The 72,089-nt window shown below is 33.3% G+C and overlaps 5 protein-coding genes and 2 long non-coding RNA genes across 8 annotated transcripts in view; 4 read left to right on the top strand and 3 right to left on the bottom strand.

Moving 5' to 3' along the window:
- Positions 1–2,928, bottom strand: part of LOC112417106 (uncharacterized) — a 6,176-nt gene extending 3,248 nt beyond the window's left edge. The window contains exon 1 of the long non-coding RNA XR_003007619.2: positions 1–2,928. This exon is cut by the window's left edge and continues 552 nt beyond it. This is a non-coding gene — a long non-coding RNA (uncharacterized lncRNA).
- Positions 2,929–6,836: 3,908 nt separating this feature from the next.
- LOC11438405 (ribonucleoside-diphosphate reductase large subunit) lies at positions 6,837–11,257 on the top strand. Its single transcript, XM_003630118.4, has 17 exons — positions 6,837–7,064; positions 7,183–7,244; positions 7,329–7,416; positions 7,523–7,786; positions 7,880–8,120; positions 8,212–8,288; positions 8,416–8,586; positions 8,684–8,776; positions 8,871–9,020; positions 9,120–9,206; positions 9,336–9,500; positions 9,589–9,708; positions 9,871–10,073; positions 10,151–10,300; positions 10,378–10,525; positions 10,647–10,730; positions 10,824–11,257. Exons 1-17 carry the CDS (start codon positions 6,837–6,839, stop codon positions 10,929–10,931), a joined length of 2,439 nt encoding a protein of 812 aa, XP_003630166.2. The 3' UTR covers positions 10,932–11,257.
- Positions 11,258–17,941: 6,684 nt separating this feature from the next.
- LOC112417266 (uncharacterized) lies at positions 17,942–23,800 on the top strand. The gene is made up of 2 exons (XM_024772613.2): positions 17,942–18,660; positions 23,224–23,800. Exons 1-2 carry the CDS (start codon positions 18,598–18,600, stop codon positions 23,596–23,598), a joined length of 438 nt encoding a protein of 145 aa, XP_024628381.1. The 5' UTR covers positions 17,942–18,597; the 3' UTR covers positions 23,599–23,800.
- A 3,409-nt stretch (positions 23,801–27,209) lies between these two features.
- Positions 27,210–29,084, top strand: LOC11428940 (ethylene-responsive transcription factor ABR1). Its single transcript, XM_003630113.4, has 2 exons — positions 27,210–27,680; positions 28,096–29,084. The coding sequence occupies exons 1-2, from the start codon at positions 27,380–27,382 to the stop codon at positions 28,734–28,736; spliced, it is 942 nt and encodes a 313-aa protein (XP_003630161.1). The 5' UTR covers positions 27,210–27,379; the 3' UTR covers positions 28,737–29,084.
- A 494-nt stretch (positions 29,085–29,578) lies between these two features.
- On the bottom strand, positions 29,579–34,072 carry LOC11440959 (26S proteasome non-ATPase regulatory subunit 12 homolog A). Its single transcript, XM_003630112.4, has 12 exons — positions 33,960–34,072; positions 33,654–33,848; positions 32,813–32,920; positions 32,600–32,704; positions 32,454–32,510; positions 32,157–32,353; positions 31,219–31,318; positions 30,991–31,103; positions 30,742–30,892; positions 30,564–30,641; positions 30,089–30,311; positions 29,579–29,913 (listed from the first exon to the last, which is right to left on the bottom strand). Exons 1-11 carry the CDS (start codon positions 33,960–33,962, stop codon positions 30,093–30,095), a joined length of 1,326 nt encoding a protein of 441 aa, XP_003630160.2. The 5' UTR covers positions 33,963–34,072; the 3' UTR covers positions 29,579–29,913; positions 30,089–30,092.
- Positions 34,073–54,616: 20,544 nt separating this feature from the next.
- LOC11433744 (26S proteasome non-ATPase regulatory subunit 12 homolog A) lies at positions 54,617–59,579 on the bottom strand. The gene is made up of 12 exons (XM_003630106.4): positions 59,433–59,579; positions 59,151–59,345; positions 58,732–58,839; positions 58,520–58,624; positions 58,346–58,402; positions 58,047–58,243; positions 56,266–56,365; positions 56,039–56,151; positions 55,786–55,936; positions 55,605–55,682; positions 55,120–55,342; positions 54,617–54,994 (listed from the first exon to the last, which is right to left on the bottom strand). The coding sequence occupies exons 2-11, from the start codon at positions 59,337–59,339 to the stop codon at positions 55,124–55,126; spliced, it is 1,317 nt and encodes a 438-aa protein (XP_003630154.2). The 5' UTR covers positions 59,340–59,345; positions 59,433–59,579; the 3' UTR covers positions 54,617–54,994; positions 55,120–55,123.
- Positions 59,580–68,259: 8,680 nt separating this feature from the next.
- LOC112417499 (uncharacterized) lies at positions 68,260–71,809 on the top strand. 2 transcript variants are annotated; one of them, XR_003008021.2, is made up of 3 exons: positions 68,260–68,986; positions 70,081–70,217; positions 71,043–71,809. It is a non-coding gene; the product is annotated as an uncharacterized lncRNA (long non-coding RNA). The 2 variants fall into 2 exon arrangements; XR_003008020.2 differs by having other exon boundaries at positions 68,262–70,002.
- The last annotated feature ends 280 nt before the right edge of the window (positions 71,810–72,089 follow it).

Raw genomic sequence — 72,089 nt, 5'->3', positions numbered from 1 at the left:
AGCAGAGGGGGGAGAACCTCGGTGGCTTGAGGGAGAGGCTTGGTGGTCGCCGCCGATGGATGGGGGGAGAGGGTTGACGGTGGTGATGATGATAAGAGGAAGAAGAAGAAGAAACGCTTGTTTTTTTTTAGAGAAAGAACGCGTGTGTTGTGTAGTGTGCATAATAATTGTGATGAATTTTCAAGGATTCAAATTTCAAATTTGAACTGATTGTTGTGATGTGTGCAAGTCAACATATAAGATCAATGGCTGATATAACAGTGGCACCCAAAGATAGAGATCCAACGGCCAGAACGATTTGGAGCCAAAAAATTAGGATTAGGGTTTAGCAAATAGGGTAAGCATGTTTGCTAGGATTAGATATAAAGGATATATATTCTGATCATTTGAAGACTGAAAGTTGCTCACGGTGCAGTATTTTCTTTTTCCTTTTGTGTTTTGAACCATATGTGTAATCTTTGTTGGAACTTATATTGGTAAATGAAACCTTTTGGTATTGTGGTTCAACATTTGTGCATCACATGAACATAAAAAACTGGAACACCGTTCATTTCTGAATATGATTCGAAAACATAGTAAAAGAATATATACCATGAGACGAGAATTTTCTTTCAATTTCAAATGACAACTAAATCAATATACATAGATGTACACACACCAAAAGAATGAGATCTCAACAATAGTTTCTCATTCACATGTCATGGGTTCATTAGAATATGGTAAAGCCAAGGTTCACCCATGAATAAACACATAACACTTAAACAATTACACAATTACTTGAAAAAAATGCATGCTTACTTGACAGTTCTAATCTCGTTTCTATTCCATTTTAACTCCGAACACATCATGGAATGTGATAAATATTCACTCTGTTCGGATAAGCTGGAACTAACGGAACGGAATGGAGCGGAATAGGAAAAAAAATTCATTTCATTGTTTGGATATTTTACGATGGAATTGAACTAATTTCCCACTCCATTGCTTGGAAAGTGGACGGAACGAAAAGTGTTATAACTTTTTTTATTCCTTTTTTACCCTTTAGTTTAAAAAATCAATTTGTTGAATTTGTCAACTCAATTCAATGAATATATGGGTATTTTGGCATCAAATAACATCATAATAAACAAGTACAAAATAAACATGAGTAACACCATAAATTCAATATATTTTGCAAAAGTTTTTTTTTTAATTTTTAACAAGCAACTTCATTTAAGAATCTCAAAGTCAATACATGTTCATACTTCATACCATAAACAACAAAAAATATATTGTACTAATTAGTTAGAATTGAAAATATTGTGCAGTGCGTAATAATGGTTCATGCATGATATAGAATAATTATATTTCTATTTGGTAGCTTAAACTTCATAGGCTTAATTATAGTAAAGTTAGAAAAATTATTGAAAACTAGAAAACACAATGGAAACGATGTAAGAGATGATTTATGAGTGAATAGATATTAATTAAAAGAAGTGATATTTGGAAACGAGACAGGAAAGAGTGGTAGAAGATGGGAAAAGCAAGATAAAATAAGACACGCTGAACAAAAGAAAAAAAATATGAAGGAAGGAGGAGCAGTTGATGAAATAGAAAAAAATAGGGTAAAGTTGTCATTGTACTATTAATGTATTCCATTCAATTGGATACACCCCAAATTTGGGGAATGAAAATTTGGCTTAATGAGTAGTATTGAATGGAATGAGTTCCATCACACTCCATTCCATTCTATTCATTTTTTACAAAACCAAACAATGGAACATGATTTTATCTCACTCCACTCCATTCCATTCCATCACTCTCCATCAATCCAAACATAGCCTCAAGATGCACGGTGTTCTAATCCATACAAGTGACCCTTAAAATATATTAAGTGTTTCTATTTGTTTTTTAAGAAAAATATCACAAGTGTTGCACGGTGGTTCTAGACACCGGAGAATTACCAACTTCGATCATTTAGGAATCCCCTCTCAATCTTACCCTTGATCCAACAAGTAGTATGTTCTTGCCGGAGAACCACCATGAACCACCGTAATGTTACCGGAGGCCCACCGTCCGCCGCCGTGATGGCCACCGGAGCTCCGCCGTGAAACACCACCGGCAGCCACTATTAAGCACCACTTGCCACCATCTCTTTTATAAATATTATATTATTCATTTAATTTATTAATAATATTAAATTATATAATTAAAAAATAATATAAAAATTTGAAGGAAAATAAAAGGGTATAAAACTGTTTTGAAACTAGTTAAAACTGAAGTCATTTCGAAATTAGTTGAAAATAAGTAAACTGGTTCTAAACCGAACTGAAATTGATTTGAAAAATTAACCAATTTTTTTTTTTCATGATTGCAGTGAAGACTGTGTTCTTTGATAATGTGTGATATGCAAAGTTAATCATAAAGATATACCCTTTTTTTTGAGGGAAATCATAAGGATATACTGTTGTTACTCTTCTTTTTCTTTCTTATACTTATTTCTCTTTTCTTCTTTTTACGGGGTTATTGTTAAAAAAATTAGGAATAAATTATCTCTATAAATAATAATCTTCATATAAATAAAAACATCAATTAAATATTAAAAGAATAAACTAGAGGGATATAAGTAAACTTATCTGTTTTGGAAATTACGGTGATTTGAAGTCGGTAACGGTGAAGTAAGCAAACAAGAATTCATGACCTGCAATATAGTAAGCCGCATTTATATAACCTGAGGCGTGACATAGTCATGTCTTTGAGGATTTGATCCGTCTCATAAGCGCATATCCTTACAGGATACAACAGTTTCCCCGTTATGAATCATAATCGGAGGTGACAGAACAACTCAAATTTATCTTAAAGATAACAAGAGATGCAACCAGAAATTCAATATTTTGGATGAGAGAAAATAATTATGTGCATAAAGAAATATGAAATGAGAGAGTATTTGTGTGTATGCTACGTACGGTTTCACATGTCTCTGCAGCAAGTATGCTTTATCTTATATATAAAAACGATAGCTGAGTTTACGTGAGTAAAACAAAGTTGTTACCCACCCATTATGGACTAAGTCAAAAGCAATATAATTAGTGCCACATATTGCATAAAATTAGTCCCATGATAAAACCATTTTTAGTTGAGAAATATATGCAAGGCTTGATTGACTAAGCAAGAAAACCAAGTCAAGGTTAGCTTATTTTGTAACTGACAGAAACGTGTGAAGCATGATTTTAGACAAACTTGATTTTAATTGAATTTTGAAATATAATAATTAAAAATATACAACAATCCCCCACATATTTCAAAAGTTAAAATAAAAAGTTAAAAAGAGTTTTTCTAGGTAAACATCGTGGATGTAATGCATCGGAACGGTATAAGAAGCTATGAAACATGTCCTAGACTAATAAGACTTAACACACAGTGAATTGATTTAGCAAGCTATGGAACCAAGACACTTGTTGTATGTTAGAGGTCTCACAATCACATTACACCCCACAATTCTTGCTGTTACGCGGTTGTGCGTTAATAGGCCGTGCGCGTGCTTGGTATTCGTGAGTGCTCTAGAGACCTGCCACGGTCTCATGCAAGCGGCCCCACTCGACACCCATATAGGCGATTTCATCAAGTGTATACTGCAACTCATACACCACCCATAAGGGATATGATAATCGTTGAAACCATTATAGTTTATCCTCTCAATATTGCAGTGTCTAGTACTTACGCAAATACACCATAGGAAAGAGACTAGGATTAAATTTAGCGCTAGCAGAACTAACATGTAACTTGTTCTTACCACAATGAACCTTCTTCATGGGATCTCCAATCACAAAGGTTGGGTTCCTATCACATGTCAATTTCGATTGGCTTAATTCTCAATCCCCTCGATGCTCACAGTTTTATTTCATCCCCTCGATGCTCACAGTTTTATTTCATCCCAGGGGCTTTATTAGTACGTACTTTACACACATTGATGAAGACAAAAATTTCCTTCATCAAAGAATGTTGACTAAGACGTCTCTCAGTCAATTAATCTCATATTTACCAAGTTAACAATTATAAACTTGTTCTTCATAATAAATTCATACAGGTCTGCTTAGTTGTCTACCAAGCAACAACATACTCATCAATAAGATAAATCTACTTATAGATTTATTCTCATTGAAATTCAATTTCAATTAACATTATTGTATTATTTTGATACAATGGTTCATGAATTCTAAAAATATTTCATAAATGTCAAATTACATTCTTTGATACATGTCATTAGGTCTACTTAGATAAATTCTTTGATATATTTTCACATAAACAAATTTCATATAACATCATTGTATTAATATTTTAATACAATGGATAATCCGTAATATACCATATAATGTTTTACGGATATCTCTCAAATATTTCATGATTCTACCATACATATTTTCCATAAATTTATCAATAAAGTATCTCGTCAATTTTCTTTTATCCAAGATAAGAACGCACTTGATCCTATCAAGTCAACTTAGATTAGATGCCTATATCTTCTTTGAGTAAGTCGGTAACGGTGAAGTAAGCAAACAAGAATTCATGACCTGCAACATAGTAAGCCGCATTTATATAACCTGAGGCGTGACATAGTCACTGTCCTTGAGGATTTTATTAAGTCCAAGGACGTGTATGACATGGGTCACACCTTCTCTGGTGAAGAAAGGAGAAGATGAAGGTAGAGGGACAACAACAGCATTCCCAGGTGAAAGAGTCTTCGCTTTTTCTTTGGTTGCAGACTCCAGTTCAGGACCTGCGGCATCAAAAATTGATGCATTAACACCTCCACCGTCAGGTTTCAGTCGCCTGCAAATGTTTTTTCATTTCAACCAAGAGAACATGTGAAAATGACAGGTTTAATTGATCGAAAACATTATTAAAAAAAAAACTGAAAACATATTCTATCCATGGGAAATGAGTTAAAACTAATGAGATTCAAATCAATAAGCAAGCTTAAGCATTGGCGGTAGAAGATGCATCACATACGAAAAAGTGATAGGCGTTAGTCTAGAATTTGATTGTAAAATTACAGTTAACAGAAACTTCCTAATGTGGTATCAGACAGCTGAGATCAAGGAAATCCTAAGGCTTTGTTTGCGAGTTTGGAGGGGAGGATTTTTGAAAAAAGGAAGGAGCATATCCTCCCAGGATACAACAATTCTTCCCCGTTATGAATCATAATCGGAGGTGACAGAACAACTCAAATTTATTTTAAAGATAACAGGAGATACAACCAGAAACTCAATATTTTGGATGAGAGAAAATAATTATGTGTATAACGAAATATGAAGTGAGAGAGTATTTGTGTGTATGCTACGTACGGTGTCACATGTCTCTGTAGCAAGTATGCTTTGTCTTATATATAAAAACGATAGCTGTGTGTATGCTACCCATTATGGACTAAGTCAAAAGCAATATAATTAGTGCCACATATTGCATAAAATTAGCCCCATGATAAAACCATTTTCAGTTGATAAATATATGCAAGGCTTGATTGACTAAGCAAGAAAACCAAGTCAAGGTTAGCTTATTTTGTAACTGACAAAAACGTGTGAAGCATAATTTTAGACAAACTTGATTTTTATTAACTTTTGAAATATAATAATTAAAAATATACAACAGTTAAACATTTATTTCCTTCACGGGTTCAAGAGTTAGAAATTTTGTTGTTTATGGGTTGTTAGATTTTTGTTGATTAACTTAGATGATATTATTGTTATGAGTTGTGTTATTTGAACATCTATTTATTTGATAATCAAATAGACAACCATAACTTTAAAAAGAAAAGTATGTATTGGCACAAAAACCAAAGAAATAGAGAGAGAAAGTAAAAATATAATGTGGGTATGAGAGAGAAAGTTGTCATAAAAATTATAGAAAAATGGTTGTACAAATATCATTTCTCTATTGTTATTGATGACAATGGAGGTGTAGTAATGAGACGATGATGTTGTTTCTTAATTTTTTTTAATAGATTTTTTATGAATATTGATGAAGGTGATGTCGAAGATGATGAAGAAGTGGAAGGAAGAAGACAGAAAAAAAAAAAAAAAGTCATTTACCCCTTTGACCTGACATAATGTTCAATTCACGTTGAGGTACCACACATAAAGTTAAGTGACACATGTCATAGGTTTTAACAACCAAAACAAACGAATGGGAAAAATCGATTAACTTTTGACAATTTTCAAAAGTCAGGATGTTTTTAACGAAAACAGCAATTTTGAGGTTTTTTTACTTATACACTCCCACCAATTTACATTAGTTTATTTTTTATGAGAATCGGAAAATAACTACTACTCATCCATCCGGTAAGGAGAAAACAGAGAAATACTAGTAATTTACAGTAAGAAAAGACATAGACGTATCATGGACTCTTTACACACACAAACCGCGCCAACAGAGAATAGCGCCGAAATTAAACAAAACAAAACAATAAGATAAGGGCGCGTCTCACTTTAAATTTTAAAATAAAGACTGTGGTCCCCTCCCCTAATAGCTTCCTCTATACACCACCGCAACCCACGGTCGAAGAGCTCGTACAAATAAAGGAACCTCACCTACCCTACCTTACCCATTGCCATTTCAACTTTCAACCTTCAAAATTTCACATTCTCGCGGGAATTTTTTCATTTTCAAAACCCCACCCATTTTAGAGGGAACTCACACGCTATTTTACTACCATAATTACGTAACCCTAGTTTTCAAATCTCACCTTTCACTACTATAAATACAACAATCTATTCACTCCTAACTCTTGCGCCAAAACCGTTCGATAAAATCCCCCAACTAAATCCAACGTCGTCAGAACCAAATCCAATCAACAGTCGAAGAAGATGTACGTTGTTAAGAGAGACGGTCGTCAAGAGGCGGTTCACTTCGACAAGATAACAGCGAGATTGAAGAAACTCAGTTACGGTTTAAGCACTGAACACTGTGACCCTGTTTTAGTCGCTCAGAAAGTTTGTGCCGGCGTTTACAAAGGCGTCACCACAAGTCAACTTGATGAATTAGCCGCTGAAACTGCCGCCGGCATGACCGCTAACCACCCCGATTATGCATCCGTCAGTTTTCACTTTCCCGCCTTTTTTTAGGTTCTATTGTTTTAACAACTTTATCTTGTTCCGATGATGAATTTTTTGTTGTTTTGTTTTTGAATTGTTTTGGATTTTATTGATTCAGTTGGCTGCTAGGATTGCTGTTTCAAATCTGCACAAGAACACACTGAAATCCTTTTCTGAAACGTGAGTGGGTGTTTGCGTTTTGATGATTTTCTGATTGTTTTTTTTTTTATTTAATTTAATTGTAATTGTGATTTTTTTTTTCAGTGTTAAGGTTATGTACAACCATTTTAATCATAGATCTGGGAAGAAAGCTCCGTTGATTGCCGATGATGTGTATGAAATTATCATCAAGGTAGTTAGCATGTCCAATTGTTTGAGATTTGAAATGGGTTTTTAGGTTTTGGTTTTTATATGTGATTACTTGAAATTCATTTTTTGATTTTGGGTTTTTGATTTAGAATGCGGCCCGATTGGATAGTGAGATAATCTATGATAGGGATTTTGACTACGATTACTTTGGGTTCAAAACCCTAGAGAGGTCTTATCTGTTGAAGGTTCAAGGAGTGGTTGTGGAAAGACCTCAACATATGATAATGAGGGTTTCTGTTGGAATTCACAAGGATGATGTTGAATCTGCTGTCAAAACTTATCATTTCATGTCTCAGAGATGGTTTACCCATGCTTCTCCAACCCTTTTCAACGCTGGAACACCTAGGCCGCAGGTATGTTATTCATGTGCTCTTGTTGGTATGACTCTTTTCAGTCATGTGAATTTTGGATCTTATTTGGTTGAGTCTTTATGTTTGATTTTGCAGTTGAGTAGTTGCTTCTTGGTGTGTATGAAAGAGGATAGTATTGAGGGGATTTATGATACATTGAAGGAGTGTGCTGTTATTAGTAAATCTGCAGGAGGAATTGGTGTTTCTGTTCACAACATACGTGCCCATGGTAGTTACATTCGGGGAACAAATGGAACGTCTAACGGTATTGTTCCGATGCTGCGTGTGTTCAATGATACTGCCCGTTATGTTGATCAGGGAGGAGGCAAGAGGAAAGGTAAAACCATTTTGCGGTTTGTTTGGAATTTCTCAATTAGATGAACACTTTTTGATTGCTGTTACTTACGTGTGTTATGTGATTGTTGTAGGGGCTTTTGCTGTGTACTTGGAACCATGGCATGCTGATATATTTGAGTTCTTGGAATTGAAAATAAATCATGGAAAGGTATGAAGTGGTAACTATTTGATTTAATTCTTATCATTTTGTTATGATCCTAGATCTTAGTATATGCCAGTTGAAATTTGTCTATTTTAGTGTAACTAACCTTGATGTTTTTGTGTTACCTATGTAGGAAGAACAACGTGCTCGAGATTTATTCTACGCCCTTTGGGTGCCTGATCTCTTTATGGAAAGAGTTCAGAGCAACGGGGAATGGTCCCTGTTCTGCCCCAATGAAGCACCTGGTTTGGCAGATTGTTGGGGTGAAGAATATGATAAGTTGTACACTCAGTATGAAAAAGCAGTAAGTTTGGTCTTGATAAGCCGGGTTGTTTTGTATATTTCCGGAAGGATGTCTCTTTTACTGATTACTGCTTTATTATTTTCTATCAAATCCACAGGGAAAAGCAAAAAAGATTGTTCAAGCACAGAGTCTGTGGTTTGCAATTTTGAAGTCACAGATAGAAACTGGAAATCCTTACATGCTTTTTAAGGTGGTTTAATAACAATCAATGACCTTTTTAACTTTATACAAGTTTCTTTACCTTTAATTCTTAACTTGTATAAATATTTGTTATTATACTATAGGATGCTTGCAATAGGAAAAGCAACCAGCAGAATCTGGGCACAATTAAGTCATCAAATCTGTGCACTGAGATAATCGAGTATACAAGTCCAACAGAGACTGCTGTGTGTAACCTTGCATCAATTGCCCTACCACGTTATGTAAGAGATAAGGTATGACACCTCTGGCATTTTTTGTGTTAGGCCCGAGTTTGTTTGATTTCTGTCAGCTTGTTATTCCTGATTTTGAATTTTTATTTGCTTCTTATATAGGGTTTGCCTGTGGAGTCTCATCAGTCTAAGCTTGTTGGGAGCAGAGGCTCTAGTAGTCGGTATTTTGACTTTGAAAAACTAGGAGAGGTACACTTACTTTTAACTACAGCTGATAAGGGGTTTTATTTGTATTTCAGTGTGTGATCATTTGTCGACACCTGACACTATCACTATATGACCAGTTGTGTAATAGTTATTTTTTGTAACTAATGACAGGTTACTGCTGTGGTGACAACCAACCTTAATAAAATAATTGATGTCAACTACTACCCAGTTGAAACTGCAGAAAGGTCAAACTTGCGGCACAGACCCATTGGTATTGGAGTTCAGGGTCTTGCTGATACCTTTATACTACTAGGAATGGCATTTGATTCACCAGAGGTAAATAATGTTTATGGGGCTGCTAATCTATATGCAGTTTAAACTAGATGTTCTCTGATTTGATAGTTTACTTGGATATGGTGTGCAGGCTCAACAGTTAAACAAGGATATTTTTGAGACTATATACTACCATGCTCTGAAAACTTCTTGTGAATTAGCTGCAAAAGAAGGCCCCTATGAAACTTATAGCGGTAGTCCTGTAAGCAAGGTATTTTCAATCAGTGGTGTTTCTTTCCTTACCCTTCTATTATGGTGGTAGTCCCAGTTGCACATGTATATTTAACATGACTTTCATGCGTAAGATCAGAATCATAGATAGCTAAAGATCCAAGATGTTTGTGGTTGCTTAGGTGATTATCTATATGTGCAGGGAATTCTTCAGCCTGACATGTGGGGTGTGACTCCCTCCAATTTGTGGGATTGGGGTGCACTTCGGGAGATGATATCAAAGACAGGTGTACGGAATTCACTTCTTGTTGCCCCTATGCCAACTGCATCTACCAGTCAAATTCTTGGCAATAACGAGTGTTTTGAACCATATACTTCTAATATCTACAATCGCAGAGTGCTAAGGTATATTGCCATACCATGTCATTATATGTTGGTATCTCTTAGTGCTTTGTCTTCCTTGTTAACTGTTTGTCTTTCAGTGGTGAGTTCGTTGTAGTGAACAAGCATCTTCTTCACGATTTGACTGAAATGGGACTGTGGAATCCTGCACTTAAGAATAAGATTATCTATGACAACGGTTCAGTACAAAATCTGTCAGAAATACCTGCTGAACTGAAAGTCATATACAAGTATGTTATTTGTGAATTTTTACCTGACACAAACTTGACTCTAATATATTAATGCTAACCCTCTTAATAATTATCAGAACTGTTTGGGAGATCAAGCAAAAGATATTGGTTGATATGGCTGTTGATCGAGGATGTTACATAGATCAGAGTCAAAGTTTAAATATACACATGGATAAACCCAACTTTGGAAAGCTTACTTCCTTGCATTTTTATGCTTGGTCAAAGGTATCATCTTTTCAAAGCAACATAGAAATGTCAAACACATCTATATTCTCTTACTAAATCTATTGATGGGGAATTCAGTCCATTTTTTTGCTGATCATCAATCTCTATTTTGTTTTGAAAGGGTTTGAAGACTGGGATGTACTACCTCCGAACCCGAGCTGCAAGTGATGCCATCAAGTTCACTGTTGATACCTCTGCCATTAAAGTAATTGCACTTTGTTTTGATCAATCTTTCCGTTCATGTGATTTGTCGTTTGTACATTTTCATATTAAATGTTTTTTTTTTGTGTGAATGTAGGATCAACCTAAGGTGAAGGAGGCAGATGATGAGGATGATGATACCAAGATGGCACAGATGGTGTGCTCTTTGACAAACAGAGATGAGTGCGAGGCCTGTGGAAGTTGAAACCACACCTTAGTAGATTTGCACCTGTTGGCATGAAGGAGGCATGAACGAATCACTTTACTACAGAACTGCACTACATGTGTAGTCATCATTTGTCTAAGTTTCAAATGCCAACCATACTTGGAAATCTTCAAAATTTCTGATATGTCTTCAGTGCTTTGTATAGAATTTACTCTGGTGTTAATTTCATTTGCTTTCATTGCTTGATCATGTATTGTTGTATTGCGTGTTAGGAAGCCTCTGCTTTTAGGTATAAATTTATATTTGAGAATTTTACAATCATAATTGATAAGTATTTAATACTTTATTTCCCAATGTTTATTCAATTACATTTTGGTACTAAAATAGGTCTCCTCTGCTTAGGATGACAAAATTGTATAAAATGTGATGATTACAACTTACAAAAGCATAACAAAAGCTTAGTCAATGACTTGATGACAACTTTTTTATGAAATTGATATTGTCAATGAAACAACCAAATCCAATCAACAATCAAATATGGATGTCAAGAGGCGGTTCATTTGACAAGATAACGGCTAGATTGAAAAACTTAGTTATGGTTTAAGCACTGAACACTGGCCCTGTTTTGGTTGCTTAGAAAGTTTGCGCCGGCATTTACAAAGGCGTTGCCACCAGTCAACTTGATGAATTAGCCGCTGAAACCACCGTTGGCAAGACCGCTAATCACCCTGATTATGCTTCTGTCAGTTTTCGCTTTCCTGCCTTTTTTAGGGATCTTCTGCTTCATAATGTTGTTATCTTGTTCCGATGATGAATTTTTTGTTGTTTTGTTTTTTATTGATTCAGTTGGCTGCTAGGATTGCTGTTTCAAATCTGCACAAGAACACACTGAAATCGTTTGCTGAAACGTGAGTGGGTGTTTGTGTTTTGATGATTTTCTGATTGTTGGGTTGTTTATTTACTTCAATTGTGAAATTTTTTCAGTGTTAAGGTTATGTACAACCATTTTCTGGGAAGAATGCTCCGTTGATTGCCAATGATGTGTATGAAATTATCACCAAGGTATTTAGGATGTCCAATTGTAGTTGAGTAGTTGCTTCTTGGTGTGCATGAAAGAGGATAGTACTGAGGGAATCTATGATACATTAAAGCAGTGTGCTGTCATTAGTAAATCTGCTGGAGGGATTGGTGTTTCTGTTCACAACATATACTGTCTGTTATAAAGAGAATGTTCAAAAGTGAGTGTTTCTAGTATTCCTCTTGCTTGTAATTCCCCAATTAGATGACCACTATTACTATATGGCTAATCGTGTAATAGTTATTTAGTGGGGAATTCAGACTAACTTTTTGCTGATTAATGTTATCGTCACTCTCAATATTGTTTTCGAAGGGTCTAAAGACTGGAATGTACTACCTCTGAACCTGAGCTGCAAATGATGCCATCAAGTTCACTGTTGATACCTCTACCATTAAAGTAATTACACTTTGTTTTGGTCAATCTTTCCATTCATGTGATTTGTTGTTTGTACATTTTGATATTAAACGTTTTTTGTTGTGAATGTAGGATCAGCCTAAGGTGAAGGAGGCAGATGGATGATACTGAGAATGAGGATGATGGTACCAAGATGGCACAAATGGTGTGCTCTTTGACAAACAGAGACGAGTGTTTGGCCTGTGGAAGTTTAAACTACAGCTTAGTAGATTTGCACCTTTTGGCATGAACGAATCACTTTACTACAGAACAGCACTAGGACATCTGATATGTCTTCAGTGCTTTGTATAGAATTTACTCTGGTGTTAATTTCATTTGCCTGCTTGATCATTGCGTATATCATAATGCATTTACGGATATCGCACATAAACAACAATAAAATAATAGCATGAAATATATATTCATAATGCATTATTGGAGAAAAATATATTATTGTTGAAATTTAATAAGAATAAACCAAATATTCAATTTCTTATCAAATAAAATTGAATCTTTATATATAACAAAATTATTTCCTACTACAATTGATTTGCACATGTATATCTTATGATTCATTAAATAAAGGAGCAAATTATTTTATTTTTTTCTTGCATTTTTTTTTTAAAGACGGAACAAATTATTCTAGATTTGAATAATTTTCCCAAACAAAGGAAGCAAGCTTTATGTTTTATAAATAAACAATCAGTTATAGAGTTCCTATTGTCCAAAATTAAAATATCTAAATCCTTACACCTTGTACTAAAAACTAGTACTTGGACATGTGTGATATACGGGAAATTGATTATCTCATTCATTAATAAATATGGTATCATGAAAAGAAAAAAAAAAATAGTTGTTGTTGAGCATGAGTTAATTCTTCCAAAAGACAATAACAACAACCAAACATTATCTCGATAAGTGGGGTCGACTACATGGACCGAAATACGTCATATTGTTATATCATAAACCATATTTAGATTCAGTCCTTCTACATGTAATATGCCTATCCTCTATTTGATCTACTCTTCTTACTACATAATCTACATGCCCAGACCACCTAAACCTATTTTTCCCAATATTTATACTATAAGTGCTACCTCAATGTACTTGTAGTAAGTACAATATTAGAAACTATGTTTTAGTCTGTTTTGATCATGCATTGAGAAGGTTATCAAGGGGTGTATTTATAGCCTGATGTGGGCTTGGTTTTCCGTGACTTAAACCCCTTGTAATGTGGGATTTAAGACATTTTACTGAGCTCTATATACTTCTAGAAGCTAGTTGAGGCCGCCCCTCTGAAAGGGCGCGCCAAGGCCTCATGAGCCCTTCTGGAGGGCGCATAAGCCTTTCTAGAGGGCATTCGAACCCTTAGGAATATATGGACGGTCCACAACCCCCAATCACGAGCCTTGGGACAAGGCGAAGTGATGAATTTATGAGGTTGATTACTTATAAGGGTTGTAGTCTTTGATACGTCTCCTATGTGCTTTGTCTAAGGGTAGCGCCCCTTGGTTTCCGAAGCTTTTTCATGGGGTGTTTTAGCCTTTCTAGAGGGCATTGGTTCCCTTAGGAATAGGTTGACGGTCCACTCAACTATCTCTACAATGTTGTCATTACTAATCCTATCTCATCTACTTTTACCACACGTCCAACACAACATTCCCATCTCTGCACACTTACTTTATTCTCGTGTTGGTTCTTAATCACTCAACACTCTATTCCATAAAATATCGTTGGTCTGACAACTGTCTGGTATTTTTCACTTCAACTTAGACAATATGTTTGCACTATTTAAAACACATTAGGCTCTACTCTATTTCAACCATCCAACTTTAATACGATGATTTACATCTTCTTTTATTTCTCTATCGTTTTGTACTATGAACCCAAGATATTTAAAACTTTGTAACTTGTATGATATGATCTCCAAGTTTCACCTCTAGGATAGAACTACTTCGCCTTTTGCTAAAACTACATTACATATACCATGTCTTGCTTCTACTCAGACTAAAGTCATACACTTTTAAGATCTGTCACCAACGTCCCATTCAATTCCCCTATCCACTCTCCAATTAAGACTACTTCATCTGCAAAAAAAATACATTTCAGTGCTAGCTATTGGATGTGTTTTGCAAGTACATTCAAAACTAATGTAAAAAAAATAAGAGATTAGGGTTGACCTTTGATTCAATCTTTGTTATGAAAAATTCATTGATAATACTTCCAAAAGACAATAAAACTTTCGAAGTAATTTAGACTTCATATTATCACATCAGAGAGATTGTTTCGTACCGACTCCATTTTAATATAATAGATCCAAAAATAAAAAATTAAGAAAGAAATTTGCAACAACTTTTTTAGCTCAAAAAACGTTGTCTAAATGACTAAAGAACCTGTATATATATAAGATAAGATATCATTTATAAAAAAAAAAAAATAGGAAAGAAATTTGCATTAACTTTTTTTACTACAAAAAGTTGTCTAAATGAATTAAGAACCTTTATATATAAGATAAGAGTTCATTAAAAAAAAATCATAAAATAATTAGAAAAGAAATTGACAACAACTTTATTGACTGCAAAATGTTATCTAAAGGACTTAAGAACCTTTAAATATATGGTAGTGTTAACTTGTGCCCTTAGGACACATGTTAAGAAATAAAAAATAAAAAAATTCTCTTAAACTTTGTGCATTCAAGTCATTAAACATTAAAGATTAAATTTAATGCACGTATTCCAATACATTATTTTTACATTTGACTTTTAAACTTGTGCCTTAAGGACACAAGTTAACATTTCCCTTAATTATAAGATTAGAGTTCATATAAAAAAAACACAAAAAAATAGAAAAAAAATCTGCAACGACTGTTTTTTTTTTCCAAGTTTTCTAAAAGATATAAGAACTTTTATATATAAGATATATGAGGCTATGTAAAATAAAATTAAGTACAAAATCTTATGTGAATCAATTTTAATTTGAATTAAAAATCAAACTATAAGAAATGATAAATAAAATTGAAAATTAAACAAAAGATTTAATTTTCAAAAATCAAATTCAAATAATACTTATTTTTAAGCATCGAAGTGTATTTGCTACAACACAACTTAATAGATATGACAAGTCAAATATTTGCTTTCAAATTAAAACTGATTTTTTTTTTGGCTTAATTGATCACCCGGTCCTTTAACTTAATTCTTTTGTTCATAAATGTCCCTTAACTAAAAAAACGTTTCAAACTGGTCTCTTATCTCTTTTGTCGTTATCTCTTTGGTCCCCTATCCGTTAGTTTTTTTTGCAAAGACCGTTTACCCATGTCCACGTGTCATTTAAGATTGGTGATCAGGTTGGATTTGAAAAACACACCAGGATAAGCTGGACTCACAGCATATGATAATTTCTATTTTTCTTGATTTTCCTAAAATTAAAAATTAAAAATTAAAAATCACCATCAATCTTCATCTTCCTTCCTCTCCATCTCCTAACTTCATACCAAAGATAAATAAAAAAACAGCAACAAAAAAATTCATACCTAAAACTCAAACTAAAACAACAATACAATTCATCATCATTTTTCTCAAAACAATTCCAACAAGATCTTAAGTAAACCATATCTTTTCAACAACAACAAACAACAATTTCTTCAACAACATCAGCAACCTTTTCAACAACTACAAATACTCAATTTCAACAACAACAACAACAATTGTATCAACATAGCAGCGTGTTCTACAACAACATCAGCAGTAACCTCAACAACAAAATCTTCATCAATCACCAGATTTTCTGACCCATGTGTTAGTTACTGCTTGGACAAAAGATTTTCCTGCGGCGGGGGTTGGCTCCGGCGGAGGACCCAAAAACGTCCACGGACAAATCATCCTCACACTAACGAAATTAAACCTGCACAGAACACAAAATCACCAGATTTCGGCGAGGGCAAGCCTCAACGGAGAGACACGACAATGTTGACGAAGAGTACACCGAAAAACACCAATAAGCAAAATCATGATGAAATCTATACCGAAATGAGCGAATCTCTGAACAAGAAGCACAATCGAAGCAAAAACAAAAGAAAAACTCTAACCATAAGTTTCCGAAAAACTTATTATGGCAATCAGAAAGTATCATAGAGTAGAGAGATCAGAGAAATAAGGTAAAACATGGACTTAGAGTGAACGGATATTTGAGATAGAGGCAAAATCGAAACCAAAACGCAAGAAAAATCTAACAACGAGGTGTCGGAAAACAACTTACGGTGACCGGAAAATACCATTGAGGAGAGAGAACAGAAAACTCAACTAATTTTTATGATTTTTTTTGCAGGAGCATTTTTATGATATATTGTTTTTGAAGGGCCATCTTTATGATACTTAAAATCTCATTTTCCTAATTATTATTATAAGTTCTCAGAGGGTAAAGGAAAATGGATAAAGATATGAATAAAGATGAAGAAGCTGATGATGAAGAAGAATAGTAGTGAAGATGATGAAGAGAAAAAATTAGGTGTTAATCATTCACCGTAGGCTACAATAGACTTATATGATCCAATGATTTTCTATTTGAAAAAAATATCAAACAGTTAAAATTAAAAAATTTAATAGGTCTATGGTAGTCCATCTGCAACGCTACCACACCTTATACATTTATGGTTAAAAAACTAACGGATATGAACAAAAGAGGTAACGGTAAAAGACATAAGGGAACAATTTGAGACGTTTTAGTTAAAGGACCATTGTTAAAAAAATTCCCAAGTACCACTAAACCTGTTTCCTCACTATTTCGTAATATGTTGGTGTCAAGAACAAGAATTGCTAAGTGATGAGTCCTCTGCAGATTCTTCTATGCCACCCCTCCGATCTGATTCATCCATGTGACCCCTCCATCCGACCATGTGAGACATCAACCCATATTGTTGTTGTCGTGTGACCTCTCTTTGTAGTCGTAGCACGAAATTCATCAAAAGATACCCCCTCTTGATATATTTGCTGTAGTTGAATTTGGTATTTTTTTTACAGGTTTAAAAAAATTGGATTTTGATTATATTTGTTGAAATTGATACAAAAGTTATAAAATTGGTTCTAGTTGTTGATGAATTTTTGGGGTGGGTGCTTCTCAACCACCAGCTTCATCAAATTTGATTTTGAACTTGGATGAGAAAATTTTCATATGTTGTTGGGTTAATTTTAAGGAATTTATGGATCTTTGAGATAAGTATAGATGAAGATTAGGTTTGTAAAAACATAATGAGTTTTTAATTTTTAATTTTTGTGGGGAATATGATATGAAGATGAAGAAGAATATGAGGGAAGAAGATGAAGAAAAAAAATTAGGTGCTGTTGTTGATGATGAGGAAGAAAGAAGAGGGAAGATGATGAAAAGTGAAACAAATTAGGTGTTGGTGGATAACTGTTACATGCAATAAACGTACAATATAATAACTGAAATCACATCTGAAATACTAGACATTAGAAAAATTAACGGACTCTATCAATTTGACTGACAAAACATATTTAAGGGACCGAATGGAAAAAAAAATTAGAGTTAGGGGAACAAATAAAAACAACAAATTATTTATGTAATTAAGCCATAATTTAAAATTGGGCCCACCATATTTTATTATATATTCAAGCAGTGTGGGTAACAAGAACTGTGACATAACCGAACCGTCCCCAGTCTCTCGCGACCAACCACAAACTCCCGACTCTACCACCACTCTAGCCACCCAACTCTCACTCTATCTCACTACGATTTTGATGAGTGAACACTCTTTGTTGAATAATCCCCCATTCAAGAATTTTTTGGACCTGTGACAATTCTACCAACTGTCTCTGTCGCCAGAGACCCCTTGCCTTCCAAGAATCGCAGCCGTGCTTCGGATTGGGAGTTCTTGAACCCACCGGGTGTAGGAGATTATGGAGATTATGTGGATTGGCGTTCCACTGTAAATGCTTCAAGAGAGTCGATTACTTTTGCTTAAGAAGTTGCTGGAGAAGGTCTCACCGCCGGAGAAGGTGGTGTGTATCGGAGTTTCAAGAACAACGATGCTTCCAACAAGTTCAATACTTTCGCCGGAAATTCTGGTTGCGGTTGCGTTTGTTGTGGAAAAGAGTTCAAATCAGCAATTGCAATGCCAATTGTTGCTGCTATTGTCGCGGCAACCGCAGCGACCGCTGCGTCAGTAGCAGCATCGACGACAAATGCTGTCGTTGGTGAGAGCAGAAGAGGCTTAAAAGCATGGCAAAAAAGTTATTCTATCATACTTTGGTGACATTGATTCTTGGGGCTCTACTACTACCGGTAAATACATTCATTATGTGCTTTATTTTTTATACAATATACTAGGGCTAAATCTTAGGTTGATGTCCTAAAATTATCATTCGTATCTAACAACGTATGAACTGATTTAACTTTTTTAGAGTGAAGTAGGTTCTGGATGGAAAAGCACTGTTAGCTCTGCCGCTTATTCTACAAATTTTATAGCCTTGCATTGTTGATTTCAGTTTTTTTGGGAGATAAAATATACAATGATGATATTAAATTTGACTTTTTATATTTCAAGATAAGTTTAATAATATTAATTAGGTGTATATTTGAGAAAATAATAATAAATGCATTTAGTAATTTGAAAATGAGATTATACAGAGGGACAAATTTTCGGTCAAACGAGTGTTTATGTATAAGGACGGATGAAGTAATTAATTAAAGGAAAATGCTAACGAGTGTTTTCAAGGTATTGTTTAAGCAATTAAAAGCATTAAATTTTACACGTGTTTGACTTTTATTTTCAAAACTATTTTTTTCCGTGACTCCTTATACAATGCCCTTGTGACACTTATTAGGATGGGGAATCATTGCTTTTAGTGGGTTCCTTAATCAAATGACGAAATTATTGAAAAATATTAATAAAAGTTATGGGACAATATTTAGAATATTGTAAGAGTTTTTAACAAAACTTGAATTAAGTTTGAATTTTTAAACACCAAAAACATAAAGATTTATATTTAATTCATGTTTTGTTAGATAAATTTAAAAAATTAGGAGAGATTCTTACAATGTTTAAACATGACTGCGTGAAAAATTCAAAATTTTAAACAATACATATGAGTTGATTTAAAAGTAGGGACTATAAATGGTGATTGAAAACTTTTGAAGGTGAATAAATTTTTAAGAAGCTAAATTAGTCCCTCTAAAATCGAACCTGAAACTTCGAGGAGAAGCACACTCCCAGGTCCTAAATCAATACCATCAAACGACCAAAAATATAATTAACACCTATTTCAATTATCAAGTAAAAAAATAGTTATACTCCCTAAAAAAAAACAAAGTAGTTATGCCCGTTAAAATAGAAACAATTCACAATAACAGGAGGAACAACCCATAACAACATGAATAGTATTTGTTTTTGAAAGAAACAATAGGAATAATATTGGATACTATAGAAAAATATTATTTTGACCTTATATAAAAAATAGGGTTAATGGTGTTTTATCCCCCTGTAATATAGGTCATTTTTGGTTTTCCTCCCTGTATTTTTTTTTTTTATTTACGCCCCTGTAAAATTTTTTTTTTTTGGAATACCCCCTAATAGGTCATAAAAAAACGACTTTTTTTTTTGGTGTAATATTTTTTCTTTCAGTTTTACCCTTCATTTAATTATTTTTACCATTTTATCGTTCCTTGTCAATAAAAGCAGAAAGATTGTCTTGATGCAGCTAAATATAATGAATGTAGAAGAAAATATATAAATAGAAAATCATATACATATGAAAAGAGTGTTACAAACATCAGTGAAACTCAATCTATCAAACATCTATCTAGACTAACTTATAGTCTAATGAAGAAAATCGTTAGGAAAATTTGAATCCACCAACTATTCGAATTTCAAGAATAGATACTTGAAATGTGAACATAATCAACCAAAATCAAAATGAGACAATGTTGTCCAGCAAGTAGACAAAACACTGGGGGCACCAAGTAAAAAATGCGATCGAAATGGCTTAAAATAGACATGATTTCAATGTGGGTAACGTTTAACCTGGGAATGGAAACTTGTTTCCTACCATGGGAAAGTTCCAATTCCCAAGACATGTGGTGGTGGACAACCGGTTTGGCAAAAAAAACAAATAAAAATGAAATTAGTTTTTTTAATGCTGAGTTACTATGTAGGCACTTCTTTCGGAATGTATACATTCCTTTCTCTCTCCGTCCGCTCCAGTATCTCAGTTTGTCCTAAAGTTGTTGTCATTGAAACCTTATTTTTCTTTAAAACTAAATGTCACAAATAGAAGGAGAGAGCAGCAGCAGGAGTGGTTGCTAGTTGGGTTGTTGTTGGTGATTGGTTGCATGAAAGAGAAAAGGGTATTGATTTTAATGATTGATTGTGAATCCATAAACTCTAATTTGTTAATACTGCATCCATTACTGAGTTGAAAAATTACGAGTTGTTAGAATTGGAATTGCTAGTTTTTTAATGAGTGGCTAGAATTGGAATTTACGGGTTGTCACCGCCAATTTTCATTGTTGTATCTTAATCCCTAAATTTTGATAAAAAAAAATGTATTGAAAAATTAGACTGAAGGATCCATTAATTTTGACGGAAGAATCCAGTCATTTTTTTTTTTGAATCGTAGAATCCATTAATCTTGAATGAAGGAAATCCTATGTTAAGGAATTTAACCTCCAAATAATGTTGAATGGTTATTTGGGTCACAACTATTCCTTTTGCTCTTCTAAGCTCTTTTGAGCTTTCATGGCTGTGATAGTGGTTGAGAAATCAAAACCATAGAGGAGGAAGAAAAGAGTGAGGATGATGAAGAAAACTGCGGTGGGCACAAAAACGAGTTTGATTATGTGGGTGTGTGTTAGTGAATATGATAACACTGAATGAGGACCCTTGGATTAATCATTTGGTGGGGTTGGTTTTTTTGTTACACAATAACCATAAAAAAGTCACAACAATTACCAAGTAAGAGATCTCAGCCATCCAAATAAAAAACTATTAAATTTATGGTTGTGGTTAAACTTTCCCATCAAGGGAAACAACTTCCCTTTCCCATACTAAACCTCACCCCACACACCTTATTTTGTGTCTCCATTCCCTAATGTTGTTCTATAAGCCGAACTTTCTTGAGGATACAAAGTTTCAAAGTTCACTTAGTTTTCTAGTGAATACCCCAGTCCATAGTAGAACACGTGGCTAGGCATAAAATAAAGGTTAAAATATGCTTTTGGTTCGTGTAAATATGACGAGTTTGGATTTTAGTCACTGGTAAAAAAAAAAAATTAAATTCATCAATGCAAAATTTTTTGTTTTTTAAAATAGTCCTTGGCCCCACCTTATTGATGATTTGGCGTGTTTCTTCCTACATAACATTTGCTGACTGTGTAACTTCGCACAGTTGGCTGCCACGTGGCAATTGTTTCAATTTAATTATTTAAAAACCATTTTTTTAAAATAAAAAAATATATTTTTGAACTTAAAATAAAACATTTAATTTAAAAAACCAATTAAGTTTGCAGGATATATTTTAAAAAAAAAAATATTTTCATCCAAAACATTAATCTCCAACCCAGCTCATCATCAAGCCATGTATTCATCTCATTATTCATCATCCAACCAACAACAGTGAAGGATTTCAAAGCAAAAAAAAAAAAAAAAACTTAGTTCATCATCCAACATGAAACAAAACCCAATAATAAACATAATTCAAATACAGATCCACATGAACAAAAAGGAAGAAATTAATTCATCATCCAACAAGAACAAAGAGGTAAATCATTCCCCAACAAAACTCACTCTCTCGGTCCCCAATTTTTCCCTAACACCACCACGGTTTCTTTTTCTTCTCTGTTCATTATTTCCACTTCCCTCTTTGGATCCAATACACTTCAATCCAACCTATTTGAATCAGATCCAAAATTTTAGAAAGCAACAAATTCATGCTTCATGCTCCAACAAATTCAGCTTTCACCTTTCCCTCTTTCTTGGATGATACTTCGAATTCGAGTTTGAAGATTAAAGAAGAGTTTAAAGGTCAGATTTGGGTTTGAAGGTTGTTTTTGTTGTTGTTTACTGTGGTGGCGGGGGTATGGGGGATGAGTAGAGCCGCCTTTTATCACCTCTGTGAGCAAGCAGTGAGGATGAACTCAATCCAACAAATCTGAACCGGATCGATTGGGGAAAAATACCCATGACCCTTTATCAAAAAACATCAATCTAAAAATTTATTTCAAAAAATAAAAAATCAATCTCATAAATTAAAAGTTGAAATTTTAGATCTGAGATGAGAGACAAATAATGGAAAGAAGGAAAACAAGGAAAGAAGAATTCGCAAGGAAGTAGAAGAAGATTTTTTTTGGTAATGCTGATTCTTTCATTTTTTAATTTAATTAAATCGTTTTAATTTTAAAAACTAAATTTAATTTTAAATAAATTGATTTTTAAATATTTTAAATAAGGCAATTACCACCTGAGTGCCATGTGTATGTTCTTGTACAGTCAGCAATGCCACATAGGCATAAATGTGCCAAATCATCAATAAAGTGGGGCCAAAGACTATTTTAAAAAACAAAAAAATTTGCAGGGATGGATTTCAATTTTTTTTTTACCAGGGACCAAAACCCAAATTCGCTATATTTGCATGGACCAGAAGCATATTTTAGCCTAAAATAAAGTGTGGGGATATATCAAATGATGAAATTTTGAAATTGAAATATTGTTAAGTGCCAGAAATTACTATTTCAAATGATTATTTACGGCACGTTTGTTACTAGTTTCACAAATTATTCAGGGAAAAGCCAAGAGAAAAGTGATTATTGACCTATTACGCTTTATTCATCTTACTCTACCCATTTGTGCAGGAATTGAGTGCCAAAACATCAATCAAGGACCAAAAAGAACAAAAGTGGCAAAAGCTACTTCGCCATGGCGAGCAGTTCCAGAGAGTTGGAAAAACAGGACAAGAGTACTTCGCCATGGCGAGCAGAAATTCTGCCAGGCAAAAAAAGGCGGTTTTATCTGATCAAAGTTACGTGGCAGAAACCCATTGGCAAAGAAAGCTCAAGTCGCCATGGCGAGCCAAACTTCGCCAGGCGAAATGTCACTTTTTCAGCATATGTATAAAAGCTCATTTCCCTCATTTCAGACAGAATCATCATAACATAAGCCACTTTAGGAAGAGAGAAAACAGGGGAAACATAGAGAGACCATTAAGGAGCAAGGGGCACAAAGATTGAAGGGATTCACAAGATCATTGATACATCATGGCTTGCTTTTATTCCATCTCCTTGTAAGGTTACCATGACAATGAGTAGCTAAACTCTTTTTGTTGGGGATTAAATGCAGTTAACTCTATTAGTATGTATTCCCTTTGATTTGGATGTTGTGTGATTCTAAATTATCTTAAGATATTGATGTTATTCTTGCTTTTCATTTCTATCCTATGGATTTGAATTGTTATTGAAAAATACTTTTTGAATCTAGTTGAGAATAATCTTCTATCATTGCTTAGGTTCTAGACATGGAACTTAGGTTTGATAATCACTTTGAATATTGGAACTTAAAGCTTTCGTATCATTGTATAGTTTGGGAAATCAACTATACAACGATACAATTGACTATTAGAAAGTTTAATAGTTTGGGAAATCGACGATTAGACGACTCAATAGAAATCACGACATCATTTGGACACGAATGATGTTGTTGAGCAATATGTGATAATATCAATTGATAATTAGAATCCGCAACACTAATCCTAAAATACATATATGTAGGTTGATGAAGTTTAATCCCAACATAATCATTTTCCTATTAACTCTCATATATCTTACAAGTCCGTAGTTTTATAGTTTATGAAACAAAACAATATCGAATCCTTAGCTCAGAACGATACCGATTATTGAACGGCTTAAGAATATCGCACCAGTTCCTATGAAGACAATAACAAAAATACTTACTTTTAATACTACATCAAATATTTCCCTAGTTCATTAACCAAAGATCAATGAAAATGACTTTAAGGGAGAAATGGAAGCGAATGTCAATGATTTGGCCAAGATTCAATGAAAATATGATGAATCATTAGATTATTATATCAGTAGATTTAGATTGATGAAGTCTAGAAGTATGATCATGATCTCTGAGTAGAATTGGTTGAAATGGCTGCAGTATGGCTCAACTATGCAGTTTGAAACAAAGTGGTTAGCCAAAGATGTATGAGTTGACTGCTATTGTAAGGCAAGTAAAAAAAAAATCTTGAAAAAGAGAGTTTAAAAAATAGGAGCGTTATTCTCGAAAAGATAAACGTTATTATGTAGGTATAGTTGACCAAGAGGAAACATAGATGATGCAAACTACATCTTGCGTAGTGATTCCATGCCTTGTCAATTGATGCAAACTACATTCCTTCAAAGGACTCCAAGGGGGGCTCTAATGGTAGTCTATTATCGAGAGAATCCATGTCAAGAGGAGTTTCAAGTACATCATGAGAACTAGCCATGATTAAATCTTCATGCATATTTGTCATATTTAATATGTCACAATGACATGATAGTAAAACTGAATCTTTAGCTATAAATCTATGAAGCTTGAATTGAAAAATTCATATAGTACATATATCTTTACACTTAGGCTGATGTGTTGGTTGATGGTGTAAATTCGAATCAAACTACTCTATATATCACATATCTTTTTAATTCGGGTATCATAAGAATCTTTTAAAAAAAAATTAGAATTTTTTAACAAAACATGAATTAAATATGAATTTTTAAAAATTCATAATTTATGCTTTGTTAAAAAAAATTATTTTTAATTTTATTTTTTTACAATATTCTACATATTTCTACACAATTTTATTAAAAAAATAATATAAAAATTAACTCAAAAATAGAAACAAAAAATAGTGATTGAAAAATAGGGATAAAAAATAGTGATTTGTAACATATAGTCATATAATATTATGAAATAAAAAATATTTCGATGAATTTTATACTATTTTTGGTGTATTCACTCTATTATCCACAAAATAAAAAAGAAGGAAATGGTGATGACTCAAGTCAAAATCATGTCTCTAATCTTTATCCGTTCGTGGATACTATGTATGTATGTCTATGATTGTATAACCGCGTATGTTTGAGGTCAATCGTTGACCAAAATCGAAAAAGAAATTACTTCAAACAATGGCAACAAATAGAAGTAACATATCTTATCATCGTGTATGCATCTTTTTTTCAAGAACAAATATTGACGGTAATTGTTACTATTCCATTCAAAGGGAAAAGGGTCAGTTGTCGGCTCAAAGAGGACTAATGAAGTTTTTAATTTCAACTCTTCAAAATAACTTTTTTTAATGATATGATATTTATAATTGATTGATAATGTAAAACTATTTATTATTTACACATTTGTAATTGATATGCAGTTTGTAACTTTGTTGACATTGGAAAGAACTTAACCAAATTTTTAATGGATTGCATTAGGAGTAAAGACTTCTTTCTAAATACTTTTCTAGAATTAGTTATAATAATTTTCTCATTCTTTGGAGTCCATTTGTATATTTCAAAAATTAAACTCTTCAATTGCTCGTGAATTTGAACATGTCAAAAGAATGCAAAGCATTACATTTAACTTTTAAACTAATTTTATATAAACATAAAAATATTTTTTTAAATAAATTAATTTACTTGTTACTATAAACTTTTAATTGCTATGCACTTAATATTTTACACACTCACTCAAATTACATCTCATAGCGCACATATTGATTCCTTAAATATTATCACAACTATCTACACTATGAGATGTAATTTGATGCAAGAGTAAAAAAATTTAGGCAAAATTATATTTTTATTCTTTTAGCTTAATTTTAGACAAAGGTTTGATTCTTTTTATTTTTTATTTTATTGCAATTTTGTCTTTTTAATCTATTTGCACATGTATTTTCAAACTTCTCATATCCAAGCATACATGAAAGACTATATATTTAAAGATGAGAGTCAGAAGAAAAGAAAATCATGAATTTGAAACTTGAAAATCAATATGCAAATGGACCAAATGACAAAATTGCAATGAAAAATAAAATAAAGAAATAAATTGTTACTTAAAATTAAGTTAAAAATCTAAAAGTGTAAATTTGTCAATGTTTTAATTTTTATTTTTAAGTACACTATTAGGTCTCAAGCCAACGTCATCATATCAATCCAACTTTTTAATATTAGAAGGGCATATCAATTAAACTCTTTTTTAATTTTGGACAAAATCACGTCAGTTTTAAGGAGTCGAGAAGTCATGGGTATCGACAATTAAGTCCAGTGAGGTAGATGAGTCTGACTTGCATACTCATGGTTGTAAGATGTAACAAAAAAAAGCTGAACTAACGACTTGTAGTTCTTAGGATGCAACTTGCCAATTTGGTATCAACTAATATCTACAAATATCATCAATAAAAGAACAACTTGTTGTGATTGTATACAACTTGCTTATACCAATTGACACCGACGGTTAAAATTGAATTTCAAAAACTTTAATTAACCAATCTAATTGGGTTACAATTTCAATCAAGCCTAACAAGTAACACCTTCATCTATAGACACTATAGGAAACAACGTGTCAAAACTAATTAAAAAGTCAGCTATAAAATAAAATCACCTATTATTTTAATGTCGGCTATTCACTGTTTTATTTCAACTTTTTAGCTCAACACCGACGAGCTTAAAATAATTAGAAACCGTCAACTTGTTTCTCTCCACACGAGTGCCACACAATTTTAGCATTCACACTACACTGTTTTGACCCGACATTATATAGCTAGTGTATTAATCCTTAATTGAAATTCAATGCTTAGCAATGTCAACTTGTTAGTTATTTGATATCAAGAATTTTATATATACGTATACTTGTGTTACTGTTTTATTCATATTTCAGTTTAGTGCAAGTATTGTGTTGTATTAAAGTTGGTGTTGAAGGGTAATTGAAAAGGTGGTGAATTATATTGAAGAGGGACAAGAACTAACGTTGTCAATGCCATTGCCAATGATGTTTCCTGGTCTTAATAGAGAGGGAGAGATGTCAGCTATGGTCTCTGCTTTAACACATGTGATATGTGGTGATCAGAACAATGATGGTGGTAGTGATGGTTATAATGTTCTGAATCAGAATATGAATCACAATGCATTTGAAGGAGATGGTATTGATATTAAGCCTTTTGGTTCTTCTTCAACTTCTTTATCTTATGGTGGCAATTCTGCACTCAAGAGAAGGAGGGAAGATGGTGGATTCTTTGACAATTCATCTTCTCCTATCCCCCAAATTAAGCACCAAGGTGAATATTTATATGATAATCTTATAAAACAATTTCTTGGTTTAGGATTAGGTTTATTTTTTATTGTTGGGATTTCTTTCACCCTCCACTCCAGCTCCCTAAATAAAACAGTTCGTTAAAAGTTATTTTCGAAATGGGATTCTCCCACATGATGACTTGGTTGAATAAGTTAATTAGTCGAGGGGGAGCTTTGTCGCATATTGTGATCACATCCAACTCAAGACATTAATCTCTAAAGTTGCGTGCAGTTGTACATATAGAGATATCTGATTAAAAAAAAATAAAAAATCGTCACCAAGTGGCTTGTGAGCATATTATCTAGCATGTCACGTCAACAAATAAAAGCAACCAAACTATTTTTGGTTCTGTCTTGGTGCAGAAAATATATTAATGGATTTGATTCTATGTAATGTAGGTGTAGAATGTTCAAGCAACTGGACAAACACAGTAACAACAACAACAGGAAGGAGCCAAGTTGAAGAACAAATATATGAATACAGAACAGACAATAACAATGTGAAAAATGAAGACCAACCAAAAAGAAAATACAGAGGAGTAAGACAGAGGCCATGGGGAAAATGGGCAGCAGAGATAAGAGATCCTTTCAAAGCTACAAGAGTATGGTTAGGTACATTTGAAACAGCTGAAGATGCAGCTAAAGCCTATGATCAAGCTTCATTGCGTTTTAGAGGAAACAAAGCAAAACTCAACTTCCCTGAAAATGTTAAGCTCAAGCAACAACAATCAACACCGACCCATTTGAACATTTCACATTCTAATAGTGCCCTTTTGTCACATCAACCTAGAACTGATCCTGATCCTATAGTTCACAATGAAACTCTTCATACTTTGCAAAGTTCAAACAAGTATTATGACTACTTCAATGGTCAAAACTTTCCAATGGCTTCTCTTCAAACTTCAGTGTCACCGTCAGCTTCTTATTCTTCAAGTTATACAACTACTACTTTTGCTTCTTCTTTTAGTTCCCCACAGACAACTTCTTCAATTCCTTCGGGTTTGACAGCATGGCCTTCTGGATCCTCTCCCTCAGGGTGATTATTTGATCAATTTCATTATTAGAATTTAGAAGGGTTGTATTTCGTTAGTATTTACCTTTTTTTTGGTCCCCTACCTAATATTATATATCGTTGGGGGTGATGGAGTAGCTTGGAAAAGAAAGAGGGACAAAGCAATATAAAACTAATATAAAAAAATGAATAAATTAGACTTTCTTGAGTTTATGCTATTTTAGAGAGGGAAAAGTTATTGTTTGCGTCTTAGCCCGTTATTTTACATTGTAAAAAAATGGAGGAATGGAGATTTTGTTTCATATGAGCGGATGAAAATTAATCAATTTTATCTTAGCCCGTTTTTGTTTTTTTTTGGCTTCACTATTCCACTGAATCTTTTTCTTCAATTACGTAATTTTTTAATCTATTCGATTCAATTCAACATACAAGATACAACACGAAATTTTATCAATATATCAATCCAACCTAATGATACACAGAAGACATTGATTTTCATCACTAAATCTCAAGTAAAATTAAAACGAGATAATCATAACGGAAGTAGTCAGTGCTCTAAAAAAGCAAATGACTTAATGATCAAACCCACGCAACTAAAAAGGTATGAAAAGACAAACCATCAGAAAACAAAACTACTTTCAGATATCTCTAACTGCCTTTGAATATCTATTCAACAGGTTTAGATATGTTAATTATGTTTATAGCGAATCAAAAAACGGGGGGTGGTACTTGAACACTATATTTGGTCTGTTCTTCACCCAAACAAAAAAAAACAGTTGCATTGGGTTTATGAAGGAAGAAATATATCATATTCAAACATACGAGACATCCAAGCTGCACTTGAACAATAAAACGAAAAGTGGCAAGAAGTGAAAGCAGAAATATGACCAAACGAAAGAATATGAAGAACAAGCAATCAACTTCTTGCCACTAACTACGAACAAGACCGTTTAGGATCTTGTCCAAGTCGGTGGTAAGGTATTTAACAGTAATTCTAAAAAAGAAAAAAAGGTATTTAAAAGTAGTATACAACAAAGCTACTTTCAGCACTAAGAATCATCATATCATATCTACCCTGAACGCAAGAATGGCAAAATATAAATTGGAGACAATTTGTTTAATGTTTTTTTTTTGAAGAGACAGACAATTGTTTAATGTTATTCCTCACCAACTGCTTCAGTCCATATCATGTATTGAGGAACCCCCTGAAATGACCAGAAATAAGCATCATGATTAAAAAACCTAAAAACAAATATTACTTCAGAAATAAATAGTCATGATTCTACCATTCTTCATAAATCACATACTTCTTCCATCGAGAAAATCTCTCTAAACACAACAGTGAGAAAATTTGAGAAAGGAGCCAATATATGGACCTACCTTCTTAAACCTTCAAAGCTGCTTTATGGACCATGGTTTCCTTGTGTATTTGATGACAGCTCTTCTCCACAAGATCAAGCAGCTTCTCCAAGTTTGCTGCCCATGAGTTAAGTACATCATTGCTATCCTTTGCTGTTTGGAAACAGACTATTCCCATTGGTCTGTCAATCTTTGCAACCAGAGCCTTGGTAACAACCATATCGGACAGATGCTTCTCAGCTTCCTGAATTATACATGAGTAATTGATTAGGAACAATAAACTACCACAATTCTACTGCATGGTTTCAGTTACAGGTTTACAACATCTATTTTCACATGCAGGTCAACAATGAAAAACAAATTAAACCACAATTCTACTACCACCTCCACTTTCCAAGGATATAGTTTTTTCTTTGAAACACAAATTCCCACACACCATAAGAAAAAGTTACTATAGTAAGACTAACAGAACAAAACCATTACTAGCATTACACACCTCTAGGCTGAGACACAAAAGCTGTGCAAGTCTCTTCAAAGTAATCCTTGCGTAGTATTTCGATACAACAAGAATGTTCTGAAAGGTTTACAAAATTAATACATGTTAATACTCACATAAATAACTGAAACATAAAAATAAAAAAAAATAAAAAAGTGTAAGGAATTCGGTGAATCACATGTTCAATAATTCTTTGTTTCAGATCTTCAGCTGCTTTTTCACTCAAAAACTTTCCAGAGACCATCTCATTGTCAAACTCGTTCTTATATGTCTCCCAAAGAGCTGTCCATTGGATGACTTCCATGGTGACCAGCTGCTTCAAAAGTAGCCTAGACACAACATGTAACAGGTCCAATGACAAGGAATTCTAAACAAAATATTTTAACATGATTAGAAAGGATGTGAGATGAAAGACAGGATAACATACTGGAAGTTTGGAATCTCAGATAGATTTCTATCCTCCAAGGTGGAATTTAAAAGACTGGACTGCATCGGTGAATGTGGTGCTAGAACCAAGCACCAGCATATTTTCCTCAGGATCTGTATGTAAAGACAATATTCGGAAAAAAGTTATGAAGTTTAATCATTAAGTATCGCATAGTAGAATCTAATAGTAACAAAGATAGCAAATAAAGAAAGAGAATAGAAAGCTGACAGGAATAAAATCAGCAGGGTTTTCTTTGATGGACGGAATCTCATATATTGCCTTATAGCAGCGGCAAATTTCAAGATAATCATTGTTGTGGGAATAATACCTAAAATCAGACAGAAAACAGCATAAGGAAAAAAAAAAGTCAGGATCAGCAGTAAGAAATATCATGAACCACAAACTAGAAAAATATGTAGCATGAAGATAAAATAAACATGCACTCATCTATATCGATTTCACAGTCAGTGAAGTGGTATAGAAGCATCAACCCAAGTTTAGAAAGCTAAGGTATATTTACTGCCACATATACTCCACTGTGACCAATTTTTTGCTCTACATTGCAAGAGTGAAGGCTGCCTACAGTAGACCCACAACAATGGTTTAAACTTTAAAGCCTTTCTTAAACCATGTCATGACAGGAGTTTTGTAGCGCCAGGTTGCCCTTCACACGTACATAATTCAAATGAACAGGACTCTACGACAAAGCAGCATAAATATAAATGACAAAGCAGCATAAATATAAATGACAATTGACAAGAATTGGGAAAGTAATAGACTTGACTTTGCTGAAGAACACATTTACAGAGAGTGACACATTCACTATTTTTTAGAACAGTATCAATGGTAAAAGACAAGGAATCCAAATGTTCGGAAGGATGACCATAACCAGAGTTTGACAGCTCTAAAGTTCAAACTCATTTTATATGGTCTGAGATGACCATAATGCTTTGTTTCAAAATAGTTAAGAACTGGGATGCAGCAGACAAAAATGAAAAGTAGAGAAAGGGATAACTTCGGAAATTTTGGAATTGGAAATAAATGTGCCCAATTGCAGTGCAGGATGTATTGAAAGAAAGGAACAAAAAATGTGTGCAGAAGAATTGTAACTACAAGTAGATAAAACAAGAAATGCTACAACAAATCAGAAGTTAGAAACCAATTACCTAATCATTAGCTCGTAATAAATCTGCTTCAACTCCAGTAGAGACGGAATATCTGCAGGAGCCTCTTCGACCATATTATCACCTTCTTTGGGCTTTTTCTTTTCCTTAGATGCATCTATGTCGAATACTCTTGGACTTATCTTTCTTGAGAGTATTTGCGCACGGACATAATCCTGGCGGTCTAGGCACAATCGAACCTAAACAATTTAATGTAGAAGATTCCCAAATCAGTAACTTATTAGAAACATATTAATAGCCTACAATTTCTGTCATCATTAAAAAAAAAATGACTCATACTTGTTCGAGAATGAATGCAATTTTCTCAGTTTTTGCCATTGCACCAAAAGTTTCCACCTGATAAGATTACCGTACTAATCAGTTACATCCAAAAATGAAAAAAATACATAAGGCAAAAAAAAAAAAAAAAGAGAAATAAAACTGACCGCAATTTCTTGCATCAAATCAGCGGCCTCAGCTATAAGCCCCTGTTCTTCCTTAATCTTGGCGAGTTTCTTGACCAACCTAGCTCTCTCAATCTCAACATATATCTAAGAACACAATACAACATACAAATTGGTAAAACATGTCTTTTAATGGATAATGCTATGTGAGAAGATAATAAAACAGAATGGAGAATTCATACATAACATGCTCACCTTCCCAGCAGATACACTGTTCAATGTTTTGATAAGTTCAATACGAGTTTCAATATCCGGTGTCTCATCAATATATTGCATAGCCTGCTGTACCATAGCTGTTACAGCCTGTGATAATATATAGTAGGCTCATTAGTACCATAACAAATCACGATTCTCACTTTTTGTATCAATTATACAACAATATATGGCCTGTTAGGATTGGCTTATTTAAGATTATCTACTGACATAAGTTTTGTGAGACTGTTTGGGAGACCTTATGAAAACAGCTCATGACAGTTCTCATAAGCTTTTTTAAGCGTAATTTCATAAGTTCTACAAGATAGCTTATGAAAACAACTCATAACATATACAAAAACAAGTTAATTTTATTTAATCTTTTCCTACAGGAAAAACTTAATTAAGCTTATATATATATATATACAAGTGCTTATAATAATAAGCGCTAATGCTATAAGCTGCAAATAAGTAGTTAATCCAAAAAGGACCATAGTGTCTGAACTGAACAGTGAAATTATGTGTTATTAAACAAAGAAGCTGTACAATACTGAAGTAGCATTCTTTAAGTTCATAAAATTACTAATAGGATGCTAATTCAGTATTGGTAATTTTCTGAACTCTTTAAAGAATGTTAATATCGTGTGAAATTGAAACCTTTGAAGTCTAAAACAACGTAAACCCATAACTCTTTGTAACTACAGTTTCAGATAAATGTTCCATAAGAAATCTACAATTGAAAAAACAACACAGATAGTTTCAAACGAAACAAAACCCTAAACCTACCAATCGATTAAATAAAACCAAAACCCTAACACAAAACGCATCAATTTGCAACTCATACCTGCTTTAGCTGACCGCGTCGTTTAGACAAAACGACGATCTGATCATTTAGGGTTTTCCATGCTTTGGCTTCAAAACAGAGTTGCAATATGTCGATTGCAGCTTTTCTAGTGCCGACTATTTCGCCAGCGAGACGCATTTGTTTCTCGACGTTGAGCAATTGTTCTATCTTTGCATCTAGATTCTCCATGTTTGCCTACAGAAACGAAATGAAAAGCAATTATGGCGTGGGATTAACAGTGAAGGGAGAATCAATAAGTAGAAAACGATTGCGATGAACCATGAAAGAGAATAGATCGAAGATTACCATGGTTGTGGTTGGTTGAGTGAAGTTTGGGCGAGAGAGAGAGAGATCTATCAGCAACAATGAAAGTTGAATGAAGAAGAAAATTGTGACAAAAGCTTAAATAGAGTTTATAAATTAGTGAAATTCGTTTTATGCTTCCCAAAAGCCCATTGGGTTTGGGCCCAAAAATCCGTTCGTTGAGAGGAATGTTTCTCTTAGACCCCCTAATATCTCTAAGGTTCTCTAAATACACATATAGTTGTTATCTACTTAATGTAAGTTTTTTTTTTATGTTGTGAATATGTGATGTCTAATTCAATTTTATGGTTTCTCTAAACTTAAGTAATATGACGATCTTTCAGTGTTTCAACGCCGACAGTTTGATTAAAGATGATCAAATCCTTATATCGAACGTCTTTTTGATAATATGGTGGTCACCAACGATGCAAGTGTATGTGGATGAAAAAATTGAAAGTAACCTCGGATAAATAGACGCATGCTTCAAGAGGAGATTGTTGGTGTGTCAACTGTGAGTTAGAAATTCCATATTTGATGAAAAAATGGATATCGAGTAACATATAAGTGAGATATGTTGATTTTTTTTATAATCCTAGATCATTAACTCGTTGTTGCTCTCAGAGGTCTACCTTCCCCCCAACAACACGGAAAATACTTGGGTGACATTGAATTTTGGTGATATTGGTGACATTAATGTACTTTGATAAGAGATAATGCTCTATGAATGATTAAAATAAATTAATTTTGATGAAAGAGAATAACTGGTTACGAGAAAGATAGATACAATGTCATCCAATTGCAACCCCAACAACACATACTTATACATGTATTTAATATTTAACTAATTTCACCTATTTTGGTATTAGTCCTTGATTTTTTTTTGTTTGACATTGAATCCTACACTTTGTTTTTTTTTTTTTTTGTTTTGCAATTAGTCCTTTAGTTAAGTTCCTGGTTAAAAAAAAAAAAACTAACGGTGTGCCACGTGGATCGGTTATTACTTGCCACATTTTTTTTGTGAAGGAGTTACTACATGTCACATGACACACTGAAAGACAATATTTTTAGAATTAAAATATCCCAACTTTTTATTATTATTTTATATATTATTTATTGACTTAAAAATATCATTGGTCTTAACACTCTTTGATATTGTTCCCTGCACTGTAGTACTGGTCCTTGAACCCTTTTTGTTTTTTTTAAATCTTCCAATGATATTATTCTGTCATATTTTTTCTTTTTTTGTCAAAAAATATTATATTTTTCTTGATATCAATAGCGGTAAAAAAAAGGCTCAAATGACATATTATAAACCAACAAGTTTGAAAGAATAATATTGTTACGGTAAATACTTGTATTCTTTAAATATTTTATTATTAATTTTACGATTTTAGAATACAAAATTTTATTTCTTTTTTTAAAGAATATAATATTTTTTCGGAAACAATATAAAATGTAATTTTAATTCGCTTATTTCAGCAATTTTAATAAAATGTAGATCTACCGTTTAAGTAAGAAGATAATGTGATAGCGTTGAAGCTTAATCCTTCTTAAAAAATGATTTTTTTTTATTATTCTCAATAAAAATAATGAACAAAATAATTAATTTTTCTTTTTTTTAACTGAAACTTAATAGAAGGACTAATTGCAAAATTTTTACAAAGCCCAAAGATAAATGCCAAACAAAATAAACTACAAGGACTAGTGCCAAAATACGGTAAAAGTGTAGGAACTAATGACATATTTAAGTCTTAATTTAATCGTCTTTTTCCATGATTTATTTATCTCTTAATATTAGTTTCCAACTATTTGGTGCAATGCTCATGTAAAGAGATCTTAACCTCTTTCCTAGTACTAGTACAAGTACTACTAAAATTAATTTCTTTCATTTAAGCTTGTGGAAGCAACTTTGTCAACCTATATTTTATGATTTGAATAATTCAGATTCACGATTAGCTTCTCTCTATATAGAGAGTACTCACGTGAATATCCTAGCAAGTAGTACCTGTGTGAGCCATTATTTGATAATTATCTACCATGAATGTGATGAATTATGAGCAATTTGATTACTCATTCACTTACATGAACCAGCTGCATGAGTGTACCTTAGAAAATTTATCACCACTCCCAGCAGAAGATCTCTTATCTCCAAACACAATCCTAGATGAAATATTGTTTGATCAAGACCAATCGCAATATCACTTATATCCAAATACAATCCTAGACGAAATCTTCGATCAAGAAGAGTCCATGCAAGGATTGTTGCAGCAACATACAAACCTCGACTTCAATATCATAAATCATGAACAGGCAATGGCTCTAGAGAATGAATTGTGTGGTGGAGTTACCGAAAAAGGCCGCAAAAATGTGTTTGTTTCGAGGGAAGAAGAATCTTATTGGAATGCAGTTCAAGAAGAGCTAATGGAAGAGACATGTTTAGTTGATCTTTTGCTGATGGGAGCTGAAGTCGTTGAATCACAGAATATGACTCTTTAGCTAACCATTTTGTTTCAAGCTGCATAGTTGAGTTGCAGCCATTTCAACCAATTCATACTCAGGGATCATGGTCATACTTTTAGACTTCATCAATCTAAATCAACTGATGTAATATCTAATGAATCTTCATATTTTCTTCGAATCTTGGCCAAATCAATGACATTCACTTCAATTTCTCCCTTAAAGAACTTCTCATGAAAGATGGTTTTTAACTGCCGCCAATTTAGGAACAAATTGGGTGGAAAGATAGTAAACCAAGTAAAAGAATCATTGGTTAATGTAATGAACTAGGGAAATATTTCAATTTCAAAATTTCATCATTTGATATATCCCTGCACTTTTTTTTTATGCCTAGCCACGTGTTCTACTATGGACTCCCCATATTCACTAGAAAACTATGTGAACTTAGGAACTTTATATCTCAAGAAAGTTCTGTTTGTAGAGCAACATTAGGGAATGGAGACACAAAATAAGGTTTGTTCATATATCCCACATTGAAATCATATCTATTTAAAGCCCTTTCAATCACATTTTTTACTTGGTGCCTCCTAATGTTTTGTCTACTTGGTGAACAACATTGTCTACATTTTGGTTTTGGTTGATTATGGTTACATTTTAAAGAGGAAACTCGAATAGTTTGTCAATTTTAATTTGGGAGCTTTTACGGTGCAGTCATGAAACTGACTTTTTTGAAAAAGTTAATTTTAATCTTAATGTTTGATTTATTTTTAAATTTTTGATTACTGATTAATGATCAATAGTAATTCATCTAGTAATGCTTGCAACATCTTGGACTTACATGTACTATTTTATCATTGACATCTTTAACTTGCAAACAGAGTTGCTGATATCATATGATAGTCTTGAGTGTTACACTTTATGGAGTGTTACACTTAAAACAAGGTAGGATAAAATTAGATTAAGTGTATTCTTGTTAATCTGATGAATTGATGATACTATGGAGACTGAACTTTTGATGCCACTAGACAAACAGTGGGGTGTTACTCACAACACTTTTGATGTTATAGTGTTAACTTGACCAAAAAAGTCATTCTCATGATTTCACCATAGAATTTTCCTTCTAATTTTCCTTGACGATTTTCTTCACTGGACTTGTTTTCTTCTTTTTCATTTTACTTCCTAGATAAACATCTACTTGATAAATTAAACTTATAGTTCTTGTTGTTCTGTTACCTCCATCATTAGGAGAAGGACCTGCTGTATCCTGGGGAGTTTGCGCACATTGAGGCGGATAAATTTCAAGGACAGTCTTCGTGACGCCTCAGGTTAATACTAACGCATTCAATTTTGCAGGTTTACTTTCTAGTTTGTTTTGCAGAATCTGGTTCGGTGTTATTTGAAGTTGCGGTGTTATTCGAAGTTGCGGTTGCTGCGTTATTACTTAAAGTTGCGGTGTTGCGGTTGCGGTTTACGCATGTACAACAATCTTGGAATTTATCCTTTTAAAACTGTGACCGCAAGTTAAGATTTGGAAAATTGGTGGAGTCTTTCTACAAGGGAGATGCAATTATATTTTGTATTGCTTGCGAATTCGATGGCTGGATACTAAGTTTTTAATTGCGAGAGATACATGTGATGGGGTGCAAGTTTCAGTATCAATAATGCAAACTGGCGAAGATGCTAAATGATACCTCGAAACAGGTTCCTTTTGTTTGTTTTAAGTTGTTAAATATTTTTAAGTGCCATTTTATTGTTATTATTATTACGATAGTTTGGTAGTAATGAAGATGGACTTTTGTATGGATTTTAAATCTGTTTTCTACCATTAAAATTGCACTCTTGATCTCTTAAACTATTACTTTGAGCAAAATACGTTTGAAACAAATTATAGTGAAATAAACAGATTGAAATATTTTATTAGATGTGGAATACTTACTATGTCATTTTTGATAAAGTTTAATTTAGTGAAATATTATTTTAGTCTTGGTTCTCATGAATATGTGATATTTATAGTAGGAGAATTCCTTTTTAACATTTTTTTTTGTGTGTGTGTATAAATGAGAACTATAATTTGAGGAATTTTGCTTTGTTGTAAAATATGAGAGTTCCATGCATTTTATGAATTGTATTGATATAAGGCATTCTTGAAAATTTTATGATGAGAATATGATTGTAATAGATTTTACAATTTAAACTTGGGTATTCTATTGTGCTTATTGGAAATTGGTGTTTGTTTAAAAATTCTGAAAACATTATGAACCATTTATTGAGTTATTAATCTGGTACTTGAGCAAATTTTATTATAGATAACTTTCAGAACTCTGATTGTTATAAATATGATCTCAATGTCTTTATATTTAGGAAGATGATATGTGTCATCTGATCATATTAATGTCTGCATGCATCCGTTAGTTTATAGCTTGTTTGATTATCAGCTAGTTTTAATTTTAACTGGAAATTAAGTGCATGTAAAAGAAGGATATGTGTGAGTCATTTTCAGTTGACATATATATGGTTTTGTAAGTGAAAAACTTATATATGAAGCATATTTTGCAATGATCTTGGTGGATATACTCTTAAATAAAATAACAATTGCATGAGTAGCAATGGCATCATAGAATTTACCTTCAGAATGAAGGAGCATGTCCCTGATACCCGTGGTGTAGCTGATGAAAAAGCCAAGTAAGTCTTTTAAATATGCATACTACTCTTTAAAATTAAGAACGTGGTGTAGTAGTGGAAATAGTAGCACAAATTACTATTTATCTTGTGCAAATTTTAAGATATTTTTGATATTGTTGTCACTTGAAAATCATTCAAGCAGACCTGAATAGAAATCTATCTATTTTACGTAATGTGGGGTATTATCGTCTGAAAGTTTTTCAAGCAGACATGAAAAATAAAACTAATCATAAATTTATTTCCCCTTTGTGAAGATGTTGTCGCTTAGTATTTATCTAAGTAGACCTGATGAAGTATATTATAGAAATTAGTTTGATAATATATGAGATATTGTTTACAAAATGAATAAACCTTTGTATTAAAATAATACAAGGATGTCAAATAGATATGAATCCGATAAGAATAATCTGCAAGTAGATTTATCTTATTGATGAATATGTTGTCGCTTAGTAGACAACTAAGCAGACTTGTATTTATTTATTGTTTAATCCGAGTTTATTTTTATAGACTTGATGAAATATGAGGTTAATTGACTTAGAGACGTCTTAGTCAATATATGTGAATTTAGCGGATCCGTATATAAAACCCCTTGGGAAGAAATTTAGGGAAATGAGACATAGCCACTCGAAAACGACAAGTAATGGGAACCCATACTTTGTGATTGGAGATCCCATGAAGAAGGTTCAATGGGTAAAAATAAATTACTTGTCATAAGCCTTTTGGGGGGGGGGGGGGGGGGGGGGGGGGTGGTTGTAGCATGCACCGGATGGAATCACCTATATGAGTGTCAAGTGGGGCCGCTTGCATGAGACCGTGGCGGGTCTCTAGAGCACTCATGAAAACCAGACACGCGCACGGCCTAAATGCGCAACACAGCTATTACACGAGAATTGTGGGGGTGTAATGTGATTATGAGACCTCTAGCATACATCAAGTATATTGGGTTCCATAACTTGCTAAACCAATTCATTAAGTCTCATTAGTCTAGGACGGGTTCCATAGCTTGCTACACCGTTCCGATGCATTTCACTCAAAGGTGACTCATGCTATATATATATATTTTCTTAATTTAAAACTTTTGAAATATGCAGGGGATTGTTGTATATTTTAAATATTTTAAAAGTTATTTATTTTATTTTGATTGATTTAATTTGAAGATTAATTTTAATGACACATATGAATAAGAGGTATGATAAGTCACGTTGTCATTTTACCATGATTTGTGGAACGTCCTTTGAATTATTCTACCTATTTGTTGGGTGATATTTGTTAAACTTAATTATATTAAATGTGTTTTAAGTGTGCCAACTAAGTTTGACTTGGTATTTTACATGAGTAACTCAATTTTTCTTATCCGGTGCGTTACTTCCCTAAAACTTCTCAACTGCTGGTGTATTAATATTATTATTTATATTAATTATAGTGTAAAGGAAATTAGTGATAAGTGGAGTCTATACAATTGAAGTGAAGTTTGGTCTACAGACAATTTTTACTAAAACCTTCTTTCATAAACCAGTCTCTCATCACCTTAAACACTTAGTAAAATTTGTTCTTTCATTTTACATAAAATACCAAGTGCCTGAGTTACCTTGTATCTGGTTATTTCTCGTGTTCTGATAGCCTCGATATGATTATCGACGAGATGAACCTGTTGTACTCTGGGGGAGTTGCACAATTCTGCGGATAATTCCTTAGTTCAGTGACATAGTCACGCCTCAGGTTTTACGTTTTATTTTATTATTTTGCAGGTTGTGATCCTTCAGTCATCCGCGATGAACAGTTGGTAACACTCTTTTCCTTTGTATATGATTTTCTATGTAAGTTTGGCACACAAGCTTGATATATTGAATGAAGAAGCCCGAGTAAACAGCTTAAATCACGCTGAGAAATTAGCCATTACAATATCTATTGTCGTTGTGAATCGATTCACAATTCACTTAAATTAATTAGGAAAGAGAAACATTTTAGAAATTGATTAGACATTGACGAGTACATGTTTTATTAACTAAACAAAAGATAAAAACACAATTAATAAATTGATAGTTTTAAATAAATAAATAAAATCAATCTTGAGTATTAAATTAATCACACATAATTGAATTTCTCTCATTTCTCATGAATGAAACATGACACTTGGAGTCATGCGTATAAAAATATCTTGCAAAAAATGCATATCTATTTTATGATTGATATATTAAATATGACTCTTTGATTCATGCATGTTCATAATATAATGGATATTATATATATATATATATATATATATTGGAAATACAAGGTGATTGTAAATTTTAACCTCTATTACAATTATGTATTATGTATATATTATCTACCAAATAATTAATATTTTTCTTAAAATAATTGCACAAAAATTTGTAACATATTAGATGCGCAAATCATAAATTATATCAGTTACCATTTTGAAATTTGACGAGAAAGTTCAACAATATTAATTATTTATCTGGTCTTTTATTTGTCTTCATCTATTTTTGCATTTCTTTTTTTCTTTTTTCTTTTTGCACACCGTAAAATAAAAGAAACTTTTGCAAACATATCGGTGCCAAAACCATTATTATATAAATATTACCGTATATTATTATTAAAAATTTAGTGTCACTTTAAGTATTTAAATATTTTCTTTTACATTCATTATATTTAACTTTATCAAAACAATCTTTCCACTTTTATTGACAAACAACGATAAAATAGTAAAAATAATTAAATGAAGAGTAAAATTAGAAGAAAAAGTATTACACCAAAATACAATATTTTTTTATATAGGGTAAAAATAAGATTTTTCTATAGTATCCAATATTATTCCTATTGTCTCTTTCAAAAAAAATAATAAATCCTATTGTATGGGTTGTTTTTCCCATTGTTGTGAATTATTTCTATTTTAATGGGTATAACAATTTTTTTATTTGATAATTTACACAAGTGTTAAATATATTTTCGGTCTTTGTAAATATTTCAAAAAATTTCGTTTTAGTTCCCATAAAAATTCCTTCGTCCTTAAAAGTTTTCAATCATCATTGTTGATCTCTGCTTTTGAGTCTCATGTGCATCATTTAAAATTTTGAATTTTTTCCTCAATCATATTTAGAACATGGTAAGAATCTCTCCCAATTTGAGTGCATCCATTGAAACCAGGACAGAGCTTCACCCTCCATATAGAAGGATGTAATTCGAAGTCGTTGGTCCTCAGAAGTATGGTGAAAATCAAAAAATTGTTTGATTTTGAAGATCCAACCAAGTGGATCTGAGCCATCAAAGCGGGGTATGTCTAATTTAATGGAGGTTGGTAATGGTGTGACTTCAGTGTAGTTGAGGGGTAGTTAGATCTGAGAATTGAAGTGATGTGGTGTTGGAAAGATTGTTAGTTGAGAAGAATTTGGTTAATGGCAGAGGTAAGGTCATCAAGCTGGTTTTGGGAGGGAGAACTCATCAAAACAATGTAATGAAAACACCGATTTGTTATGGGTTTTGATCGTGACAGAGAATAAGAAAGATAAGGATAATAAAATACAACTAACAATGCTAAAAGATAAGAACTTCTTAATACTTTTCTCTGCTCCATTCATTATGCCATCATTACATATATAGTATTGTCCTTACAAATGGTACGGATCAATACATAATATTACAACACATGCATTTCATTCATTCTAATTAACTGTGCCACCTGGCAGAGAGAGTCATCTAGATCCTTCTAGAGCTTTTTAGGGAGAATGTAATCCTTGAGATACTTGGGCCTGTTTCGGTTCCTCTTGGCTCTAAGTTGTGGTATGGGTTCATTCTCAACATCACTTATATCTGGCCCAATTACCGGATCCATGACACCATCATTTCCTTATCGAATACTTCATAACCCCCTCATACAATTCAATTCTTGTGAGCGATTACCCTCTTTTGAACAACAATTTACTTAAGAGAGTATTTGGTGTACCTCCACATATACTGCTAGTTAGTGATCGCAAGATTCATCAAGAAGCAGAAGAAAAACAAGAAGAGGAAGAAGAAAAAAAAGAGGAGGAAGAAGAAGAAGAACAAGAACAAAAAAAAAAAAAGAGGAGGAGGAAGAAGAAGAAGAAAAAAAAAGAGGAGGTGGAGGAGTCGAGTCTCCGCAATGCAATTTTGAAGGACATTGAAAATGCCCTGTCCTCAATGTTGATAGCAGCGAAAGTCGCGGAAGCCGCGACTTAGGCAGCATCTGCCGCGACCGAAGCTGCCAATGCTGCAAAAATGGCGGCTGATCAAAAACATGGAAGGTGGTGGGTCAAGACACTGTTAAAACTTGCGGATAAACTCAATGACCTTAGTCTTCACATAGCCGTCGTTGTTGTAAGTTTCTCGGTTCTTGTTCTTTTTTCTTATTTTTACTTGTATTCAATTTGATTGTTGGTGAGTCCATAATTTGTGTTCAATGATATTTTGTGTTCAATGGTATGATTATTAAAAGCATTGTAATATGTCAGTCCATTAGAGTCTAACCAACTTATGGACCGACATAATTTATGGATGCTGATGAGTCCATAATTTCATGATTTTCCTTTTCTGAATGATTAGAAGTATATTATATTTTTGAACTATAACCTCCCATCTAGATTACGCCCTTGATCAATGATGAGTGGAAAAACTAAGCCCTTTTGGATTTTATCGTAGAATTCATGTACCTCTTAATCTGTTTAAATCAATCTTCGTCAAAATAGAACCAAACATACATGAAATAGGTACACGATTAAGTGCAAGAAGAGAATAAAAAAAAAAAGGCAAACAGCACGCTAGTATTAAGATAATAAAATAAACTGTAACATTAAAAAAAAAAAAAAAAAAAAAAAAAAAAAAAAAAGATGTTTTGAGAATTTCCTAAAAAAAAATGTTGAGAATAAGTGCTAGAAAATAATGAAATCCAAAAATTGAAACTCCAAAATAGAGTTATAATGTAAAAAGATGACTCTAAAAACAACTTAATGCTAAACTCAAAGCTTCGCATCTTCATCCCCTGTACCAACTGGTCCTCCCCTCACCATCATGTCCGACACTAGTGTTAGTATGAGATCGCTCTTTCTCATCGTCATGATCTCTGCATAGAAAAAGTAAAACACCAGTGAAAATGAGAATAGATGCCATAAACACCGAGTACATACATGCATGTGGTACCAACAAGATGCCAACCGCACATCTTATGTAAGAGTACACCTCCTCTTACGCACAACTATGTAAAAGTACACCTCCTTTTACATTTCTCGATATGACGATGATGCATGGACATAAGCAAAGACTCCATAATGCAAACTACTCAACATAAACATACAATGTAAAAGTACACCTCCAATTACATTGTTCAACTTCAACAACAATTGCATTATCAATCATTTACATCCACACAATCAATATGTCATTATTCAATTAAGAGTCATCATCAACATATCATAATTCATCAACATGTATTCATTAATCCACTCCAACTATATCATATAGTTCAACAACTTCATATAACTTCTCATAATATAAGTAAAGGAGGAAAATACAACACCTTATGATAAATATCATATTCAATACCTCACAATTACTCACATATCTTCATTCAATCATATAAAACTAATCACAAAAGATTATAAGGTATTTGGCTCAAAGAATCATTTTGATAAAGTCCGTATCAAGTGGCAAACGGCCAACATTGATAATTCCCAAAATAAAGTAACTTATTCAAGTTTGAAAACTCACAACTCAATCTTAATCAATCATGTAATTATGAGCTTAAGCCACTTACAAACTATTAGATATTAGCTCAAAGTATAGCTTAAGTTCGTATGAGAAAACCCAAGTTCACATTTTTCACATTTCCACCCGAAATATCAAGTTTAACATGATTAAGACATTCAACCCACTTTACAAGTCTTGTCTAAGTCTACATGAGCTGTAGGCCCGACTTGTAATCTCATTTAGTTCACAAAGTTCATTTCGACAAAAATCCGAAATTCTCAAAAATTCAAGTTTCAACCCAAAAAGAAAAATTCCAAATTTGAATGAGTAAAACATGTTCCAGTAGATTTAGGAGTTCAAACAGTAGTTAAACAAGTTGAAAGAAGCATTTTACAAAGCTCGGATTGGCCCCTTAAAGCCCGGAACGAAAATTAAAGGTGGCTGAAACTGGGCAAGTTCGCTTAAGCGACCACCTTGTTCGCTTAAGCAAACAAGTTCCAGAAGCTACAACAAAAGTTCGCTTGCTGTTCGCTTCCGGTTCGCTTAAGCGAACCAGTCACATAACCTTCTGTGAATGTTCGCTTAAGCGAACAGTCATAATTCTGCAGAAAAATATTACGGGTTTCAACCATTTTTCACCCAAAATTCCCAATTTTGATCTCTCAATGCCTAAATATGTTTCCAAAGTTTGTTTACAGGTCAAAACAACAAAAAGGGTTCCCAAGAACACATCAAACATGACAACAATTGTCATTTGAACATAACTCACCAAATCAACCCATTTTTACAAAAACAACAACAACTTGTTTCTCATCAACAAATTATGATTCATGAACACCCAAGCCATGAATCATCAACAACAATATCTCTTAACAACAACAACATCAATTAAACATGATTCTCATCATAATTCAACAACAACATAACACAATTCAACAATTTGAGTATAATTCACAATATATCATTTTCGCATATTATGAACATGCAATTTCACCAACAACAATTCAATTATCACTAATTTCATGTATTCAAACATATCATGATAACTAGAGCACGAATTTCAACAACTATGAACAAAGATTCACTTATTCAATTAAGCACTTAATCATGCAATTAATGAAAAATTACAACTAATTGATTATGGTTGAATTCTAACCCCCTTACCTTAGTTAGCAAAAAATCCTAGCCAAAGCTTCACTTTAACTCATAGAATCACCACCACCTCTTAGGTCTTCAAGTCTCTTCTCTTCTAACCCTTTTCTCTTCTCTTGCACTTTCTCTCTCTACCTCTCTCTAAAAATCTTGTGAAATGAAATGTAAACCTATTTTTCTCTCAAGTCTAAAACTTATATAGGCTCTACTCAAATGAGCTTAACCCTAATGTCTTGGTGGACTTAACCCACTCAATCACAATTCTAAAATGTTTATACACTTAACAGTAAAATACTAACAACGGTTACTTACCAGCTCACAACTATTTACCACTATATGTCATCCAATGTTAGTATTTAATGTCATCCAAGTGCAACCCAGCTCACAACTATTTACTACTATATGTCATCCAATGTTAGTATTCAATGTCATCCAAGTGCAACCCCAGTAACGTATACTTACACTTGTATTTAATGTTTAACTAATTTCACCATTTTTTTTTGTTTGACACTGAATCTTGCACTTTGTATTAGTCCAAATCCTTTTTTTTTTGTTGACAGAGTTTCATCCAAATCCTTGTATGATGGATGAGGATTATGATTCATCCAATCTAGCATATATAGGGAGTACTGAGTTCATAACTATTGATGTTTTATCCTCTAAAAAAATAAATAATTCACCGTTGATGTCTTGTAACCTCGGCATTCACTTAAATGAGCCTAAATTCTCAGTTTGATGAGAGTGAGAACTCTGAAGAAAGTGAACCTATCAGATTTCCTCTTTTTAACGTTAATGTTGACAAAAAATGCTCATCAAGGTGTTTGATGATTTAACTATGTAATGAAGCGACAAGAACTGGCAACGAGAATACCAAACAAAGATGAATATGGCAGCAAGCATTAAAAATCAACAATCACAACCTGCTAACTACAAGGAATCACAAGTTATTATGCTATAAAAGGAGTAGAGTTAAAAGACTTGTTCTAGTATAGGAATCATGATGAATGTTTTGAAGTCTAAACTAAATGGAAAAAATGTGAATAAGATGTTTGTCACCTCTAACATTCAACATGCTGAGATGTTTTTGCACACTCAACATGCTGAGATGTTTTTGCTTGTGAATAATAAGATAAATGAAATAAAGTGTAACAAGTTAAGATGTTTTGAAAATAAGTGCTAGTGAGGATTTATATGGAGATCACCCTTTCTCATCCTCATAACCTCTGCATAGGAAAAATAAAACATTGGTGAACATGATAATAGATGTCATAAACACATCAATTCTGATGGGAAGGGAATATATTTATATAAGATTGTTACTGCTACAGTGCACCAATATAGTCCTTCAACATAAATGTTCATATTTCAGATAATTATAATGAATAATTGTTTTAAAAATGGTTTTATTGTTTGGATGGTTGAAGAAAATAGTGACTCGTATTGTGAATCCAAAACAGAAATTCAAGTTGCAATCTCACTCATTTCATAACTAACTCAATTAAGTTTGTTATAGTTTCTCAATATATAATAGGTCAAATGCATCTCAAGGTCTTTAAGTTTTTCGTTTTTTTCAAAGTGGTCTTTTAAGTTTCAAAAGTCCCAAACAAGTCCTTTAAGTTTCAAAAGTCTCAAACAAGTCTTTTTAGTTTTTGAATCGTTTCAAACAAGTCCTTTTAGAGGATGATGGTGATGATGATAGTAACAAAGAGCATTATCCACCATTTGCCATGCCTAAAAAGATGACTAATTTTAAGTGGGTGTTAGAAATCAGATTTGGTACCAAAGATGAGTTCAAGGAAGCAATTACCAACTATGCTATCTACATTAGAACTTGTTTGAAACGATTCAAAAACTAAAAGGACCTGTTTGAGACTTTTGAAACTTAAAAGACCACTTTAGAAAAAACAAAAAACTTAAAAGACCTTTAGACGCATTTGACCTATATAATATAACTAACACAAATATTTCCTTAATACTTTTTTTAAAGATCAAGTAATTTACCTGTTGCCAAGTTGCAGATTAAGATTCAGATACTAGCTTTGATGGTCTTCAAAAAGGCCCATATACACGATCTCTTCTTTAGTTTCTTTGCACTAAATGCATCCTGTTTTTTGTTCTTCTTATTATTATGTGTTACTTCTGAATACTGTCTAATTTTCTCCACAATTAGAACTCCTTGCATACATTCCCTTTCGATAAGCAGAGGGCTGGCACCAGATGCCTTAGACTGACCTTTATTTGAAATCTGCAATGAAGTGGATCCATCGGGATTTTGAAGGGCCCATATCATCAGTTCTTCTTTCTCTGTCACTTTTTTATCAACCAAATCGCCCTCGCAATTTGTTCCATCTGAGCATGTGTATTTTCCATTGACATGGAGAAGTTTACTCCTGAAGTTACCAATATCGACATCCCCATTAGCATATCTATAAACTCCAGATCCATGTATAAGCCCATTTGACCAACAACCATCGAAGACATCACCAGTAGCCCAAGTCATAATCCCTATTCCATCCATTTTGTCTTTTTCCAATTTCCTACGTAAACATCCCCATTTGCAAATTTATAAACTCCAAATCCATATCTAAGTCCATTTGACAAATAACCATCAAAAACATCACCGTTAGCTGAATCCAAAATCCATCTCCCATAATCCATTTTGTCTATTTTCCAATTTCCAGTGTAGACATCCCCATTTGCAGATCTATAAACTCCAAATCCATGTATAAGTCCATCTGACCAACAACCATCGAAGACATCACCAGTAGCCCAACTCATAATTCCTTTTCCATCCATTGTCTTTTTTCCAATTTCCCATGTAGACATGCCCATCTGCATATCTATAAACTCCAAATCCATGTCTAAATCCATTTGATAGACAACCATCAAAAGCATCACCATCAGCCCAATCTCCAGTGTAGACAGACATCCCCATTTGCAGCTCTAAAAACTCCAAATCCATGTAGAAGTCCATTTGACCAACAAGCATCCAAAACATCACCATTAGCCAAAGTTTCTGTCCCTTTTCCATCTTTTTTTTATCATTTTTCCAATTTCCAATGTGCCACCTTCATCCTTCCAAGTTTGGGTGTCATTGCCATGACGACAATTCCTAAAGAATTCACCCTCATACTTGTCTCCTGATGAATATATGAACAGTCCTTCATCTCTCCGTCAACCCAATCACCCTCATATGTTGATCCATCTGACCATTTGCACTTTCCGCTGCCATGACGAAGTTCACCCTTGAAGTTACCAATGTAGACACCCGCGCGCGTTTGAAGAAAACATCTCTTTAAACCTACAGTTTAAAAGAAAGAATGAAATCATAAACATAATAATACATGGATGGCCGCAGCACAGAAGAACAAAACAAAAGAGAATTATATCATGCATTAACATTTTTGTTAGAATAAAAAATTTGCATCACCCAAACAAATACTATAAATCAATAGAACATAAACTGATAAACCATACATGCTTATTGATTTCAAAGTTCATATTTACGGCAGAAACAACAAAAAAAGAGACGATGTTTTGAAATCCATAACAAAATGATTCTAACTAACAAGGGAAGAGAGAAATCCGACAAACTAAGTGGTTTGGGAAACATATGCACAGGTCGTGTTCGTTTAGGACAGAAAACTAGTAAAATACTAACGTTGCTACTTTCTGCTTAGGTCGCGTTCGATTTTTCCGATCTCCTATTCTCCTCTCTGACTTTTCGATTTTTTTTATGACAACCAGTATCCATTGAAGAATGGTGGATAATTTATCCCAACCAATACATATTAACCACATAAGCATATATTCATGAACTATCTTGACCACACCAATAAATTGCTCATATTCATTGGTTGATGGGTAAATTATCCACCATTTTTCAAAGGTAATTTAGAAAAAACTTTTTTTTTTTATTTTTTTTATTTTTTATTGTTGTGGTGGTTGAGGTTTGAACTCCAAATCTTCCATATAAATATGCATTGTCGGTGCTCTCAGCTAAGCTCACTAGAACCTTTTCGATTCTTTTAATCCTAGAGCCGTTGTTATTATTGTTTGTTTAAGCTTTAACCTAAATAATCTTCTTACATTCTTATATATTAAAGTTAACTCATAAGCCCTAATTTTAACCTAAACCCTATTGCATAATTTTACTGTTTTAACTCTAATGATCACACTTAATCTCCTCTTCTTATATATTAAAGTTAACTCGTAAGCCCTAATTTTAACTTAAACCATATTGCATAATTTTACTGTTTTAACTCTAATGCTCACACCTAATCTCCTATTTTCATGAACAACCCTTATGCTCACACCTAATCTTCTTATCTTCTTATATATTAAAGTTAACCAGTAAGCTCTAATTTTAACCTAAATCCTATTGCATAATTTTACTGTTTTAACCCTAATGCTCACACATAATCTCCTATTTTCATGAACAACTCTAATGCTCACACCTAATCTTCTTATCTTCTTATATATAACTCGTAAGTCCTAATTTTAACCTAAACCCTATTGCATAATTTTACTGTTTTAACCATAATGCTCACACCCAATCTCCTATTTTCATGAACAACCCTAATGCTCACACCTAATCTTCTTAAATATTAAAGTTAACTCGTAAGCCCTAATTTTAACCTAAACCCTATTGCATAATTTTACTATTTTAACCCTAATGCTCACACCTAATCTCCTATTTTCATGAACAACCCTAATACTCACACCTAATCTTCTTATCTTCTTATATATTAAAGTTAATCTGTAAGCTCTAATTTTAACCTAAACACTATTGCATAATTTTACTGTTTTAACCCTAATGCTCACACATAATCTCCTATTTTCATGAACAACCCTGGTGCTCACACCTAATCTTCTTATCTTCTTATCTTCTTATATATTAAAGTTAACCCGTAAGCCCTAATTTTAACCTAAACTCTATTGCATAATTTTACTGTTTTAACCCTAATACTCACACCTAATCTCCTAATTTTCATGAAGAATGCTAATGCTCACACCTAATCTCCTATTTTCATGAAGTTATTATTTAAGCTAAATAATAATACTAAACCCTCTATTTATATTCATAGTAATTGGGGTTTGTTTCTTTTTCTTTCCTTAAATCGTGGTTATGATGTTCCCTTTTTTTTTTTTTTTTTTTTTTTTTGCAACAAACAACGATTAATCTGCTTTATCTTTTTGGCTAAAGTGTATTTTTCGCCTTCTATGTTTTAAAATGTTGCGATTTTGACCCCCTATTAAAAAAAATGGCAATTTTGGCCCCCTTCATCTCAAAATTGCTGAGAAGACGCCACGTGTCCCAAAAAAGGGGTCATAATCGCAACTTTTTGTAAAGATAAGGGGTCAAAAAGCATATTTCCCTTATGTTAGGAGGTCAAAAGAGCATATTTCCCTAAACATAGGGAGTCACTTTTACCATTTTTTTTAATAGGGGATCAAAATCGCAACATTTTGAAACTTAGAGGGCGAAAAATGAAGTTTAACCTATCTTTTTTTTCTCCTCTCTCTCACATCTTTTTCTAAAATAAATCACTTTAAAAAGTATTTTATATGTTTGTTACAGTTTTAATTAAAAAAAGTAGTATTTAATTTTTTTTAAAAATAACCTCAAATAAAAAACTAGTAAGAGTAACTTTTCAAAAAATATATTTTTTCATAGTAGAGAGAAAATTTATACTATATTAGAGAAAAATATCTCAACAAATTTTTGATCTTGTCTATTAAATATTTTATTTAACTTTTTTATTAAATTCATAATATTTTATGTAATAGAAATATCTCAACAAATTACATAAAAAGATATAATCTATTTTATGATTTTATCCAAACAAACTAAATTGTTTTTTCAAAATAAGTGATTTTTTACTACGACTAGCGGAAAGATATATAAATTAGGAGAAAACTTAGGTACAATTCCTTAGGTGTTTTTCGTATGGTTCTTAACTAAATTCACCATGATTTCCTCAAATTCATAATTTTCTCAAAGTTTATTATATCCAAAAAATATGTATTTTTAGTTAAGAACCATACGAAAAGCATTTAAAGAATTGTACTTAAATTTTCTCCTATAAATTAATCACTTTTCTACTACACTTTGTAATCCTATGTAAATAGATTACCAATTAATTAAAAAAAATTGGAAATTAAGATTAGAATAAGTTTATTTTATTTTATTTTAAATTGTATAATATTGTTTTTATTGTAGTGGAGTAATTCCGATTTTATTTCATCCAAATAATTATATATTTTGGGGATTGATAATTACATCAAGATCGTTGTTCTTTAGGCACCTAGAATTACTCACAAGCACCTTGAACTTCCGAAAATACCATCAGCAGGAAGTATTTCGTTGCTTTTGAGAAATGATAGTTTACAAGCAATGGAAATCATAGCCTTTTCTCAAATAATGTTTACGACTATTTTGTCTTATATCATCAATCATAGTAAAATTGACGTCTATGTATTTCCATCGCTTGTAACTTATATATATATATATATATATATATATATATATATATATATATATATATATATATATAGTCAGGATTGAGTGTCAACGAATTCGTTAACGTCAAATCACATCCATCGATTTAATTTAATTCAAAAGCTCTTGTTAATTCACTTAATAATGTATGTGAATTATCACCTACATGATCTTTTATTCCATGGTTTTCCATCTTCTTCCTGTGCTTGCACATTCTCAAAGATTTCACCAATCAATTGTGCTGCTTATGAAAATCAAAATCCCACTATTCTATTATAGTGTAGATTAATTGAATCAAAAATTAAAATATAAATATTGTTAACCTAATTTCATATTTCAATTACAAATCAATTATACCACCGTTCATACCCATCATCTCTTGATTTACTGATACATTGAGAATTGGCAGCTATTCAGATGGGCAATTATTTCTCCTTCAAAAAGAAAAAAAAAGATGTGCAATTATTTTTAGTAATTTACAAACTAATACATTCAAATCATTTAAAACAATAGCATTTTCACACAAACCCATCTAGAATACCCCAATTTATTGTCTTCCTCTCCAATAACAAATTTGTCGTAGAATAATAAGCAGTATTAGTGTATCACGATGCAAATTGCAACAGTGTATTGATTCCAGTTTTTCGGTGATTGCAAATTAGGTGAGCCTTATGAAGCATCAGTGTGCATAAATATTAACGTGGGTTAATATGAAGACTATTTTGAGCTTTTGATCAAAAAAAATAAACGGTTAAGATTTTGTGTCAACGAATCCGTTGATACCTGGTGTCAACGGTATATATATATATATATATATATATATATATATATATATATATATATATATATTCATATTGTAGTTTAAAATACTAGGACTTAATCTCTCATATGGTGATAAATTCTTATATAAAATTACCTTGAAATTTTTTTGGATAAGGAGATTTTGCGTTTAATTCTGCTTTTTTTTATTAAGTTATAAACTGAATATGGTCAGATATAATCATAGTAATGATAAATTCTATGACACACTCAAAATTCAAGTGTACCGATACACCAAATTTTAAAATTTATGGTTGTTTTTTGAAAGATTTTTTTTTTTCTTTCAATCATTTATAATTATAATAATTAAATATTGTTTATCAAAAGTGTCTGCGAATAAATTTTTCTGAATTTTTATTACTTTTTTTACAATAAAATATATATATATATATATATATATATATATATATATATATATATAAAGTAGTATGAACCATTTAATACTTAACCTAAAAAGTGAGGAAGCTCCAAATTGTTGTAATATATGCAGGAGACTGACGATCACTGTTTAACTCGTTTGTGTTATGTTAAATCTGATATTCGTTTTGAATTGTTTAAAAGCATGAAAAGGATCAAGGCATTTTTTGAAATTGAGTTGAAACACTTGACCACATAAAGCCTACCCTATGAGAAGAATGAGCATTGATAACTCCATCTGAGCTTAATGAATCAAAGTTTGAACATCATGGTAATCTAGAATCTGAGTTAAATAAAGTTTGTTAAAAGTTGTTCCAGGCAATGTTCGAAATAGGATTCTTCCACGTGTTGACTTGGTTGGGATATGTCAATTACTTGATATATGGATATCCATTACCCAAAATTGTCATTTTTTAAAAAATGGAACTTCTATGGTACACTCACAATTTTAAGTGTACCGGTACTCTTGTTTCACAAAATATATAAATTAAAGATCACTTTAATGAAATAAAAAAGTATTTGTCAATATTTATATTTTAAAAAACATCATTTCATAAGAAAAACCATCATTTCATTGTTTATAAGGATCATATTACAAAATTTACATTTTGTCATAAAAAATAATCAATATTCATTGTTATGAGTAATAAAAATTCTTAAAAATTAAATTTTATTTCATCGAAACTTTTGGTATATAAAATTTAATTATCTTAGTTGTCAATGATAGAAAATAATTATTTTTCTTCAAAAAAACAACTCATTTATTATTAATTTTACGACTTGGTGTACCATAGAATTTGCCCCAAAAAATGTGAGCTTTCGCCCCAATGTGGTCCTATCCGTTAGTATCTAGAGTTGCACCAAGAGATGTCCAATTCACACCAAAAAAAAAAAAAAAAAGCATCACTAAGTGACTTATCAGGACTGTATCTTAAAATTAAAAAACGGAGCCCCCGAAATCATGAACTATGATAAACAGGGCACTAAAAGTGCATTTGAAGTTTAAAACTACAAGAAAATATAAGCAACCACAGTGGCTTCTCTTCAAACTTCAGTGTCACTGTCAGCTTCTTATTCTTCAACTTCTACAACTACTAATTTTGCCTTTTTTTTTTTTTTTTTTTGGACTAAATTTTGATTCTTCTTTTAGTTCTCCAATTTAATGGCCTTCGGGTTTAATCTTATTCTTCAATTTCATTATGGACAATTGTTTAATGTTATTCCTCACCAACACAGTGAGCAACATTTCAAATAAGCATCCCCGTAAGACAACTTCAGTCCATATCACATATTGAGGAGCCCCCTGAAATGACCAGAAATAAGCATTATGAATCAACCATTCTTCATAAATCACATACTTCCATTGAGAAAATCTCTCTAAACACAACAGTGAGAAAATTTGAGAAAGGAGCCAATATATGGACCTACCTTCTTAAACCTTCAAAGCTGCTTTATGGACCATGGTTTCCTTGTGTATTTGATGACAGCTCTTCTCCACAAGATCAAGCAGCTTCTCCAAGTTTGCTGCCCATGAGTTAAGTACATCATTGCTATCCTTTGCTGTTTGGAAACAGACTATTCCCATTGGCCTGTCAATCTTTGCAACCAGAGCCTTGGTAACAACCATATCGGACAGATGCTTCTCAGCTTCCTGAATTATGCATGAGTAATTAATTAGGAACAACCCTTTAAAAAACAAATAAAATAAGATGGAAGGCCAATAGATAGTTACAGGTTTACAACATCTATTTTCACATCCAGGTCAACAATGAAAAACAAATTAAACCACAAGTCCCCTGCTACCTTCACTTTCCAAGGATATAGTTTTTTCTTTGAAACACGAATTCCAACACCATAAGAAAAAGTTACTAAAGTAAGACTAACAGAACAAAAACATAACTAGCATTACACACCTCTAGGCTGAGACACAAAAGCTGTGCAAGTTTCTTCAAAGTAATCCTTGCGTAGTATTTTGATACAACAAGAATATTCTGAAAGGTTTACAAAATTAATACATGTTAATGCTCACATAAATAACTGAAACATAAAAAAAAAAAAAAAAAAAAAAAAAGTGTAAGGAATTCAGTGAATCACATGTTCAATAATTCTCTGTTTCAGATCTTCAGCTGCTTTTTCACTCAAAAACTTTCCAGAGACCATCTCATTGTCAAACTCATTCTTATATGTCTCCCAAAGAGCTGTCCATTGGATGACTTCCATGGTGACCAGCTGCTTCAAAAGTAGCCTAGACACAACATATAACAGGCACACCCAATGACAAGGAATTCTAAACACAATATTTTAACATGATTAGAAAGTATGAAAGATGAAAAATAGGATAACATACTGGAGGTTTGGAATCTCAGATAGATTTCTATCCTCCAAGGTGGAATTTAAAAGACTGGACTGCATCGGTGAATGTGGTGCTAGAACCAAGCACCAACATATTTTCCTCAGGATCTGTATGTAAAGACAATATTCGGAAAAAAGTTATGAATTTATATCATAAATATCGTATAATAGAATCTTATAGTAACAGAGATAGCAAATAAAGAAAGAGAATAGAAAGCTTACAGGAATAAAATCAGCAGGGTTTTCTTTGATGGACGGAATCTCATATATTGCCTTATAGCAGCGGCAAATTTCAAGATAATCATTGTTGTGGGAATAATACCTTACATCACAGACAAAAAACCAAAATAAGAAAAAAAAAGTTTCAGGATCAGCTGTAAGAAATATCATGAACCCCGTACTTGAAAAATATGCAGCATGAAGATAAAATAAACATGCACTCATCTATATGGATTTCACATTCAATGAAGTGGTATAGAAGCATCGACCCAAGTTTAGAAAACTATGGGGAATTTACTGTCACTACTACCATGTTAAAATCACATCCCAAACACAAATAAATAAATTTAAAAAATATAATTCAAATGAACTGAACTATGTGCATTTAAAAATTATTTAATTTGTGGAAAAAACATATTGCAAGAATGAAGGCAGCCTACAGTAGACCCACAAAATGGTGTAAAGCCTTTCTTAAACCATGTCATGACAGGAGCTTTGTAGCGCCAGGTTTCCCTTTACACATAATTCAAATGAACAGGACTCCACAACAAAGCAGCATAAATATAAATGACAATTGATAGGAATTGCAATGTTTACAATCTAAAATGAAAATAATAGACTTGACTTTGCTGAAGAACACATTTACAGAGAATGACATGTTCACTATTTTTAGAACGGTATCAATGGTAAAAGACAAGGAATCCAGATGTTAGGAAGGATAACCGTATCCAGCAAGTTTATTCTAAAGTTCAAACTCGTTTTATATGGCAAATAAGCTTTACATTATCTAGTTCACAGCATTTTAATTATCCTCGTTTATAAAATTCTAAATGGAAGATAAGCTTAACATTATGTCAGAATGTTTAACTTAAAACAGTCAATGATCTCAGACAAAATGCTTTGTTTCAAAATAGTTAAGAACTGGGATGCAGCAGACAAAAATGAAAAGTAGAGATGAAATGGATAACTTTGGAAATTTAGGAATTGGAAAGAAAATAAGTGATTAAAATGTGGAAATGTCTGCAGAAGAATTGATAATTTGATAGAAACCAAAAATATCCAATCACAGTGCAGGATGTATTAAAACAAAGAACAAAAAAATTACGTTAGTTATATAATTTTCATCCACCTCCAACTCTAGTAATCCATAAATACAGTATAATTTAGTAACAAGGCTAATTTAACTCTTGAACGAAGTATCTTGAAGACCATCAAACCAAGAATTAAAACAGTTAATTAAAAACATGTTGGTAGAAGAGAAAGCCACAAGCATGTACTCCAATCGGCACTTACGTAATATAGAACCAAATGCCAAGTATAGAAACAAATCATAGTCCCGTAGATATACATAAAAAGGAGGAGACGTAAATCTTACGATGATCTGATATTCTAGAATATATTTAAGCAAATTTGAATAAACGCAAGCAAGGTAGATTAAGAGAGAATGAATGATTGCAATTTGCAAATAAAAATAAAATTGCAGTCAGACAGACGGTCATTAGCACTCTGCCTTATCTTTGAGATTCTAAAATTAACAGTATAGGACATTCATGCATCATTGTTTGGTTTTTATATTCAAATAGACCAGCATCAAAAGCATATCCTCAAAAGTTAATGAAACTAAAATATCAAAAACCAGGATAATTTAGAGTATCTACACAACATTCAGTTTGTACAAAATAAACTAAAGGAGACAAAAATACAAAGTCAAGCCACAGTACTTGTAACTACTAGTAGATAAAACAAGAAATACTACACTAAACAGGAAGTAAGAAATCAATTACCTAATCATTAGCTCGTAATAAATCTGCTTCAACTCCAGTAGAGATGGAATATCTGCAGGAGCCTCTTCAACCATATTATCACCTTCTTTGGGCTTTTCCTTTTCCTTAGATGCATCTATGTCGAATACTCTTGGACTTATCTTTCTTGAGAGTATTTGGGCACGGACATGATCCTGGCGGTCTAGGCAGAGTCGAACCTACACAATTTAACATAGAAGATTTCAAAATCAGTAACTTATTAACAACATAATTAATTAATAAACTACTATTTCTGTTGTCGCTAAAAAAATGACTCGTACTTGTTCGAGAATGAATGCAATTTTCTCAGTTTTTGCCATGGCACCAAAAGTTTCCACCTGATAAGATTACACATAACATAAGTAAACCAAAGAATAATCTGTACTAATCAGTTACATCCAAAAACGAAAAAAATATATACAAAAAACATAAAAAAATTACAAGTACACACTGACCGCAATTTCTTGCATCAAATCAGCAGCCTCGGCTAGAAGCCCATGTACTTCCTTTATCTTGGCGAGTTTCTTGACCAACCTTGCTCTCTCAATCTCAACGTACATCTAAGAACACAATACAACATACAAATTGGTAAAAGTGTCTTTTAAAATGGATTATGCCATGGAGAATATAATAAAACAGAATGGAGAATCCAAACATAACAACTCACCTTCCCAGCAGATACACTGTTCAATGTCTTGATGAGTTCAATACGAGTTTCAATATCCGGTGTCTCATCAATATATTGCATAGCCTGCTGGACCATCGCTGTTACAGCCTGCGTGCATATACAATAGCCTCATTAGTACCTTTTTGTACCAACTACCAACCACGCAAAATAGATGCAGAAGCTGTACAATAGTGAATTGAATTCTGAAGTTCCTTAAACCCTAAACTCTGTCTAACTGCACAATATTTCATACCAAGAATTCTATAGTTTAAAGCGAACTAAAACCCTAAACAAACCAATCGTTTTAAGCAAACAATTTCCAAAAAAAAAAAAAAACCTAAATCTTTTAAACCTAACGAAAACCCTAATTCCTAAATTTCTAACACAAAAAAATAAAGGCATCAATTTGCAACTGGTACCTGCTTAAGCTGGCCGCGTCGTTTGGACAAAACAACAATCTGGTCATTTAGCGTTTTCCAGGCTTTGGCTTCAAAGCAGAGTTGCAAGATATCGATTGCGGCTTTTCTTGTGCCGACAATTTCGCCGTTTAATCTCATCTGCTTCTCGACGTTGAGAAGTTGCTCTATCTTTGCATCTAGATTCTCCATGTTTGCCTGCAAAACGAATTGAAAAGCAGATATATTACAGGGAGTAGAAAGCACATGCACCGATCGAGAAAGGGGATCTGAAATAGAGAGTACCGTGGTTTGGTTTGGGATAAACAAAGAGAGATCTCTGAATCGGCAATCAGAGAGAAGTTACTTGAAAAGGAAGATATAGTGAGAGTGAGTGAAGTAATGCACAAGTTAAGAAAAACTCGGACCATGATTATTATTACTTTTTTCACCCATGCAAAAATGACAAAAATACCTCTCACTTGAATTATATAATCTGTTAGCAATTTCCAGATTATAAAAATCTTAACTTTTTCGAACTATAATTTTTAGTGTTGTATTTGATGTCAAATGTCTCTACTAACTGTCGTAAAATCTCCGTATAAACTCCAAAACAATTGTAGAGATTTTATGAACGGTCAACAATGACGATGACATCTTAAACATTTCTAAAAACTAAAAAATGTATAAGAAAAAGTAAGGAAAGAGGTGAAGTGAATAATGAAGAAATTTGATGAACATAGAAACTTATTTATAGTCTTAAACGAGTCCTAGATCATAACTACTATCAAATAAAACATTTTCCACCGTCCAAAAATTCATTAAACATACCGCAAACTGACTAAACCTTTGGTGAAACGCAACCGTTCAAATAAATTGGGTGTATTCGAATTTTATAATCTGAAATTGTCTAGAACTAGTTCGAAATATATAATCCAAACAACATCGGATTGTGTTTTTGGAGGGTTTTCATGGCGGATGACATAGAAAAAAAAAATTAAAAAGGCATAAAAAAATAAGTGAACAGCTTAAAACAACACAAACAACGTAATCTTCTATGATGGTGTTCGAAGATGTGCTTTTGAACTTGATCCTGCAGGCATGCCAACTGACATATTTCAATCGGCATGCCAACTAGATCAAGTTCATAATAACCTATTCAGGATTAGATCTGCAACTAGATCAAGTTCAGAAATTCATCACGCTTTGTATCTATCTATCTATATATTTTTGCCAACATGCTGAAGATCTTTATCATGTTGTGTGTTTTGTTGTTAATGAAAACATAAACACTTATTTATAGAGGCATTTGGATGTTGTGGACCACAAAAATTATCGGCGCAATGTGGATCACACAAAAGAATCATATGCTGAATGAGTTTGAATTATATAATTCGAATTGTACTTACACCCTATAAAAATGTGTTTAATGAATGATCTTCAAATTTTAATTCAATCTACGTGTTTAAATGAAATTTTTTTAGCGTAAAGTAAAACATGATGAAAAATTTCAAAATATATCTATCTATTATTGAAATTTCTCATATGTAGCATAAGGTTAAAGGAAGAGTTTTTTTGCGAGCGTGATAAAAATTTGTGTGTGCGTCTATATATATATATATATATATATATATATATATATATATATATATATATATAATAAAACAACTTATTTCAACCACATATAATTAACAATAGATAAAACATAATTTGACAACATAAAACACGTAATAAAATAAAATATAGTAGATCAGGAATTAGCTAAATTAATATCTTCGTGTGGTGCGTTCAAGATTGCCCTGAATCAAATAATTTGAATATAAAATGAAGATTGAATTTGAAAAGCTTAAGGGTAAAATGACACAATTTTTAAAAATGTGAATAACTTGAAAGAAATTACGGAATGATGGATGGTTGAAATTACTATCAAACATCATTTCGACCGTTAACAACCAATGACCACATCCCTGTGAGCTTAGCTCAGTTGGTAGGGATATTGTATATTATATGCAGGAGCCGGGATTCGAACCCCGAACACTCCACTTCTCCACAATTAAATTGTGTGAACTCTAGCCACTAGGCTACTTGACCAAAAAAAAAAAACAACCAATGACCACAAAAAACTTTAAAACGTGTTGGTTTCAAGAGTATTTTATATTGCACTAACTTTAATTTCAACTTGAAACACTCGTTGGTTGGTAATCGTCAAAACGATGTTTGATAACAAACCACAAGCATTGTGAGCCGATACTCGTTCAGTTCTTATTTTTGTTGACTTCCATATTCGTCGAATCCTTCCATCCTTTGATGACCTTACCGTTGTCAAAGATTACATATTTTAAAAGGCTCAAATAAATCTTTCGTCCCTGTAAATATAAATATATGTAATTTGAATTTTCGACGTTGAAGTTATGGATCCTTCCATTTTGTCATTACAAATATTAATCATTTGAAAAATGGTCCTAATGGATCAAAAGTCAAATGATTAAATTTTGCAGTGGCAGATTGGAAGGATTAGTAACTTCAGGGACGAAAATTCAAATGATCTATATTTGCAGGAACGAAAGACCTATAAAATGAATTTTGCGTTGATTTTAATTTCGGCTACTATGTTGTCGCTATTTTAAATTTCGCTAATAACATTAACAAATTACCCGTCTCAGAACAAAAATCACTCTTAGTTGCTTTGATTAGAGATTGCAGTTTTGCAATACCATAGACAAAAGATGCTGGTGGTTGATGAAAAACCCAAAGATGTTGATGTTGTCTCCTCTACTCTAGGATATCACTTGGGTGGCATAGAGTTGGGTGATATTGGCCAATTAAAATGTCAGAGTCAAGAAAGTAAGCGTGACAATATTATTAATTAAATAAATTTTGGTATAAAATCTGATTATACTTCTAATGATAAGAGTGAACATGCGAAAGGTTAAACAAGGATGTTAAAATCTTGACCAAAATAACTTATCAGATTCCTTTATAAAGAACTCATCAAGCCACCCTCAAAACTGCTATGATCATCATAAATAATAATTAATTTCAATTTTTGGCAAAAATAAACACATAGTTTACAAAAACTAACTTAATGCTCAGAGTTAAGTGCACCACACTATAACACAAGGCCTCTTACATACTAAAACTATAAAAGTTTCACGCTTTCAAAATCCCATCAATAAACACAGGCTTAAAATCTCACACATAAGTCCAAACTAAAACAAAGCTATTGGAGTAGCACCAAATTGCCCACAAGCTGATTCTCTAACCGACCACTCCTCGGCGACTGATTAAAGCTCCCCTGTACAGATAGATCACACTCTCAACTAGTTTGATATTGTCTGGTGGTTCATTATTAGGGTATGACGTCATGTGTTGCCATTCTACAGCCCTCCCCCAAGCCAGAATCAAGATTTTCTTAGCCCTCCCATAGCAGTCTTCCCCTTCCTAATTCAACGGTGTTTTCCCCCTTAGAGATAGACATTCACAATGATATGAATATGATGCACATCTATATATACATAACACACAATTAGCACCATCCTTGTCTCACTCAATCTATAACCCTCAAAAATAGGACATCCACCAAGCAACGTTCGGGATAGGTCGCTCATCATTCTTGTATCACTTGGCTTAGGTCACTCCTGAGGGAACCATTTTCGTCATGCTCGTCCAAAATCACATGATGTATCGACTGAATGCCATTCTTGCTTGGAGGCCTGGGTTGTACGATATCAATCGCACCCAGGCATCACATAGCAAGATATAAACAACATAACGCATAAAACAAGCAACTTAAGATAACGTTGTCCTGGGATGGCTTCTATTCTAACACTTTTTAAAACATGTTTCCTATCACACAACCATATACATGTTCAGTAATAATTTAAATTATTTCTAGTTATTATTAGAATCAATTATGTTTATTGTATATTCATTAGGCATTACTATTAGAATCAATTATGTTTATTGTATATTGATTAGGCATTATTGTATATTCATTAGGCATTCATTAGTTTCTATATCAGAATCAGAAACAATTGTATATCTATCACAATTCTCATCAATAATAATCAGGGGATTACATTTCTATATGGTATCAGCTTTACCGATTCAAATCTAAAACTCTGTCTCCAACCACAGCTTCCCTTCCTTCAATCCTAGCCATGCCTGCGAGCACCGATCCCCCATAAACGATACTGACGACACTTCGTCGGTGTCAAACCCACCTGCTCCTACGACATCAAAATCAAATTTTCACACTGCCTTCTCCATTACCAACGTCAAAACCATCATCCCGATCACGTTGGATAATGATGCTAATGTCTATCTATCCTGGTCTGCACTTTTTTTGGTGCAAGCCCGCGTTCACAACCTTCTTGATCACATCTATCCTTGTGATTAATGACACTGCTGAAGAATGTTGGAAACGTATCGCAGCCATGTTTAATGACAACAAACATGCTCATGCTGTTCAACTCGAAAATCAATTCAGCAACACCAACCTGGAAGATTTTCCATCCAACCTTAAGCTTCTCTCCGACCAACTGACCAACGTTGGCTCTCCTGTTACTAATACCCGTTTGGTATTAAAAATGATCGCAGGTCTCACTGATGCGTACGCTGGATTCGTACATATGTCCAACAACATGACCCTCTTCCCACTTTTGCCGCTGCAAAATCACAATTAGAACTTGAAGAAACAACCATGCTTCAGCGTGCTTCTCGTGAGTCTAGCTCTTCCAACACAACGACACTTCTGGTCAAAACCGCATCAGATGAAACTGTCATCCCTCCCACCCCTACAGGTCAAAACCACGGTAACCGAGGAAGAAGGAACCAACGCAACAATGGTGGACGGAACATCGGCCGGGGTGGTCGAAACGGGCCTAACCACTTCGGTGGTGGTGGCCGCGGACAACAACAACAACAGTGGCAACAATGGGGCGGCCCTTGGCAACAGTGGGCTCCATGGAACATTCCACCATGTCCTTACCCATCCTACAATTGGGGCAGGTCCAACAACAATCCCAACCCTCAGCAAGGTGGAGTTCTTGGACCTAGACCTCAACAAGCTGCTTTCAATGACAACACACCTAGCCCAACAGACATTGAAAATGCCATCCGCACTCTCAACCTTGCGCAACTGGACCCATCTTGGTATATGGACACTGGAGCAACTTCCCACATGACGTCCTCGCAAGGTAATCTCTCGTCTTATTTTAAATTGAGCAAAAATAATAAAATCATTGTAGGAAATGGTCACTCTATTCCAATTTATGGTTTTGGCAGTACACAAAAAGCACCCCCCCTCCTCTTGTCTTAAACAATGTGCTACATGCCCCAAATTTAATCAAAAACTTAGTTTCTATTCGTAAATTTACCACAGATAATAAGGTTTTGATTGAATTTGACCCGTTTGGTTTTTCTGTGAAGGATTTTCAGACGGGGATGCCTCTAATGAGATGTGAGAGCCAAGGTGACCTTTACCCCATCATTGCTGCCACCTCTCCTAATAAAGTCGAGCCTACCTTTTCCTTTGCAGCTTTGTCATCATCCCTTTGGCATGATCGTTTGGGTCATCCGGGAGAAAATGTTTTAAATTCTCTTAGGCAAAATAAGTTGATTGAATGTAATAACTCTAGAAAATTAGATTCTCATATTTGTCATTCATGTCCTCTTGGTAAACATGTTAAATTGCCTTTCATGAATTCTCATAATAGAAGTTTGTTGCCATTTGATATTTTACATAGTGATGTATGGACCTCTCGTGTTTTAAGTTCAGTTGGTCACAAATATTATGTTCTTTTCTTGGATAATTATTCAAATTTTTTGTGGACTTTTCCAATGTCACATAAATCCCAAGTTTATCCAATTTTTGAAAAACTAAGAGCACACATCAACACACAATTTCAAAGAGAAATTAAAACAATTCAATGTGATAACGGCGGTGAATATGTCAATAGAAATTTTCGAAAAATGTGTGAAGCTAATGAAATTGTTTTTCGTTTTTCTTGTCCTTACACATCTTCTCAAAATGGTAAATCTGAACGAAAAATACGGTCCATTAACAATATTATTCAAACTTTATTAATTCACGCGTCATTACCATCTTCATTTTGGCACCATGCTTTAGAAATGGCAACATATCTCATGAATATTTTACCAAGCAAAACTATTGATTTTGAGTCACCTCTTAAAATGTTGTATCACAAAGATCCTTCTTACAATCACTTACGAGTGTTTGGTTGTTTATGTTTTCCTCTCTTTCCTTCATCAAAAATACACAAACTTCAACCTCGTTCCACAAAATGTGTGTTTCTTGGGTATCCGTCAAATCATCGAGGTTATAAATCTTTAGATTTATTGTCAAATAAAATTATTATTTGTCGTCATGTCTTATTTGATGAAAATACTTTCCCATATGCAAAGCTGCACATTCCTCAACCTAATACATACACTTTCCTAGACACTGAGTTGTCCCCTTATATTATACAACATCTAATGGACCAAACCCAAACTAGCCCACTTGATCCTCAACTGGCTCATCAGCCAAACCAAATCACTTCTCCTTGTCCAAACTCACCAAATATCACCTCACCTCCACAATCTAACCCCACTAGTCCCATCCAACAAAATCTTCCTCCCATATTTCAACCAACTTTACAAGCTAACACAAAACCTATCACTAGGAGTCAACATGGGATTTTTAAACCAAACCAAAAATATTATGGTTTGCACACCCATGTTACAAAATCCTCTCTACCTAGGACCCCTGTGTCTGCACTTAAAGACCCAAATTGAAAAATGGTCATGGATGATGAATATAATGCTCTAATTAAAAATAGGACGTGGGACCTAGTACCTCGACCACCTGATGTTAATGTTATTCGGTCCATGTGGATTTTTAGACATAAAGAAAAATCTGACGGTACTTTTGAGAGGCATAAAGCCCGACTTGTAGGTGATGGTGCAGGTCAACAGGTTGGATTGACTGTGGAGAAACTTTTAGCCCAGTTGTAAAACCAGCTACTATTCGCACAGTTCTCAGCATTGCTACATCCAGATCTTGGCAAATTCATCAGTTGGATGTCAAGAATGCTTTTCTTCGTGGTGAATTGAAAGAAACGGTGTACATGCACCAACCTTTGGGATTTAAAGATCCTGAAAACCCCCATCATGTATGCCTTCTTCGCAAATCACTCTATGGGCTTAAACAAGCTCCTCGAGCTTGGTATAAGCGATTTGCCGACTAGGTGTCATCTATTGGTTTTTCTCAAAGCAAATGTGATCACTCTCTTTTCATATACAAGAAAAACACTCATATGGCATATATTTTACTCTATGTTGATGATATTATTCTCGCCACGTCCTCAGATGATTTGCGACAATCTATCATCTCACTACTCAGTTCTGAATTCGCTATGAAAAGATTTGGGACCCTTAAGTTACTTCTTGTGAATTGCAGTGACTCGTCACCAACAAGGGTTGTTTCTCTCACAAAAGAAGTATGCTGAAGAAATTCTTGCACGTGCTGGAATGTCCTCTTGTAAGCCGTGTCTAACCCCAGTTGATACAAAACCGAAAATGAGTGCCACAACTAGTAATCCATGTAAGGATCCATCTCTCTATCGTAGTCTGGCAGGAGCTCTTCAATATCTCACCTTCACTCGTCCTGATATCTCCTATGCAGTACAACAGATATGTCTCTTTATGCATAATCCGATGGAAGACCACATGAATACTCTTCGACGTATCTTGCGCTACATTTGGGGCACAAGCCAATATGGTTGGCCTCTTTATCATTCATCCACTACTTCCTTAATTTCATATACAGATGTTGATTGGGGTGGGTGCCCCGACACTAGACGGTCTACTTCTGGCTACTGTGTCTTTCTTGGAGATAACCTGATATCTTGGTCATCTAAACGGCAGCCCACCTTATCCCGATCTAGTGCCGAAGCCGAATACCGTGGAGTTGCCAATGTAGTCTTTGAATCATGTTGGCTACGCAATCTTCTCCTTGAATTACAGTGTCCAATTCACAAAGCAACCATGGTTTATTGTGATAATGTCAATGCATTTTATCTCTCTGGTAACCCGATCCAACATCAAAGAACAAAACATATTGAGATGAATATTCATTTTGTTCGCGAAAAGGTGTCTCGTGGCCAAGTCCGAGTTCTGCACGTACCATCACGATATCAAATTGCAGACGTTTTCACAAAAGGTCTTCCTTTGATATTATTCCAAGATTTCCGTGACAGCCTCAGCATTCGTCCACCTCCCGCTTCGACTGCGGGGGAGTATTAGAATCAATTATGTTTATTGTATATTCATTAGACATTACTATTAGAATCAATTATGTTTATTGTATATTCATTAGGCATTATTGTATATTCATTAGGCATTCATTAGTTTCTATATCAGAATCAGAAACAATTGTATATCTATCACAATTCTCATCAATAATAATCGGGGGATTACATTTCTATAGTTATCATGTATGTTTTCTGTTATCATATTAATTGATTTTAAATTTTACATAGTTATGATGTTACAAGTACGATGGGCCGTTCTGCCACCCGAAGGCACTAATAGCACGCTATCTGAAACAATTGTTCAAAGAAGCAAAATCGAGCTGATTCAAACCTTGGCAACGGTGTTTGTGCAATGTATTTAAGACCCTGCAGGTGAAAACGGAGATTACAATGAGTATCAAGTTTAAAATTACTCATAATTTTGAAAGCTGGGACCAGAGAAGATGATGATGGCCAAACTTGTTACGAGATAGAAAAATAAATAAAAGTAGAGAACAAAGAAGGAGATGGAACGGCACCTTCAGATATGAAGTTCCTGAATTTGTTGGCAAAGCAAAGGAGCTCTGTGGAATATTTAGTAAGAATTAGGCTAAACTGCAGTTTTGACCCCCTAACTTTCACAATGTTGCGATTTTGGCCCCCTATTAAAAAAAATGAAAATTTAAACCCCTATGTTTTAGCCCCTTTGCAAAAGAGACCTTTTGGTCAATTTTGACCGGGTCAACGCGGAGGTGGCATGCCACATGTGTATTTTCCCATTTATTTTTGTTCAAAAAGCCACCTGTGTAATACTTGAATAAAAAAAAAAAAAATAGGTAAAGGATTGGCACATGAGAGTTCCAAACGGTAAAAAACTACAACCTTAAAAACCCCCAATTCTTCAATCCTTCTTCTTCATCTGTTCTTCTTCATCCTTTCTTCTCCATAACTGAACCTTCATCTGTTCTTCTTCAACCATCTTATTCGACCATTCTTCTCCTTTCTTCCACATCGATTCTTCCACTACCTCCTTTCTTAGTTTCACATCGATTTGTTTTGTGTGTTTGCAGATCGGAAAACAGAAAATCGATTTGTTTTGTGTGTTTGCAGATCGGAAAACAGCCATCAAAGGTCTTTTTGTTGCTCGGGGTAAGTTTCAAAGTTCTTGAAGATAGAGATGAAGCGATTTCTTGCTTCGATTTGATGAGGAATTATTTTCGTGGTGTACTCGTAAGGCTTCCTAATATCATATTCAATATTGAGCAATTGGATGTGGTGGTAAGGGAAGTGAAAGGTTTGGAATTCAATTTTAAGTTCAGAATGGGGAAACTCGAAATTGCACAGTTGCATATCACAGAAACAACGAAAGCAAATTGGCGCAATGTCATTGTTTGGGAGCATCATAAAAAGAACGGTTCTTCCTCTTCAACCTAGAGCCCCACTAGTCCCATCGGCAAATTTACTTCGTCTGCGTTGATTTTCCATGGGTTAATTTGTTGCTCGGCTGATGTAATTTTTCTGAAGGAAAAGAAAATCATTGTGGATCATACATGCCAGGCTGCAGGGGTAAGTTTCAAAGTTCTTGAAGATCAGAAAACAACCATCTCTATCTCACGTGCCAATCCTTTATATATTTCCTTTTTTCTTTTTTTTTATTCAAGTATTACACAGGTGGCTTTTTGAATAAAAATAAATGGGAAAATACACATGTGGCATGCCACCTCCGCGTTGATTCGGTCAAAATTGACCAAAAGGTCTCTTTTGCAAAGGGGCTAAAACATAGGGGTTTAAATTTTCATTTTTTTTAATAGGGGGCCAAAATCGCAACATTGTGAAAGTTAGGGGGTCAAAACTGCAGTTTAGCCTAAGAATTAACATCAGATCATTTTCTAAACAGAAAAAATACAAGAGATAACACCAATAATAACGGCACCAGAAGAATGAGCGAAGGTGTTGGGCATTGTAATTTAAAAGTGAGGTGCAAATGTAAGGGCGTGTTTGGTTATAGTTTTTTGTTTCTTGTTTATAGTTTTTATTTTCACTTACATGGTATTGCAAAAACACATATATTAGTTTGAAATTGAAAGGGGAGCATGAAATGAAAAGTTGACCTTCTCCTTCCGATTACAAAAATACATGGTATTCCCCACCTGCATAGTTATTATACAAGTAAGTTAAGAGTAAATTATTGGAAACAAAAACATTGAGATATCCACAGCCAGTTTGTTGTTGTTGTTGTTACGCTAGATTTTGAGGTGAAGGACTGAAGTGGTTGTTTTAGCTCTTATCAAATTCACGGGTCTACATCAAGGAGTTCTAAATCAGATTCAAACAGTTCATCATCAATTAGGGATATTAGCAAAACATTTATATTTGCTTTTGAAAGTTCTCATGCGCCAGAGCTTTCTTCTGTCTCTGGTGAACCATTGTTTACTCTTTTTGGAAAACGAATGTACTATGATGTATGCCCGGAAAGTGATTAAAAATGTAAGTTCAATGGTCAGAACATACGATGTCCGCCATGCTGCCTGTTTGAAAGTTGTGTGGTCTTGACCTTTCATCAGCCAAGCACATCATTAAAAGTTAATACTACTACTCAATCTGAATAAACTTGCTGTCTTTTTTGGATGGTGTTGAATAATTTACTTTAAATGCTGAAGGTTCCATGATCTGTTTGAGTTCGATGAAAAGAAGAGAAGCTGCAGATGACAACTTTCACGTCACAATACAAGACACCGTAAATATCATCCTGAATCTGTCCAATCAAGTCAATCAGCTTTGTCTTCTTCATCCTGTGGTAATACCTTTTTTTTACTTTTGCAGTTCATCACAGTTTCTGCTTCTTATCTATTATTGGTTGTTAAAGCTGAAAAAATGAAATGTAGAAATATAAGACCAGTCAGCGTGATGTGGCAGAACTTCTTAACTTGACATGCTTAACATCACATTTCTTTGCTCCTTGCAAGCTACAGTGAACATTAAATGTGACGTGGCAGAACTTAACTTGCTACAATTTCCTATCTTTTGAACCCCTTGTATGTTCTGCTCAACTTTTCTTTCATCTCATGGATCTTATTGGATTTTTAACTGTCACACGTTTCGATGCTAAAGAGGCTTAATCTTCTATAACATGAATAAGTTAAGCATGTTCAAGAGTTCTAGCTGAGACAATTTCATAATAACCATGCAAAGTAATAGTCTGTTATTTAGTCTATGTTTTAGTTATTAATTTTGATAATTTATTATTGTCAGAAGGGATGTTGCTATTAGAGTTGTGGGATGGAATGATGGATACTGGATAGAGTTATAGGCACGTTTAAGAGACTAATTAAGTTTTTAAAGAATTACAGCATGATACAAATAATTATCATGATTGTTTGGACTTGAGTGTGATTATGATGTTCCTAAGCCGAAGTCTTTACTAACTAGATTTTTACGAGTATGCCATCTTTAAAACCTGATTTAGTAAAAATACAACTTGACATTTTGTTGTTAGTCAAAAGTTAGACCAAAGAAGATCCACTTTTGGTTGTTTTGTTATAGTTAATTGCAAGTCATTCATTTCGCGATGATGCAAATTTTACTATTCTCTTCTGTCTTCTAATATATTTCGGTTCTGCAGATGGAAAGCAACAGATGAGTCCATTTGCTAATTCAAAGACTGCTACATATTTAGCCTGGCAAAACATGCACAACAAGTACTGTCACTATGCTTTCTGTTGATTTCAATGTCCATTTTACATCCAAAGTCCTTGCAACCAAGAGTATCAATCCAGGTTATTTCACATCTATTGCCACATTTTTTGTGCTGAATTTTTTTAACTATTGCAGGTGTAGAAGATTTCATTACATTTTAAACAAGATTTTTTTACTTGTGCTCTTTCACTTCTGTCAATCAATCCGTGGGATTCATATGCGATTAAATCCATGTCTCTAGAACATTCTAATTGCCCAGCCAGTGCTGTTCAAGCCTTAACTCATGCAATGAGTCTGCGCATGTCTCCTGCTTCATCAGAATCATGGTGTAGACGAGTAGTGGTCATGGTCAACATGTCAATTCCAGCATGTGGATCTCATGCCGAAAGAGATATGAAAATTCCAGCAGTGAGACTTTGATATAGCGTACGCCATAGCTCAAAATCATCTTTATCGCAAATGTTGCCTAATTTCTGAATTTTGTCAGCATGAGGCGAAAACATTAACCAATCCATCTCTTTCCCTCTCACTTTCTCTTTACTCTCTCTATTTCTGTAAGTGCTTTAAGATGTTTATTAGGTACCTTTCTTTGATCCAACAACCATGACTTCCTCTGATAATTTTATTTCACTGTTGTAAATAAATTTCAAATGGATTGTTCAATTGGACCAGTTACTAAATCATTTAATTAAACCCAACAAGAATGACAATGTGCTCTCATTATAGTTGACACCAAAGCAGAAACCATGCATGGAAACACCAAGATAATCTCAAGAAAACTGTAAAGACTAAATCAACAAACGGTTTATTAAAGAACTAATAAAACAACAAAGCCACAAAGCCTTTGATAACAATGTGAATTAACTACAAATTCAAAGTTTCACTTCAATGGAGAAAGAAGCGCAGCACAAAGCCACAAACTAAACAACAATGCGAGTTAACTACAAATTCAGAGTTTCACTTTAGTACATGA

The sequence above is a fragment of the Medicago truncatula genome, chromosome 8 (assembly GCF_003473485.1).
Source record: "Medicago truncatula cultivar Jemalong A17 chromosome 8, MtrunA17r5.0-ANR, whole genome shotgun sequence".
Taxonomy (NCBI): Eukaryota; Viridiplantae; Streptophyta; class Magnoliopsida; order Fabales; family Fabaceae; genus Medicago; species Medicago truncatula.
This window is presented reverse-complemented; position numbering and strand designations above follow the sequence as displayed.

Excerpts from the sequence above, each read along its gene's own strand:
- LOC11438405 (XM_003630118.4), top strand. The coding sequence starts at position 6,837 with ATGTACGTTGTTAAGAGAGACGGTCGTCAAGAGGCGGTTCACTTCGAC. Across the intron at positions 7,417-7,522 it reads TGTATGAAATTATCATCAAG|AATGCGGCCCGATTGGATAG; the intron begins GTAGTTAGCATG and ends TTTTTGATTTAG. Across the intron at positions 9,207-9,335 it reads ACTTTGAAAAACTAGGAGAG|GTTACTGCTGTGGTGACAAC; the intron begins GTACACTTACTT and ends AACTAATGACAG.
- LOC112417266 (XM_024772613.2), top strand. The coding sequence starts at position 18,598 with ATGGCAAAAAAGTTATTCTATCATACTTTGGTGACATTGATTCTTGGG. Across the intron at positions 18,661-23,223 it reads TTGGGGCTCTACTACTACCG|GAATTGAGTGCCAAAACATC; the intron begins GTAAATACATTC and ends CCATTTGTGCAG.
- LOC11428940 (XM_003630113.4), top strand. The coding sequence starts at position 27,380 with ATGCCATTGCCAATGATGTTTCCTGGTCTTAATAGAGAGGGAGAGATG. Across the intron at positions 27,681-28,095 it reads CCCCCAAATTAAGCACCAAG|GTGTAGAATGTTCAAGCAAC; the intron begins GTGAATATTTAT and ends TATGTAATGTAG.
- LOC11440959 (XM_003630112.4), bottom strand. Across the intron at positions 32,354-32,453 it reads TTGCATTCATTCTCGAACAA|GTTCGATTGTGCCTAGACCG; the intron begins GTATGAGTCATT and ends TAAATTGTTTAG. Across the intron at positions 30,893-30,990 it reads TCTGAGATTCCAAACTTCCA|GCTACTTTTGAAGCAGCTGG; the intron begins GTATGTTATCCT and ends TGTTGTGTCTAG.
- LOC11433744 (XM_003630106.4), bottom strand. The coding sequence starts at position 59,339 with ATGGAGAATCTAGATGCAAAGATAGAGCAACTTCTCAACGTCGAGAAG. Across the intron at positions 58,244-58,345 it reads TTGCATTCATTCTCGAACAA|GTTCGACTCTGCCTAGACCG; the intron begins GTACGAGTCATT and ends TAAATTGTGTAG. Across the intron at positions 55,683-55,785 it reads AACAGAGAATTATTGAACAT|AATATTCTTGTTGTATCAAA; the intron begins GTGATTCACTGA and ends TAAACCTTTCAG.